At 36.7% G+C, this 72089-nt stretch overlaps 1 pseudogene; it reads right to left on the bottom strand.

Moving 5' to 3' along the window:
* Positions 1-4470: 4470 nt before the first annotated feature.
* Positions 4471-27188, bottom strand: LOC100604655 (annotated as a pseudogene).
* Positions 27189-72089: the final 44901 nt, after the last annotated feature.

Here is a 72089-nt window from a genome sequence, read left to right on the forward strand (position 1 = left end):
GCCCATTCCCATTCCCTTCTAATACATTACCTTACCTCAAGTGGGAGGAATTAAACAAACCAAAATATAAATGCTTTTGTTGTTGTTGCTATTCTACTCAACCTGATAAAGAAATAAAGGTTTAATCATGTGCATATGCATTATTCCTTTCCCTTAATATCTGGATACTGCAGAAAGAACAATAAATGTTTGTGTGTAAAACATGTTTAATTTCTTTAAAGGGTTTTTGCATTCTTATCACTATTCTTTCACCATTACAGTACATTCATCATTTTTTTCTTATTTAATCTGTTTCTGTGCAAAACAATGATCACAGAAAGTTACAAAATGAGTCAGATGGACCACAGTAATAATGATAATTATTATTATAATAATAAACATTTGAATGGGGTGAAACAGAACAGTGGCAAGAAAAGTCATATCCATCTGAAAAGTAGCAAAATAAACAAGCAGTAGAACCATGGCCATCAATGATTGGATGAAATGAATGAAACTTCTTGAAATTTAAGTTGACTAAATGTACTTTCTTCCAAAACAAAGTTACGCTTTTAGAGATATCTAGATACATTTATTAAGCCTTATCTGTTTAACTTTACGTTCTTTTTTATTATAAACATTCTAGCATTTTCTCCAAATCTTCCCAGCCCACTTCCTTATTGCAGGTTCCTAGTAGCTTTATGATCAGGCATCCACCCAGGCAGGTACATGGCTCAGTGACACCAAGCAATACCACATTTGATTTTATTGAACATGAAACAGACACAGAATATGGATGGAAGGTAGCATTTCTCCATGGAATAGAGAAAATGAGAATAAGCTGTCATGGGTTAATCAAGTTCATGTTTTTGTGCTATTCTTTTTATGTAGCATGTTAAAAAACCCAACAAATTATTTAAAGTAAGATACATTGTACATTATAAGAGAAACCCTTCTTAATAAAGGGGTGATTTAATGCTTCTCAAATCAAATGGTCTTGATACCCACTGAAATGCTTATCAATATTGATTAATAAACTGCAATTAATATAAAAATTCAGAAACAACAAAAACTGTATGTTTACATTTGAAAGAAGATCAAACTGAAAAAAAGTCTATTTGGAAAGAAACATTTTAAGAATAGCAATAAATAAATATTCAATTACCTAAGTTAAAGAGCCATTATAATCATGTACTATTTTAGAATAAAATATAACATTTTGTTTTCTTAAATAGATAAATATGCTGGAGGACTAGGTTCTACAGTCTTTAGTTTTCCTATTACTATTTTGAACACCAGTTTCAAGAATGATGCAAGAAGATAAATAATCAAGATATGAATTATAAAAGTTTTCCCTCTAGGGAATTTATTTCTCTAATGATGTTACCTCATTGAGATATGAATTTATCAATTCCCATTATTTGTTTGAAACATATTTTAAATACTAAATTTAAAGCTATACTTCTAAGCTCTACTATATTATTTAAAAAATATATTTGGGGTTTTAAATTATACTTTAATTTTTTGATCAATTATTTCGATGAAAGTGTCACTCTTGAATATCACAAAACTGTTTTTATTTGCTTTGGGTATATATCCAAATCTTTTTAAGGTTAAAATTACCCTACTCGGGCAGTGGCAGCAAAATTTTGAGATAGACCCCAATATTCTTTTTTGAATAATTCAAATATACAAATCTTGAAATATTCAAATAATAGAATATTTGTGAAATTAAGACAGCAGATATGTTTGCTTTCTGTTCATCAAAAATTATCCTGAGCCTGGCCTAAGGAGGAGATTTAGAGCATGAGAGAGATTCTGCCGCTAGCAGTTAAGAAGGCTGCCATATTGTGGGCGGGGCTTATGAAGAGAGCACACGTCAAGAACCTGAGAGTCTCTAGGAGCTAAGAGCATTCCCAGCTACCAAGAAAACAGGGACTTCAGTCATATAGTAGCCAATGCATTCTGCCAACAGTTTGAGACATCTCAGAAGTGGATTCTTCCTTAATAGAGCCTCCAGATGAGGATATATCCAGCTGAGACCTGCTTCTGTCTTATGAGACACTGGGCAGAAGGCCTATCCAAAACAAGCAAGGCTCCTGACCTATGGAAACTGTGAGATGATAAACTTGTGTTAAGCTGCTACATTTCTCATAATTTGTTCTGCAGCAATAGGAAATGAATACACTGTTCCTTCCCCTACAATGACATAAAATAGAAGACAGCACAATTAGGTACATTTAGGCCATTATTCGAAATCTGTCTGAAAAAGAGTTGGAGAATTGATAATATTTTATACACACTAAAAGTTAGAACAATGAGAAATTAATGAGTTATTATTCTATTTTCAAAATCCAGTAGAGCTATATAGCATTTACAAATTTTTATTCACGCTATAATCTACATTTGGACATTTTTTCCTTTCCCTTTCTCAATTGTTTTTCTTGTCTTGCAAAGAGAGATTGTAATGTTTTTAGTTATTCCTAAAATTTTCAGAATAATTGCATTTACAATCATATCAGACTCCTGTAAATAAGGTTATATTATTGACATTATTGTTTGTTACTACATCTTTTGTCACTATTTTGTTAGTTGCCACTAATCCCCCAAAATAAATCCTTTGGTTTTCCCATTGTTATATATTATTTTCCAATGGCTCCCTACTTAAATGGATTTTTAATTGGGAATACTGGAATACTCTAGAGTTAGCTGTTACATAAATACTGAAGATCTAATTGTTCTGAGAGTGAATTACCCCAATTTTCTAAAATAATTATACTTTAAACTTATATAATCATTTGAGAAACATTATAAACAGGAATTAGAAAATTGTATATGGTAATTCTGTCTAAAAATAACATTGCAGCACAAAATTTTGAAAGGAATAGCATGCATATATTTGAGATTCTGTTCTACAATCTTTCTGTCTTTCTCACATCTCTTTCTTACATTCCTATTTTAAGCACCTAGCAACGACTTTTCTGGAGCCTCAGGTAAATGGTTCCCTCATCTAACTTCAACTTTTATAGGCAAATAATGAGTGTTTTCACTTCTCTATTTAATTAAGAAGATCATGATTTGATATATTTACCTTCCATCGTATGTCATGGGGTTGAGCTAATTTTAAATATAAATAATAATTCATGGTGAATTTTTATGTATTTTTATTTTGATTTTATTTTTGTGTCATTGAGTGTCCTTTTTTGTTTCAGAGAAAAAGCTAAGTTGTATCAATAATTGAGTTCCCTGGATAATCAAATGATGTCATATTTGACACTACTTTGAAAAAAACCAACTTAAATCCATGTGATAAAAATTACCTTATTAAATCCTATGTTAAACCTATGAGATGGGTGTAAAAACCTGGCCATGGGTAACAAAGCTATTAAGTGAAAGGTTGGAAATGATCTGGGAAGTCTGCCCTCAGTGTGTTGTGTTCTATGACATGTTGCACTGAAGCTGTGGCTCATAGACCTTTAGGGGTAGGCTAAGACTTTGAACCCTATTCTCCATGGAATGGGGCCTCATTAAAGTATTATTTACTGTGTCCCCACCAAATCTCACCTTGAATTTTAATATTCCCCACATGTAAGGGTGGAGCCAGGTGGAGATAACTGAATCATGGGGGCAGTTTCCCCCATACTGTTCTCATGGTAGTAAGTCTCTCAAGATCTGATGGTTTTATAAACAGAAGTTCCCCTGCACAAGCTCTCTTGCCTGCCATCATATAAGATGTAACTTTGCTCCTTATTCACCTTCCACCATGATTGTGAGGCCTCCCCAGCCATGTGGAACTGTCAGTCAATTAAACCTCTTTCCTTTATAAATTACCCAGTCTCAGGTAATTATGTGTTTGCGTACAGGAGCACGCATTTGCAGGCACCACGATCCTCTGATACCTGGTAAGTGGAAGTGATGCTAGAATGTGTCTACAGAGTGTATTGCGATCACCCAAACTTTCTATTTCTAGTTTGCCCAGATTTAGATAAAAAAGAAAAGAAAGAAAGCTTCATACCACAGAAAATATTTAATAAATCAAAAAATAGGAACGAAGAATCTCCATGGGAAACTGGTCCCAAAGTTTTCGAGGGTTCATTGAAGAAATTTTGGTTTGCTAATTTTTTTCATCCTTTTAGTGGTCAAAAGGTCTGAACAACTCCTTATTTTCAGTTTTGAAACAGTCACATCTCTCTCTACCCGCAAAGTAACCATGTAGCGCAGATCCATAAAAAACAGAGAGGAAGGAGCGCCAGGGAGAGGCCTGTCCCTCTGGAAGGGGCTCCACCTCTACATCTGCAGAAAGAGAAGGAACCAAAGAGGGTTCCAGCACTTCTCTCCCGGAAACAAGCTCCTTTTAAATGTGAAACCCAGTCACCCAGCAGTTCCTTACACAGGTACATCTCTGAATACCAGGCCAGTTCTAGAGGAAACAAAACCGTTTAAGTTGAGAGAAAAGGACTGTCATGGGCATCTAGTCACTTTCTACGTGATCCATCATACTTCCAGGAATTGGGAGCTACTGGTCTTGGAGTGGAATAGCTTAGACCACATCCACCGGAGGTCACCCTTTAAATAGGCCATCGTGAGGAGTGGCAAAAAGGTAAATGGCACCAAACAGAGAAGGGCAGGCTGGGAGGACTGGTGAATGTGAGAGGCCACAGTAGCAGTGAGCAGATCTACAAAGTATCCCATGAAGGTGCAATGAAAGTAGAAGACCTTCTGCATGCGCCCAGAGATGTTGGCAGGTCCGGGGCCACCATAGGAGTCCCCACGGGCTTGTTTTTTTGTTAATTGTCATAGCGAAGGTCAAAGCATAGCAGACGACCAGGCATAACTATGTCTCCAATGCCCAACATGAGGAAGTGGCTCCCAGTGGAAGTGGGAAGACCAGTTTTCCAGGCAGAGACAGGCAAGGAACATCATGCCCAACACCGGGCCCCAGGTTGAGCTTCCGGGATAGAATGTAAAGGGGATTTTCAGCCAGCTGCCATGGCCACGTTCACCACGACACTGCTATTAAAGATGTAGGCTAAAAGACATCATAGATTAAAAGCCCTGAGTGAAGCAGGCAGGGGACTTTGAGGCCCAGCAGGTGGACAAAGAAAATTACAGTGACACGGAGACCCATAGCTAATGCATCTATGAGAAGTCAATGGCCAGTGAGAATCCAGGTGAGGATGAGCACGACAGACAGATAATAACAACAACTCGGCAGTAGTGAAACATCCACAGAAACCCAGGGAAATCTTGTTCTGAGATGAACAGAGTCTCGTTAAATACTGGCACATCAGGAGAAGAAGAAAAGCAAAAGTTATCATTGTAAGAACTGCTGTACATATTGTGAAAACTACTTGAGCTCAGTCAAAGAAGCAAAACAATAATAAAAGAGAGACAGATGCTCCAATAGGAAGGAACAGAGCCTGGGTAGAGTCAATTATTTGATGCTATTATTGGTGCTGTTGCCATTGAAAGACCCAGAAGAACTATTACTGTCTTTCTGTGTACTCTCTTGTCTTTCTGTCTTTTCTACACACCAGTCTGTTGAGAGTCGGAGGTTGAAATTTGCAACACAGAGATATATAAACTTTTTCAAGGGTATTTAATCTGAAATCTGTACAAATTGTTATTTTGTATTAAACCAAAAGCTGATATATTTTCTGGATGAATTTGATAAACATATCTCTAAAGCAAAATCATTACTTGGTAATAAAGTTAATTACATACATTTCTAATCATTAAGAACAGTAAATAAATACAAATTTAATTAATCTTCAAATGACATATTTAAGAAATAAAACTTCCAGTTTAGGATGCCAGACTGACCACATATGAGCATCTCTTCTTGCCTCCAAGATACCATGAAATTACGTGAAATTATGAGGTATGTTTATTATAAAGTCATAATGATACATAGAAATGGAAGGCCATCAGGCTATGAGATAGTTTGACACACATCTATAATTCAAAAAACAAATGGAGGAGGACAATGGATGAAACAAGTTGGAGGAAGTATATCCCAGAGAATTCACAGAACTGCAACTCAGAGACTGAGAAGCCAGAAAATACATGGCTCCAAGTGGATGTGTTCAGGAAGAAATAATCAAAAATTCACCCAACAGATAGCACATTGCATACCTTCACAAAAACTGAGTGCCCGGGGACATACCACCCTGGGCAAGAATTGGAGAATTATTCTTTCAAGAAATAATACTCAGGAAGAAAGATGAAACTCTTTTCTAAATAAATGAAGGCTAGTATTTAGACATTTCTCCAGATCGTCACCATTTAAAGTTCATGAGTCACTAAGTTTGACTTCTGTACTTACCTCAGCAATCGCCTTTGCATTGCCTTGTTCTTAAATATAAATGAGCAAAGAAGACTCTGGCCATTTGAAGAAACACTGCGACATGAAAGTAACCTACCTCTCTGCAGAAAGGAGATTAAAACTCAAAGGAAACACTAATGATTTTTTTAAAAAAGCAGTTTCTTAAAAATGAAACAAAAAAACCTCTAAGTATAATAGTATCTCCCAGGGACTTTAGGATGTATTACATCACGAGACAATAGGCTGTGGAAAGTAGCTCTTGGATATTAAAAATAAAATTGCCATAATAAATTAAGAAGAACTGAAAATATGGTTGCTAAACAAATAAATTTAAGAGTTGGAGAGATGAAATTCTGACAATATCCTGGAAATATAAAACTGAAGATATAAAGAGATCTAGGATACCCCGATTCATGAAGATCTATTGGCGAGTTCAGTGCTAGAACCAGGGTGGGAGCAGCTGCAAAACATTCGTAGTGAATAAAGAAATTAGTTTATCAGTGTAGTTACCTCTGGGTGATTTAATTTCTCAACTTTTCTGTGTCTTCCAGAATGTTTAACAGGGAGGAACCCTATCTTCTGAGAGCTGCAAAATATGCTTGCACCAAAAAGTAAGCCAAGGAAACAGGGAATGAAGTAAAAAACCAAGAATGTTTCATGTGCCTGTGAGATACCTGGATTCTTCAAGATGGCGAGATCCAAGGAAAGAAAGGTCAAGATGGCGGCAGGTCACCTCCAGCAGCTGGATGAGATTATGTGCAAGGGCATTTCTTTGTGTCCACTGCCACAGCATCCATCCCCTCTGATTTTAGAAAAGTCTTACAAAAAATGTGCTAAGAGTTTAAGAAGATACGACTAATTTCAACAAGAAGTATGAGTGGGAATTGAGCTCAAATTGTGTAGTATCTATATATTCATGAAGTGCTAATGGATGTAAGTTGGAAAATGTGATAATATGCTCATTTGCGTAACTTAATGGTATAGATATATGCATATGATTAAAGATAACTTTCTAGTTTCAATGAAATTTCATCAGGACACTGACTTAATGCGTAGAAAATCTGACAAAGCAGGTACTGAGAACACATATGTCATAAAAGTGATTATGCACTTTTCTAAAATTGTCTTACATTTCTGATAGTTCTAAGTAGCCTTTGCAATTTGCTCAGTTGTAAGCATAGCACAATATTTAGTTATTGTGCAACATGGTTCCGGAAACAATCAGATATTATGGAATCTTGAGTAAGATAAGTCAGATAATATTGTGCACATTACTTAAATCCTCCAAACATCAGTTTTCTCCTTTGTAAAATGTTGATTAATAATACCTTTTTGTATGTTTATTAAATGTTAATTACTGTCTACATTGGAGTACTAGAAGTATATTATGTGTCCATCATTATTATTATACTAGGTAATTATTTGCTGATGACATTAGATTTTAGGAGTTAATCTATTATTGTTTAATGCTAGATATTCAAATATTCAAGAAAAAAAACCAAACAAGCAGAAAGCAGGGATGTCTTTGGGCTGTTCAAAGAATGACAATATGCTAGATCACATGAGAAAAGAATAAATTTCGTAGTTGTTGAAATTAGAGAAGTAGCCAAGAGCCAAATCATATGTTAGAGGAAAAGATGAGGATTTTGAATTAATTCTTCATGAGATGGGAAACAACAAGGCAATTTTGAATGCAGAAATGATATATCTAACCCATATTTAACAGGACTTTTCTGGCTACTTTATGGAAATAAAATCCTGAGGCTGGCCCATTAGGGAACTACTAAAATTGTCCAAATAAGAAATGATAGAGTGTTGGATTAAAAGGTTAAGTGAATATGCTGAATGCTGGTCAGACTGTATGCACATTTTTGAAAGTACAGCTGACAAAATTTGCTCATATGTTAGATTAAGGAAGCAAGACAAACAGCACAAGCAAAGATCACACTAAGATTACTGTCATATACTATTAAAACATTGGATTATTGGTATAGTTTGGTGTGTCCCCACCGAAATCTCATCTTGAATTGTAGTTCCCATAATCCCCATGTGTGATGGAAGGGACCCAGTTGGAGGTAATTGAATCATAAGGGGTGGTTATGCTGCTGTTCTCGTACCAGTGAGTGACTCTCATGAGATCTGATAGTTTTATAAAGGGCAGTTCCCCAGTACATTCTCTCTTGCCTGCTGCCATATAAGATGCCTCTGCTCCTCCTTCACCTTCCTCCATGATTGTGAGGCCTCCCCAGGCATGTGCAACTATGAGTCCATTAAGCCTCTTTTTCTTTATAATCTAGTTTCAGGTATTTCTTTATAGCAGTATTAAAATGGGCTAATACAATTACCATTAACAGAGGTGAGGAAATCTGAGGACCATATTTTGAAGTGGAGTATCAAGGGTTCATTTTGAGTATGTGTCTGTGAAAGATGCTTATAGATGGATTAAGAAACACACAGACACACGCACACACCAATCATCACTAACCCTTGCAAGATCTTCTCTACTGTACTTCCCATCACTTGCTAAATCCAAATTGACCAACAACAGCTGTTAAATGATGCCCCAAAACTTGCTACCCCTGAATACTACAACCTGATTGACAAATCCAGGTTTTCAAAGCTTCCAAGGATTCAGAGAACAGCTCTCAGAGAAAAACTGTCCTTTCCCAATCTATGCTGTCAGCTCTGAGAGCCATTCACCTTGAGCTGTTGTCATGCTGCAGTGGGTTTATTTAATTTGAGGTAATGGCATTCCCTATTGCTTCTCATTTGAGAAGAACTGGATCAGGACCAGATTCCTATACCTGGACCGAATACTTTAGTGAAGAAGGTGAACAGCACTGAAGCAACATGGCTCTACACCAGATGAGCTCTGATTCTGCATGGAAATCTTTCATTTTGTGTTGAGTGCCACTCACATTTTACATTGTTACTATCGTCACTGATAGGGGCTTTTATGTGTGAGATGAAGATGTATTGTTTGTTTGTGACGGAGGGGCGGTAGCACGTGTTTGTTTCTCACCACTAGAATTGTTGTAGACAATGAAGACAGTGGCCCTCTGACTGCTTATTAATATTTATGTTGATGTGAACAACACCAAACATAGAATATGACATGAATCTCACCAAGGAGAATTTATAATTCCAATGATCAATTTGAAGAATTTTTGACATAAAGAAAATTGTTCTTTCAGAGGCATAAAAGGGAGAAGCCTTCATGAGATTTTCTTTCTTGTCTAAAAGAGATTATGTAAGTGAGGTCATCTTATTTCAACCAATTATAGTAAATCTCATGTTTGTGTGTACGTGTGTGTGTGTTTGTGTGAGTGTGTATGTCTGTGTCAAAATGGGTTTCCTACATCTAATCTTTCGTCCTTGAAGAAGAAAGATAATTACATTTTACTGATGAAAGCTTCATATTTGTATGAAGCTAGCTCCCACTTGCTTCTCCTGTTACTTTTTTCCTTTTTTCTTCTCCCACTCTTTTCTTCTCTCTGTGGGAATTTTAGAGACTTAATGATCAAAGTTTTGTTTTTTTGTCTTTATGTGTGTATCCTAAGAATATCTAGCTCAGACAAAGTTAGAAAAAAGAGCTAAAAATTATTAAACTGCATTTGTTTTGCTTAAAAACATATGGGCCATGTAAAAAAAGGCAACAATAAGAACAACAACAAAATATAATCTAGTTACAGACTTTCTTGCTATTTATAAGATCTGTAGTTGGAATAAAAAGGATGGAACTTATGATTTTGAAAGTCTTTGAAATTTTTTGTTTTTGTTTTTGCTTTTTTGAGATGGAGTTTCACACTGTCGCCTGGGCTGGAGTGCAGTGGTGCAATCTTGGCTCACTGCAACTTCCGCCTCCTGAGTTCAAGAGATTCTCCTGCCTCAGCCTCCCAAGTAGCTGGGATTACAGGCACCCACCACCACGCCTGGATAATTTTTTGTATTTTTAGTAGAGGCGGTGTTTCACAATGTTGGCCAGGCTGGTCTCGAACTCCTGACCTCATGATCTGCCCACCTCAGCTTCCCAAAGTGCTGGGATTACAGGCATGAGCCACCACTCCCAGCCATCTTTAACATTTTTAATGAATTCAGAGGTTTATAAATTATATTCGAGAATTATGTAGGTACATAACAGTCCTCAACAAATACATGAATCCTTTGACAAATTAGAATTAGTATATAATAAGGGTATTCTCTAGAATATTGTTTATCTCCTTCCACATTTTATTACATAAAATCAATGTCAACACTAAGTCTAATTTATTCAATACCAAGGTCAAGCTTTTCATTCTTTAAATTTTCTAAATACTCTACATTGGTTTTGAAGCTCAAGAAAGTCACAGATATTTTAGGTTTTACATATTATGAAGTTTGGCAGTCCCCAAGACAGCCCTAACTTTTGATACTAGCTGTAAGTTTGGATTCCTAAGACTACCCTCAGATTCAAATAATTCACTGGAAAAAGTCACGGAATTCAGAAAAGCCATTATATTTAGCGTTATTTTTTTTTCTTTGCTGCAAAAGGATCAGATTAAATTCAACCAAGAGGCCAATAGAATGGGTCCAGGAGTCACCAGATAGGCATTTCCAGTTGTCCTCACAGTGGACTCACGTGGATCGTTCCTACTTCTCCCAGATATCTTTGAGTATCTTTGAAATTCCAATGAATAACAAAATAATTTGCTCCCTTACCTTCAAAATAGAAGGATAATAAAATGCTTTGGCATTCTCCATTCTTCAATTTTTAATAAATGTAACTATAAGGGGAACTTGTTGTTTATGTAATTTAACATGCAATGGGAAAAAGAATCTCAGTTAAGAGAAGCTCAGTTTTCATAGTTTCACTATATGCACATAAAATGTATTTGTATAAATCACTTCAACATTTCTTATCCCTCAAGTTAAAGAAACATATTCATGTTCAAGCATCAAAAATGGTGAATGATTCTCCCTATTAACATTTGTTTTGCGATGTTAATGCACATGTCGGTCAGGGACAATCAGTGGCAAATACAGTGGCTTCGTGATGTAAATGGAAAGTCCAGGGAGCTTTGTCCCCAGGTCTGTTCTTGCTCTTTACAACAGGGGTACCCAATCCCCAAGCCACAGACCAGTACTAGTCCATAGCCTGTTAGGGACTGAGTCGCACAGCAGGAGGTGAGTGGCAGGTGAGTGATCAGCATTAGATTCTCATAGTAGTGCAAACTCTATTGTGAACTGTGCTTGCGAGGGATCTAGGTTGCATGCTCCTTATGAGAATCTAATGCCTGATGATGTGTCAGTGTCTCCCATCACCCCCAGATGGGACCATCTAGTTGCAGGAAAACAAGTTCGGGGCTCCCACTGATTCTACCTTATGATGAGTATGTAATAATAATAGAAATCAAGTGCATAATAAATGTAATAATGCACTTGAATCATCTTGAAACCATCTCCCCAACCCCGACCCTGTCCACGGAAAAATGATCTTCCATAAAACCAGTGCCTGGTGCCAAAAAGGTTGGGGATTGGTGCTTTACAAAGTGTTATTCCCAGATAATCATGAACACTGTGTTGCTATTTCCAGAATAATTATCAACTGTAACTTAATTCTCCAGGCTATCTTGTAGGAGAGGATTTCATTCTTTCACCTTGATAATGCTGGATAACATAGATTATTGACTAGACAGTTAAGAGAAAAATTGGCTGTAAGCTTAAAACACTCGCCATTTTACTCTAAATTGTTGAGGATGTTTCTGGCATGTGTTTTTTCCTACCAAATGAATGACACTAGCAAAGCTGTAAAGGTGAAGCACTAACAGGAATAATGGCTTCAATGAAGGCTTTGAACATTTGAAGATGCATTTTATACATGGTCACATTCCAATGAATATAAATATCTTCTAACTATTGTCTGTTTTCTGGATGGCAGCTTTTCCCTGTCAAAAAACAACTACCTTACTACTAGCTTAATTTTTTTTTCTAGACTATATATATTCTTAACTTGGGACACACCAACTTACTTATCCAGTTACAGAGGTACCAACTTTATAGGGACTATAACCAAGGAGTTTGCAAAATATGGTTAATCTTCCAGAAATCAACTGTTCTTATCATCTTAAGTCATCAATGGAAATTAAAAGAATAAATATTACCCCAAAATTAAAGTTTGAAAAATTGACAATTGCTGTAGAGATTTTATGCTGTATATCCAAGTCTATAATCAACAAAGCCAGTTGCACTCGGCTTTTACCAAAGACAAATAAGAGAATCCTGCATGATCTGCCAAGATTACTAGTTTGCTAAAAATGACATCAGCCTCGGAATGCTCTTGGGCCACAGAAAAAGACTTGATCAGGCACTATCAATCATAAATACTATAGTAAAACTTCACAGAATGGAACTTTGGGGTCACATCTCTCAGTTAAAAGTCATTATGCATCTCCAGCATCTCCATACCAACGGGAGCTATCACACAGAATCTCTCAGGATTCTTCAGAAGCAGGCACATCAAAGGGGACTGTTTTTCAAAGAACCTTGATGAAGCAACAGGTGGAAACAAGATTTCTTGTTTTGTTAGAGTAGGTAGCTTGGCAGACATGGACAGGAGAGGCCCTGCCCTGCAGGAATGTCAGGTAGCCATCAGGTGATGCTCAGCTGGTTGTTAAACTCTCTCTCTAAAATAATAATTGGTCACAGCCATTGCCAGGGAAAGGTAGTCTCCCAATAAATATAAAACACCTGAAGCTGGTGATTAGCAGCTTTCTGATAAGATCTCTGGAGTTGGGCAAGTGGGCTCCAGCATGCGCACTAAGAGGCAAAATGGCAGAGTTTAACTGGCACATGACCATTCTCTGGGAATATTCAACTGGTAAGGGAAAAATGCCTCAAAGGAGCATGCACACAACTTGAGTAAACACACTCCGCATGAGGCCCCTCTCAAGTGCTGGCAGTCCACTGCACATGCAGAGAGCCTGCCCCAAGGAAAAATCAAGGGAGAAGAAACACAAACCTCAGAACCATCCAGTGTGTAAAAATCTCAAGTCAACGGTCAGCCGGGACACTTGGATCTCTCAGGCTGCTCACTTGACCCTCTTCCAAGTGTATTTTACTTCCTTTCATTCCTGTTCTAAAGCTTTTTAATAAACGTTCACTCCTGCCCTAAAACTTGTCTCAGTCTCTCCCTCTGCCTTATGTCCCTTGGTTGAATTCTCTCCTCCAAGGAGGCAAGAATTGAGTTGCTGCAAACCCATCGAATTCACTGCTGCTAACAGTTTGACTCCTGCATCCTTGTAACCACCAAACACTTCTTCTTTTCCTAGCTGTCTTATTCCTGTCTTTTGAGTTTAAATTCAAGATTTTTAATTGGCGAGGATTTAAAAACTTCAAGAAATGTCCTCCTTTAATAATGTTTTGATTTCTACAAGCGACTCTGTTATTTTGAAAATACCTTACTAATCAGATACAAAATGAGACACAAAGGAAAGAAACCTTGACAACCTGGCTCTTCTGCCACATTCTGGGTTATGTGGATCAAGGAATCCAGATGGAGGGTGGAACTTGGTTTTATGATTAAAACCAGGTAAAACCGTGGGCTGGATGGACAGCCTTTCAAAGACTGTTAATGATTCTAGTTCTTGTGTTTCTAGGCTTCAGAGTTCTACATTGTATCCTACTTACAGCCCTAAATACCTGTTAACTGCCACCCCATGGACAGATTATTACAGTGACAACAGAAATATAAGTCACATAAGGAGCTGCTGAATGCACTCAAGACTCAACAATCTCCAAAGATACTGTAAGGCACGAACGGAAATCTGGACTCTGACAATTGTCCTTAGCATATTATCTTTTATGCCAATGCTGGCCAAAGAGAAGGACTTAAAACGTTGTACTGATCCTTACAACAACTAAGTTTCCACTGTTTCTTTCCACTACTTTTGCTAAATTCAAATTGACCAACCAATAGCTGCTTAACTAGGACCACACCTTGCTCTTCCTGCATCTTATCCCATGAGCAACACGATTTCAGTTTCCCCATAATTTCCCAGAACTTGCCAGTGAATAATTCTTGGAATAAAACTGAACTATGGCTGTGAAACCGCCTTTGCAAAAATCATAACTAAGAAAATTAAGACAGTAAAAGAGATGTGTCCTAACTGCCTTCATCTTGCTTTTAACCTCCAAGTTGTCTTATTCATTGCTGGTGTAGGCTAAACTAATTTTGGAAAAAACTTAGTTTATGATTTAACTTTGAAACCAAGATAGTAACAGCCCTTTCCCTAAACAAACCCCCTTCCTGCCTAGAGCCTAGACTGCCTTTGCAGGATTAACAAAACAGCCACAAAAATAGAAATTATGGCTTAGGAGTCGTGCTGCTGGAGGGTACAAGAATCTGAACCTCTCCAAATTGCTCCTGAGGATAACATCACTAATGTAAAATCTAAGATCAGTGCTTCAGATGTTTTGCAGATCCTGCACTTAAAGGATCAGCTGGCACTACCCAGGTCTTGATAAACTGGCTCAGTTGGACTTGTGGCCTCTGCCTAGGAATGATTCAGTGTAAGAGGACAGCTTTGACTCCCTATTATTTTATCTCTGACCCGATCCATCAGCACTGCCAACTTTCTGACCCCCTATACACAAAATTATTCTTGAAAACCTCAATCTCCAAGTTTTGGGAGAGACTGATTTGAGTAATAATAAAACCCTAGTCCCCTGTACAGTCAGCTTTGCATGAATTAAACTCTTTTCTCTATTGCCATTCCCCTGTCTAGATAAATCAGCTCTGTCTAGGCAGTGGGCAAGATTAACCCATTGGGTTACATCTGGCCTTTCCCAATTCTACCTTATGAAATATTTACTTCGTCCCCGCAATATAGTCATCTTGAACTGTGTTTCATGTTGCAATGTTTTAATAAAGGCTTTAGCTAATAGCTTTTGATTAGTTTCTCACCTTTCACGTTTATTACAATTGTCTACTAAATATTCTAATGGAGTTAACACACAAAGCGTAAGATTGTTTTTCACTAACCCTCAACTAGTGAACAGTTCAAGAATTACACAGGATCAGTTACAAATCCTCCAAATTATGTATGTGCAACAAAGACAAAATATTCCAGGTAAGCACCAAGGCTAAGAGAGGCCACACTGGTTGACAACTGTCATTCATACACTACCCAGATTCCCCCAACCAGAACTTAGAACCTATTTCTCCATGTATGACAAAAATAAAGTTCTAAGTCTCCCACCAACTGACTGAATGGACACCTTCCCTTGGCCAAGATCATTCCAAAGAAAACTTGAAAAACTAGTCAGGCTATGATGGAAAAGGGGGTGGTCAGACATGTCTCATTATACTCCTCCCGCTGGAATTCAGACACAACTGATCAGCATTAGCATTAAAACAGAAATCTTAACATTGAGAGAACAGGCTTTTTACAGCAATAAGACATCACATTCTAATCTGACTCTGGTATACCATCACATGACAGATAGAAGTCCCTGAAATTAATCAAAGTATTTTACCCTGAAATATATTTCTTTGAAAAAAAATTGAAATGGCCCCTGCAAAGTTGTCTCTTCTGAGGAAAATCTTCCTTCTGTAGAAAATCCCCTTCCCCTTCCAGGTCTCTTCCTGTTCCAGGAGAGATTTAACTAAAAGTCTGGCACCCTTTAGAGTCTGACAAAAGAACTTTACCATCTACCATCTATTCTTCTGAAGCCTGCTACCTGGAGGCTTCATCTACATAAGAACCTTGGCCTCTAAATCCCCTCTCCCTCTCACTGAACTACAAACATTTCTTTCTGCTGACTTCAGCTCTTCCGGAAGAGCTTAACCCCTTCAACCAATTATCAGGAAATCTTTGAACCCACCTGTAACCTGGATGTCTTCACCAACCCTCTCCCCTCACCTGCCACCTATCACTTTAAAAAGCCCTGCCTTTCCAGGCTGAATCAATATATACCATGATTTATGTCTCTACCTATAACTTCTGCCCTCCTAAATGTAACCCAACCACCTTGAGTACATGTTCTCAAGACTTCCTGGGGCCGCCTCATGGGTTATGGTCCTCATATTTGGCTCAGAATAAATCTCTTCAAATATTTTACAGAATTGCCTATTTGTTGACACCCATTAGCCTGGAGCATTGGATCTGACCTCTTACACATCTCACCTTTTCTGGGGATTGATTGGGAAGCAGTCTCACCCAAGGTTATCATATCTCCTTGGGGTCATCATGCATCCAAAACCATGACAAATTATGAAGACTTCACACTCAGACCTGTATCCTCCAATCATTTATGACATTTATTTCTGATCTTGGCTATTTGTTAAATTTATAAAAATGTATGAAGGCTTTAATAGGCTCTTGGTGAGGGATTTAGTTCCAAATAGGTATTCTCTAGGTACGGATGGTCTTTCAGAAGATTTGAACATAGCTGCTTGTTTAATGCCACATCTTCAACATCCTCCTCACTCAAATCAATAAATATTGAATTAAGAAAAAGAAATTAATGAATAATTATAAACTATGATGGATTTTAAGCAATTCATTAATAGAAACAGTGCCAATCTTGTAAAAGAAAGAGTGTTCCTCTTAAGTTACTGCCAACAGTCCCTGTGATTGTTAGATATCACGAAGCCTTGATAATTTATAAAAATCTATACTAATAATGTGAACAGTACTGTTGAACACAAGAAAACCTCTCTAATCATGCAGTAGCGGAGTCACAGGGAAAATTTTAAAAAGCTAGGGCATCAGGGCTTGTCTCAGTTTTTAATGTTTACAAAAAAAAAAACCCAAACTAAAACCATGTTTTGAATTTACTAAGACAAATGACCCAATTTCTTTCCCCAAATCAAATTAGGCAAATTTACAACATCTGTCATGCATTTATGTTTTGCATATCACACTGTGAAAATAAAGAGACATTGTAAGGTGGTCGTATTGAATGGGATGAGCCAGCAATAAAAACAGGGGCTTAGAAAAATAAAGATGCATAAATTAAAAATGGTAAACAAAAATAACTCAGAAAAAAGGCAAAATAATATTTTTATGATGACAACTTGTTCTTAGTGTTTGAATAAGTGAGGAGTAAAATTCAAGTTTATGAATATAAGGCATCTTTACGTGGATCAGAAAAATTAACATGAATTACAAAGAACAAATACATCAGGAAATGAAGGAATAAATGTTACCTTTTAAGGAGAATAAAGGACTAATAAGAGTAGCACAGGGCAAGATTTATATTTTCTATTGGTTTTAGGCAATAGAACTAGGGGCATTAAAATAAAAACTAAGGATTTAGTCTTGTGTGTGACTCACATTTATGTCAATGTGTAGCCTACTTTTTTCAACATTAACTCGGTGAGAGTTATAAAAGCCTTAAGAATGACATGCAGGCAAAAGATTATATCAATGATTACTTACAGTATGGAAGCCAGGTTGATGGCCAAGTCTCTTAATAACAGTTCATTCTGAGAGGTGACAGCCTGCTGGCAGCCTCCAGCCCTCGCTCGCTCTCGGCTCCTCCTCTGCCTGGGCTCCCACTCTGGCCGCACTTGAGGAGCCCTTCAGCCCGCCGCTGCACCGTGGGAGCCCCTTTCTGGGCTGGCCAAGGCCGGACCTGGCTCCCTCAGCTTGCGGGGAGGTGTGGACGGAGAGGCGCAGGCGGGAACCGGGGCTGCGCGCGGCGCTTGCGGGCCAGCGCGACTTACGGCTGGGAGTGGGCTCCGAGGGCCCGCACTCAGAGCGGCCGGCCAGCGGACAAGCCCCGGGCAATGAGGGGCTTAGCACCTGGGCCACCAGCTGCTGTACTCGATGTCTTGCAGGGCCTTAGCGGCCTCCCCTCGGGGCAGGACTTAGGACCTGCAGCCCGCCACGCCTAAGTCTTTCCGTCGCCCCCGTCGCCCCGCCCCTGCCGCCTTTTCGCCGCCGTTTCCCCGCCCCCGCCCCCGCCGCCGTTTCCCCGCCCCCGCCCCCGCCGCCGTTTCCCCGCCCCCCCCCGCCGCCGTTTCCCCGCCCCCGCCGCCGTTTCCCCGCCCCCGCCGCCTCCCCGCCCCGCCGCCTCCCCGCCCCCCGCCACGGGCTCCTGCGCTGCCTGAGCCTCCTCGAGGAGCGCCGCTCCCTGCTCCACCGCGCCCAGTACCATCCACCGCCCAAGGGCTGAGGAGTGCGGGCGCACCGCACAGGATTGGCAGGCAGCTCCACCTGCAGCCCCCGTGCAGGATCCACTGGGTGAAGCCAGCTGGGCTCCCGAGCCTAGTGGGGATTTGGAGAATCTTTGTGTCTAGCTAGGGGATTGTGAATGCACCAATCCGCACTCTGTATCTAGCTCAAGGTTTGTAAATACACCCATCAGCACTCTGTGTCTAGCTCAGGGTTTGTAAATACACCAATCCACACTCTGTATCTAGCTAACCTAGTGGGGAGGTGGAGAACTTTTGTGTCTAGCTCAGGGATTGTAAACACACCAATCAGCACCCTGTCAAAATGGACCAATCAGCTCTCTGCAAAACAGACCAATCAATCGGCTCTCTGTAAAGTGGACCAATCAGCAGGATGTGGGTGGGGCCAGATAAGAGAACAAAAGCAGGCTGTGCCAGCCAGCACTGGCAACTCTCCTCCCCTTCCACGCAGTGGAAGCTTTGTTCTTTAACTCTTTGCAATAAATCTTCTTGCTGCTCACTCTTGGGGTCCACACTGCCTTTATGAGTTGTAACACTCACGTAAAGGTCTGCAGCTTCGCTCCTGAAGCCAGCTAGACCAGGAACCCACCGGGAGGAACGAACAACTCCAGATGCGCCACCTTAAGAGCTATAACATTCACTGCGAAGGGTCTGCAGCCTCACTCCTGAGCCAGGGAGACCAACCCACCAGAAGGAAGAAACTCCAAATACATCCGAATGTCAGAAGAAACAAACTCCGGACACGCCACCTTTAAGAGTTATAACACTCACAGCGAGGATCCACGGCTTCATTCTTGAAGTCAGTGAGACCAAGAACCCACCAATTCCATACACAATTCTTTCTTCTTAAAGTTTCAACAAGACTCAATATTGAATTAACACCAAGGAGAGAAATAAAATTCATGTAGTTTAGATTAATTACCATTGCCCAAATCCCATTTGCAGTGTGAAAGTCCACATAATCTTATTTCATTACATTGTAATATGAGTATAGAAGGCCAAATACTTTGACATATGAGATGTCAAATTTAAAAATCCTATCAGTTGCTAAGAATTAAATTTAAAAAGTTATTTTTTGTAATATAAATGTAAAATCTAACTTAAATGTGACTTACTAAACATGTCTCTATCACTTTGGAGGTATAATATTTCCAGATTATTTTTTAAGTGAAGGTAGAAATGGGAAAATTTCAAATTAGTGTGTTATTTAACTGCTTTATTGATATATGGTTAACATACAATAAAGCACATATTTCAGGTGCATTTTGATATATGTATGCAGACATCAATCCATAAGCAAAATCAAGTTAATGAAGATTTAAATCACTCCCAAAAGTTTCTTCCTAAACTCTTTATAATCTTTCTATCCTACCCCCCAGCATATCCCCCCTAACCACATTCCTAGGTTTCCATTGATCTGCAATGCAAGAAATTAGCCAGGCGTGGTGGTGTGCACCTGTAATTCCAGCTACTCAGGAGGCTGAGGCAGGGGAATCACTCGAACCTGGGAGGCGGAGGTTGCAGTGAGCCGAGATTGCGCCACTGCACTCCAGCCTGGTGAGAGAGCAAGACTCCATCCTGGTGAGAGAGCAAAAAAAAAAGGAATAAAGTTCAATATTAAGTCATTCAATTCAACCACCTTATAACTAATTCAGAAAGCCAATTCAAACTGAAAAATAAATATAACGTTGTTACTGAAACACCAGGATCTAGGTCCTGCTGCTCGCTGGACAGAAAGCCAATTACTGAGATGACAAGTAGTGCCAAGGAAGGCTTTAATCGGGTGCTGCAGCTGAGGAGATGGGAACTCAGTCTCAAATCCATCTCTCTGACTAAAACCAGGGGTTTATATAGCAGTGAAGTCATGTAACAATGTATAAGAAAAAAGGAACAAGGGAGGGGCATGGAAGCAATCATGATGAAGGAGGGGTCCACATCTCATTGTCTGGTTGTGTGGTAATGTGATGAGTTTCAGTTATTTGATACATTTTTTAGAGGGCTGAAAGTCCTTTCCTGAGGAAGAAACTCAGATAAAACAAATGTAGGCTTCAAGCTTTAAGACCAGAAAGATCCATTTCTATGTTTATCCAAAAGAACAGTCAATGGGATTCTTGGGCCGGTTTCAACTTAAGGGCTCATAAAGTCTGAAGTGGAATTTCAGGTTACTGAGAGATGATTGTTTGGCTCAAATTGTATCACAACAGGCTATTTTCTTTCTGTACTACTCTTCTGCTTTCCACAGAGTTCCCTTCATTTTCAGGCTGGAGTCTTGAATCATGCCACAAAAATGTATTAATAGTTGTAGTTTCCTGGAGCTCGGATTAGAGGAAATACGATTCCAGCCATGTGGGGGAAAAAATAATGGTTACAAGTGGATTTCCATAATAAATAAGGAGCACAATTACCAGGAGGTAAAGTCATTCTCCTACCAAATAATAGCTCATAAGTATTTCATGATTGCAAGTCAACAGGTGAAATTTTAAGTTAGCAATTTTAGTAAAGAGTGATACGAATATATTATTAATAATCATGAAAGTAATTACTAGGAGAGGTAAAACAAAAACAAAAACAAAAAAAAACTGAAATAACCGTAATAATTGTGGTCCCTAGTGATTAAGGTAAGGTGTGCACAGGACTGAGGAAGGAAGATGGCTGCCTTCTACCAGAAACCCTTCTTGATTTTTACTTTTATAAATTGCAGTTATTACCCTCATTAAATGTATAGTAGCAATACTGCACCATGTCCCCACTGTAGACATATTGAATATCAACATTATGTGTAGTGATAGGAAATGTACATTTTTGTTACAGAACCCCATAACCCTGCAAACCCAGGCTAGTACTGATTTAGAGACCAGCATTTTGCAGCCACTGACCCGGAGCACATTGTGAAACTTAGGGAGCCAGCAAATGTTGAATTTTTAAAGAAAATTGCTCAAAAATAGGGAAAAAGAGATTGTAGGCATCTATAACATTAAAACAAAAAACTAAGGCAAAAAAGACCAATAATATAATTTTACTGTGAGATGGATAGTTTATTTTTACACTGAGCAGATCAGACAATAGAGTTGCAATCCCTCTTCATCCTTCCACCCGCCCCCACAAAAAAAAAAAAGGAAAAGTTTATAGGAATTCGAAGAGCTTTGTGAAGAAAGTATTGACTAAAATCCAACAATAAAAACAGCAGAAGTGATGTGGAGAGTGCAAATATGTACCTGTAAAATTACAAATGCATTGAGACAGGGAACAAAATTGTTCAGATATTTACAAATGGCTTTTGATTCCACAGAATATTGTTTATTTTCATAGGACAGGGAGACATATTCCAAATCACTTTAATTCTTTAAAAAAAACTGGATAAAATTTTATATTCAAATTACAATATCAATTTATAACTATAAAGTCAATTAAAATGTAAAATTTGTAAATATCAAATAATACCCAGTGCCTTGTCATCTGAGAAGTGAGGACTGTATCTTTTCACCTGTAAATTGAGTTAAATTTTTATATTTTATGATTGTAAACATTATATGACATCTAAATTTCATAATTTAACAAACACTGGTATATTACTAATTATGGAGTTAATCACTAGGAGAGTTAAAAATAAACAAACAAAAACATTTATAGCCTCCAGAGAATTAGACAAGGTATAAACAGGGCACCATAGCTCTTGATGTATAGTAGATACAAGATAAATATTGTGGCCAGGCGGGGTGGCTCAGGCCTGTAATCCCAGCATTTTGGGAGGCCAAGGTGGGTGGATCACAAGGTCAGGAGATGGAGACCATCCTGGCTAACACAGTGAAACCCCATCTCTACTAAAAATACAAAAAAATTAGCCGGGCGTGGTGGCGGGCGCCTGTAGTCCCAGCTACTCGGGAGGCTGAGGCAGGAGAATGGCGTGAGCCCGGGAGGCGGAGCTTGCAGTGAGCCGAGATCGTGCCAATGCACTCCAGCCTGGGTGACAGAAGGAGACTCCGTATCAAAAAAAAAAAAGATAAATATTGTTTGAATAAATGAGTGATAAGTATGGTAAATTTTTTAAAACTACATTAAATATTGATAATACCACCCTACTTTAATCCTACTTTGCTGAAATTATAATAATTATAAATTATAATTATGAAATTATAAATTAGAACCCTGCATTCATAAAACATTGATCTCACAACTGCTAAGCGTTTCAGGCAAAAATGTGAAATTCTCTTTCTAGAGTTAAATTAAATTTTTGTTTCTAAATTGAATTTTTGACTCCCACAGTCAGGGGATTAAACGTAGGAGTAAGTTGTCGGGGGAGGTGATGGATTCTCTGTCTAGACTAGTAAACTATTTCTTGGGTTATGTGCCTATCCTGAGATGGGAAGATGGTCTCTCTGGCCCTCTCCGATGTCCAATGTTGTATTTGTTTCCAGGCAGAGGGGCAAGTTAACTTTCCTACATCACTCAGCTGTTTTCCTATTACTCTGTGGTTTGTCTGTCAAGTGGGTGTCTGATGATAAACACTCATTTTAATTAGGAAAAGATTACACATTGCCACAAGAATAAAAGGGACGTTTTCCTTACCGTCCTTACTTATTAAAATCTCCCCTTTCCACCAAAAAAAGTCCTCAGAACTTGCAATTATAAAGTTTTTGTTGACTAATAATTACTACTACTTGTTTCATATTTACACGCTAGCCAATTTCTTATGCAACATGTTAAGTGCTTTTCATGATTAAACTCACTTAATGTCAACAAACCCCAAAGGTAGGTACTAATGGTGGAATCTGAACCCAGGCGATCTGCCTCCACACCTCATCTATATACTGCTTTGCTTTAGATCACTGAATGAGACATGCTTTCACTAAAAGATGTTGTTTAAAATATGGTGATTTAAAGTCAGTTTTCTGAACTTTTTAAGAGTAAAAAAAATTAGTATGGATGATTCCACTGATTTTTCCAAGTTAATTAAAGTCCTAAGTCATGATTCTTTTTTAAAACCCACAGCAGTTATTATATTGCTAAACACAGTGGGATATTTTAGAAGTTTGGTAAATATTTCAATGTTGAATATAGTTGAATATTTTAATCACAGAGAAGTATTTTCTGGAAGAAACGAAAACATATCCATCCTTTTAAAATTGTTAATGTAACTATTTTACTATCTGTGAAACTAGTCTAAGTCAATTATTAACTGCAACCTGAACCATTACATTTATTTTTTTCAGATATGCTGTTTTGTGTGAGAAGTATGTTTTCTACCATATTCTACTATATTGTGATTCAAACAAGAATGAAATACATTTTTCTTCAGGTAATGTATTTCATGTAATCCTCTTTATGTGAGTTTAAGGAAGTTACCACTTCTCAATCCTAGTTTAAAAATTGGTAAAATGACAACACTAATTTCAAATAAGTAACAAAATATTTTTATAATTACTAAGATATCTATTTAATTAGAAAATGGTTGTAAGGATTGGCATTAATATCACATGTAAGCATTTTCATGTTGACTGGCACTAGTAGATACTCTGATAAATATTATTCCTGTTCCATGCCATTCAGTACTGACATTTGAAAATTCTAAGAATGGTCTATAATACACCAATGGTTAATCTATTGTTACAGCTCTAAGAACTGCTAGATATTATTTGGGTTGGTTTATCCAAATCTAACACTAGAGAAACCATGGTTTTATTTTACTTACTTTTAAAAATTATTATTTTTTATTATTATTTTGTAGAGAAGAAGTCTCTTTATGTTGTCCAGGCTGATCTTCAACTCCTGGGTTCAAGTGTTCCTCCTTCCTCAGCCTCCTGAAGTACTGGGATTACAGGCATGAGCCACTGCATCTGGCTGACACCATAGTTTTAGCAGAATCTATTGGAGGCAAACCTTATAAATGGGACAATTTCATTCAGAAATGCTGCCTTGTGTTCTACACAGCAGTGTCAGTCTCTAGAAAGGAAGGTATTTATCCTGGAATTTGTAAGTCTGTGATTTTTAAAATCAGTCTTTGCATTAACTTATAAAACAAATTGACTCTATGAATAGATTTTTTCTTCCTTTTTTGGTTACCTAGAAATATTATACTTGAGCTTATTCAAAATTTAACTAGTAGTCTTTAACCTAAAGTTCCAGGTGGAAAAATAAATTATGAGTCAAAAGACTTAATTATATTTAATCTCTGCCAATAACTTAATATGCCAGTGTAAATAAGTTGCTTAATTTCCCTGGGCCTAAATTTCCTCACATACAACAGGAAAGATTTTTATCAGTCTTCAAAATAATCTTCTCACCTTAAAAGTCTATTACTCTTTACATTATAGAACTTTTAGCATAGGAAAATTTCAGGACACCTGCTAGCAACCCTATTGTCAATTAAAGGATAATGCCAAATAATTGTATGATAGGCAGAGTTAGGAATGTAGATAGAAAACAACATGCAATGGGATGGAAGGATAGTTGGATGGATGGATGGATGGATGGATAAATGGATGGATGGATGGATGGATGGATGGATGGATGGATGGATGGATGGAGAAATAGGTTATAAATCTATAAAAAGAGACACAGAAAGAGAAGTCAAAGATAGAGAGACACCATAAGTGTTGAGAAGATCACATTTTGCCATAGATAGTCTTGGTTTTCAATTCTTACTTTCAATGGGGACTCGGATTTATTATTTTATCTGCCTGAGTTTCAGGTTTCTATTTAATATAATGGAGAGGGTATTTCCCATGGCATTAGTCTGAAAATTAGAGAAAATATATTTAAAGCAACTAGCATGATTCTGGACAGCATGTCTGTATTACTCTCAAATAAACCAAGCCTTCTCTATTCTTTAGCATTCTAATTTTTTTTCTTTTGCATCAAAATAAAAAGGAAAAACTGTAATGCAAGGCAAATATTTAAAAGCTGGTTAGTGCTAATTGCAATTTATTTTTCAGCAGACAATTAAATGTTCCAACGTTGAGCACTTGGAGCAGGGTTCTCCCCTGGACAGCAGCCACAGTTGGTATTCTGCAGTGAAAATTCCAGTTCCAGTGCAATTCAATTACATCAATTATCCATGCAAGTGGCATAGAGTTTATAAAATGTATGTTTCAATGAAGTAGATTAGGCATGTGCACTATCATGGTGAGAATTAGCAGGATAATTCTTACTTAAATGTTGTGCTTTTGATTTTTTAATCAGGAAAACACTTGTCTTTAGCTTCATGCAATAAATTTTTCTCTAGCTTTCTACTTGTTAAGAATTTTCATCAGCTCTTCCATGAGCTGTAAAATTTAAGCCTCGTTTCATTTATTTTAGTGTTTTTCAGTTTGTGATCTCAGTATCACCTGCACCAGAATCACTCAGAGTTCTTGCTGGAAATGCCCCAGCCACTGAGCCAGATTCTTATGGAAGTGTCCCCCAAGCAATTAAAATTTAAAAAAAAAATTGAATATGATTTTCATGCACAGTCATTTAGGGAACCACGCAGACTGTCAGTACAATATAGAGGGAAGATCATTATACCAAGTGTCGAAGGTCATGGGTGACTTTTGTGACTCTGTAAATATCAGCAGGCCTTCTTGGAGTAGCATGAGCATTGAACACCATGCCAACCAGGACTCTTCAGACAGGAATAATTAAGTTACTTCAAAAGCAACAAACAGAAACTTCCAGGTAAACCAAAACATATGATTGCTACATTTAAGTGCCTTTTTAAAACTGTTAAGGCAGCTTAAGTGAACTCTAAGCTTATTTTCTATACTGACATTTAATTTTTCTGGCAGATGAACACAGTTAACTTGTTAATATTCAACTCCTCTCTGTGGTTGAAATAATTTAAACTACAAAAGGAAAGAAGTCAGTTCAGATTTTGTTATGGAAACATTCATCCGCAGATCCACACACCCAGGGAAATGCTAAGCATGTTTGGATGTGTACCTCCCACCCCACCTCCAGTGAAAGCAGAAACTCATAGTCACCATCCATCATCCATCAATACAATATGTTTGTTTTGAAGAAATAGAGGAACAATGAAGGAAAAGGGAATTAGGCTTTGTTAGAAGCTGAAAGCACTCTTTCCTAAAACAAGTATGCACTCCCTGACTCTTTCTTTCTTCAAAAATGTGTCCTTAGTACCAACTATAAGCTGGGTATTCTCCTAGGTGTTTGAGCTACAGTAACGAAGATATGCACACTACTTTCTTGGAGCATAAATTGTACTGATAATCTTTAGGTAGTCTAGGCCCAACTGGTAAAGTCGGCTGCCCATAAATGTCCACACTTTCCTCTTTTCCTACCAACATATATCATTCAGGGTACCAATACATTCAGAAAACTATATGACATAATATAGTATTTTGTGTGTGTGTGTGTGTCTATAAATATGTATGCACACACATACGCATAGAGAGAGAGGAGAACAAGGAAGGAGGGGAGCAAGAGGCTCTGTAGCTGATGCTGCTGCTGGGAGCCGGTGATCTGATGTAAAGAAGAGGCAAGACGCTGTCCCCGCCAGCTTCTGGACGAGCTGTCTCTCAAAGTGGGCAGGCTCTGCTGGCTGCAGTTTTGCTCTTGTCTTTCTTCCTGCCTGGAACACAGCTGAGAGGTGGAACTGGAGCACCACAGAGTGACCATTTGGTGATCAGCATGGAGGTGGACAGCACAGCCTAAACTGGCTGAGCAAAGAGACAAAAGGAGCAAGCATGGGCCGACCACCTCTAGGCTTGCCATCACGTGTGGGAGATGATTTTTAGGCCTAACTGTCAAATTTTAAATTTACAAAATGACCAACAACTTTGTGGACCATATACTGGCAATCACAGTCTACAACTGCACAAAAGAAATCCAAGAATTTTACATCAATGACACTTACTTTCCATCTTCAAAATAGAGTGGCATTTTTTTTCTGGGTCTCTTCCTGTTTTATAATAAATGTGTGGAAAATATGATTTCCAAGTATCTAAAGTGGTTTGAGGTTTGAAACATTTTATAAGCCAGATGTTTCACCTCACCCTGATTCACTATTCAGAGTGAAATATATCTCCAAAATGAAAGTCTGCAGACTTCGACCTGAAGCATAAGAAAAAGGCTTTTACATTTATACTTTGGAAAGTACACATTTTGCATTCATTAAGGTCCTCTAATTAAGTGAAAATAATAATTGCAGATTGGTAGGCTCTAATGATTCTCAACCAAGCCGATTATTCCTATAGTGTAAGTGCTTATTATTTTATTAGAGAATTTACTTGTGGCATTCATAGCAGGCCTATCCCCAAATGTATGATTCTAAAGAGAATCATCAGAGTTATATTATGCTGAAATCTGGAAAAAAAGATGGGATATTTGGGCCAAGTGATGTCCAGAAGCAGAAGGTATATAATTTAGCCGCACTTATAAGAGAGGTAACTTTAATGAGTAGAATTAAAATTACACTCTTCAGCATTTACAAAATCTAAAGTATCATTATTTCATATTCACTTTTCTATAAAATCTCCAGCATATTCTAAATAAATATTCAATAAGTAGATATGCTATATCCAACATATACTATAATCAGGGATATATTTCCTGTGCTTAGAGCACTTAATGCATTGAAAGTAAGCTGATCATTGACAAAATTAGAACAACTGGCAACTCTTCATTAGTCATTCTGCCAAGTCTCTATATATCACTTTGTTTTTAATATAAGCATACTTTAAAATATATTAGTCAGGGTAAAATAGTGTACAGTGCTATAACAAATAACCAAACCCTCAAATCTTGGTGGTATAACAAAACAGACATTTATTTTTTACTCACGCACAAGGTCAGTGCCTGTTCCAGGTGAAAGGTCAGGGATGCAGACAGAGGGAGTCACAGTTTCTCCATCTCAGCAGGATGTTTCCACAGTCACTGTGGCAGGAGAAGAAAGAAGCTAGAGAAGCCCTTTACTGTTCAGTCTGAATGTTCTGCAGGCCCCTTCCTTTCACAATCTGTCAGCCAGAACAAATCCAGTGACCCTGCTCAACCATCAAAGATCTAGAAAATGCTGTTGTTGCCCTCCAAAATGAAGAAAGATGATTAGTCATTTCTATCCTCTCCACTTTCCAAAACTGGTTTTTCCTTTATTTCTAATTGTGCCCATAGAATCAGTATAATAGGGCACAACTCATTCTGTGAAATATACAAGTTACCCTGAATTCAGCCTAGGGGGGCACAGCATTTCACTTCCAGGTGTGGTTTCTTCCTACCTAATGTTGAGCAAACCATTTCACTTTGATGAGTCTCAGTTTTCCAACTGAAAATGAGAGATTGGAGGTTGAAAATTCCTATTGTTCCTTTCAGTGCTGAAATTCTTGGGTATGGCAAGCAGGAGTTCAGTTTACCATCTTGCCATATTGAGTATGTATTAAAGGGCAATGAGGACCTATTTATTGTTGACAACAGTCTGACAGGCAAACTCGTATGGTTTAAGTCCCTGGAAGATAACCTATTTTGGCATTCAGTATGGCAGAATCTTACTGCAATATGTATTGCCTTGGAGAAATTTATTCTGTTCAGGACTTCAGATGTTATTTCTGGAAATCAAATCCCTCCACTTTGCTTTCGGCTAAAGGAAAAGTAGCATTCATCTTTTGGGAGACACTGTGTGGTATTTTGCTGTCAATAACATTCTATATAGCACTGGTTCTTGCAACCTACTACTATAATGGCACGGCAGTGGAATATCTGATGCATATAATATTGGCCTCTTCTTGGAAAGTGGAAATGGTTTTATAAAGAAAATTGAGAAAGAAAATATTTAGAAAGAAACAAATGCAGCAGCAACTTACATGTAATATACCAAAGAAATACAACATAGTAAACATGCAAAGCAATTTGTTAATGCTGTGAACATCAGCACAGAGTGCCATGCACTGTGGTAGCTCATGTCATTGTCACAGATCTGCTATTTCACCTTGTTGGCATGGGCCGTAGCTTTTCCAACTCCCATTCTGTCTCACTACACATATTCTCTGAATCTTGGACCAAGTGTTTTTTAGCTCCACAGAGAAATAACCCAGACTCCTTATCAAATGAAAGTATAATATGCTAATTCAGCTGTAGCTTGTCCTAAAGATACAATAAGTTGCATGAGTAAATTTTTCATATGCCCATGACTTGTATATCTGTTACCAATCTGTAAGTAAAGAACTATATAAACAGTTTACGGGTGAAGCAAAATTGAGCTCATTTGCAGAAAATGCAACACGATATGCTTACAGTACCTGCAAGTAGCAAGTTGAAGTGCTACAGCCCCTCTCCAGGCAATGCTCAATACAGGGCACTTCCTGGTGGACAGAACCTGGTGCGTACCTGGTCATTCACTTTGCCTTCAAGGAGGCATGGGTAGAGGAACCATCTACATGGATGCTCATGCAGTAGCTAATGGTTTGGTAATGAGTGAAAAGGGAATTGAAAATTACTATCAGAAAATTGTTAACAAGAAAGCCCCGGAAAGAAGGATGAGAATAGAGCTCTGAATTGAAAGGAAATCTGAATATATTTGTGCCCTGTGCAAATTCTTACCAAGGAGAAATTTGAACAGAGGATCAGCATAATAATCAAAAGGACCAGATGACTTTTTTTTTTTTTTTAACGAAGTCTCATTCTGTCACCAAGGCTGGAGTGCAATGGCATGATCTCGGCTCATTGCAACCTCTTCCTCCTGGGTTCAAGCGATTCTCATGCCTCAGCCTCCCATGTAGCTGGGATTACAGGCGCCTACTACCAAGCCTGGCTAATTTTTGTGTTTTTAGTACAGACAGGGTTTCACCATGTTGGCCAGGCTGGTCTTGAACTTCTGACCTCAGGTGATTTGCCCGCCTCAGCCTCCCAAAGTGCTGGGATTACAGCCATGAGCTACCCACCATGCCTGGCCAGATGATATATTTTTTTGATGCCAGTTTTCATTGTTTCTGGAACCATCCTATCCTTGTCCAATAGGATTGTTATAAAAGTGGCCATTGTGTGATGGGTAGGGAAATAACATATGGATTCAGAAACATGGACTTCCACACACCCAGCCAATCTAGTTGCAGCCAGTGTTGAAACCTAATTTGCCAATAAGACACCACTAAGTTTCAATAAAACAGCATTTCCCATGGGAAGGGGTTGGGGGAGGGGTTCAGCCAGCCTCTGGCAGCAGGCTGATTATATTGGACCACTTCCATCATGAAAGGGGCAAATCTTTGCTTTCACTAACATAGACACTTTCTCTGGATGTGATTTTCCTTCTCTATCTATCCATTATGATTCTGCTAAAACCGTCATCCTTGAAATTACAGAATGTCTTTATCTTGATATTACTCATAGTATTGCTTCTGACCAAGGAACTAGATTTTCAGCAAATGAAGTAAAAAAAAAAAAAATGGGGCCCAGTGAATGAAATTCATTGGTCTTATGTCTCCAATAAATCACCTTCATGTAGCTGACCTGACATATTAGTGGAATGGACTTCTAAAGACTTGGTTACCATGCTAGCTAGTGGAAACAGTTTGTGAGCTTGGAATAATGTTGTCCAGGAAGCAGAGCATGCTCTAGGTCAGCAAAAGCTATGCAATGCTTCCCCCATAGCCACAGTCTGAGGATCTAGATATTAAGGGGTAGAAACAAAGAGTGGTCCTTCTCTCTATTACTTCTGGTAATCCACTAGCAACATTTTTGCCTGGGACTCTGCTTTCACGCAATGTTAGTTTTACCCACTAAAGTTCAGTGTAGGGTGTTGGACCCTAGAACAGCTCACATACATTCTGCTCACTCACCTTGTTTCTGGGGACTTCACCCAGGCCTGCAGCTCTTCCAGCCCCATGGGATCCTTCTTCACTTCTGAGTCCTGAGCCTGTGTGTGTCCAACTCTGCGGGGAAAGCTGCCAGCTTCTCCTGTAGCTCATCCACATCACCTGGGTTGGAGATGGTGAGAAACTAATGTAAGTTTCAGTTTGTTCTTATCGACTTTAATTCATCTTAATAGGTTTCAGTGTGTGTGATATTTTAGGCCTCACTGAATGTCTCAGCTGCCAACCTGGCTTACCTGCAACCTGTCACCTGTTACCTGTAACAGCCTTGCAGTCAGATACAAGGTCAATTGCTTTGCATAGGCTTCTTAACCGGTGCACAATCACATAACATCTAATTCCTATAATAAATTGCTTATTGTATGTCATTCATAGAGTCATAGCTCTCTGATCAAACCCTAATAGAAGTTATAATTAGTATTCATTTTACCCTGCCAAACACTAAGGAGATAGAAATACCACATTATTAGAAATACCACATTATTTTACTTTTCTAAGTCATATAATTTCTGATCATAAGGTCTCACAATCTCAGTTGCGTGTGAGCACAAAATCCACTACAAGTCTGGGGAAAGAGAACTATGTGTCTCAGAAATGGGTGGAAAAACTAATCTTCAGCACATCGTGATCGCTGTACAAGAGGGCCCCTCATCCAGCCCAGTGTGGGCTATTTCAGTGCAGTCTGTCTTGGGTTTCCTCAGGCATGGTTCAGAAGAACTCAAACTCTACTCTTCCATTATAATGGATCATCTTCCATTATTCCAAATACTAATGGATGTACCAGCTCTTGGAAAACAAACTGGAAGCAGAGCTTTGTTCTCCTTCACTTCTAGCAGTCCATTCACAACCAATTATTTCTTCTTCTTTTTTTTTTTTTTTAAAGCGAAGTCCCAGTTTGGGCCACTTATGCCCATAACCTGTCTTAGTGTGGAAGTTACCTAGCCTCTTTATCCCCTTTATCCCCTCTAACAAACATATATAATATATATATTTTTTTTTCAAGACATAATACTGCCTTTGTAACAAGAAATGTTGTATCAAAGCCAAAGTTGATAATTTAGCAATGAAGGTCTAGAAAAACATCTCTCATTATTTAAGATTATTCTATGATTTAGGCAAGTTTAAACTCAGTATCTTTTTTTTTTTTTTTTTTTTTTTTGAGACGGAGTCTCGCTCTGTCACCCAGGCTGGAGTGCAGTGGCGCAATCTCGGCTCACTGCAAGCTCCGCCTCCCGGGTTCACGCCATTCTCCTGCTTCAGCCTCTCCCAGTAGCTGGGACTACACGCGCCCGCCACCATGCCCGGCTAATTTTTTGTATTTTTAGTAGAGACGGGGTTTCACCATGATCTCGATCTCCTGACCTCGTGATCCGCCCGCCTCGGCCTCCCAAAGTGCTGGGATTACAAGCATGAGCCACTGCGCCCAGCCTAAACTCAGTATCTTATTCTGCATAAATTGGTAAATAGTTGGCTATAAAGACAGGTGTTTTCTTACTCTCAGGGATAAGTCCTGTCAGAAGAGTCTCCTTTCTAATTTCCTCTGTTTGATATTTTGGGAAGAGGTAAAACTCCATTCTCAGCTTGGTTTTTAAATGGGTGTGTTATCACTTGCTCCCAATTTTGCTTGAGTTAACATTGAAGAAATATTCACCTGTTTTCCTAGAAAAATTTTGGAAGTAATAAAGACACAAAAGCATCCATAATTACAATGTATGTAAAGCTCAAACTTTCTGCTTTGGGACAATGGAGAAGAATACAGTAAACAATATAAGGTAGAATTAATTTCTTCCTGTAATCACACCATTTAATTAAAAAAAAAAAAACTCTGGCTGGGGTGGTGGCTCATGCCACCTGTAATGCCAGAACTTTGGGAGGCTGTAATCCCAGAACTTTGGGAGGCCGAGGTGGGTGGATCACAAGTTCAGGAGTTCGACGCCAGCCTGACCGACATGGTGAAACCCCATCTCTACTAAAAATACAAAAATTAGCCAGCATGGTTGCTCATGCCTGTAATCCCAGCTACTCGAGAGGTTGAGGCAGGAGAATTGCTTGAACCCAGGAGGTGGAGGTTGCAGTGAGCCGAGGTTGTAGTGAGCCAAGATCGCACCACTGTACCTCATCCCGGGCGATAGAGCAAGACTCTGTCAAAAAGAAAACAAAAAAGAAAAAAATACTACTATCTACTATAGGAAATTTCATATGGGCAACTAGAGGGCAATGAGTACTGCTAAAATTGAGGCTTTGCTTTATAAAAAGCTGGAGGAAATATGTGCAGGATTCTATGTTCCTTTGGTTCCTCTTGAACATATGTGTACATTCTAAATCCTACAGAACATTTTATTCTTGAGTTGTTGCAATTGATACATGCGACTAAAAAGCAGCTATGTATAAAACATACATACTTAAATTGCTGCAATTGAAAGTATAAGGAACAAAGTACTCAAACATTTCCAGGAACATACAACAATCTGTACAACCACACATGCTGTGTGACTACGGGACAACATAGTCAAGCAAATAAAAACCTTATAAAGCATATCTTAAAATATTGATTAAGATACTTCTAAACATACAATGTATTTAAATCTGTTTATAAACTAAGTATACATTTCAACTCTTCTTAGTTGCACAACTCTTCAAACTACTGATTTCAAAAACCCAATATTTAACACGTATTTTTAAATCACCACACCCACTCTTCTGTTTAATAAATATGCAACTATTCTTGTTACTCGAACTTTTCATTATCTATTCACTACTCTATCATTAGTAAGACAAATCAAAAGAAATAACAAGACAAATCAAAAGAAATAGCAAACACAAAAATGCCACAACCTGCTTCCTGTATTTCTTTGGCTGTGTAAGCATCTTGCATCAGAGAAAATTTCCTCCTACCTTGCACCTACCAAGCATGTATTATACCTGGCACAGTACCTGCAGTGCTAGTCTGAAATAAGGTTAGCATGAGAGTATTTATGGGAGCAATCTTTCTTTTTCTATAATAATTGGGTTTCATAGTAATAACAAAGCTCAGTAAATTACGTATGTCCAGTGAAATACATTATCCATATGTGTGGAGGGTATAGGAAAATCTCAAAATAAGTTAATACAAAAAGAAGCAAAGTGAGTTATTTTGTCCTGCTGTGATCCCAGGCATAACATACATTCTTCGGGGGTTGGTTACCTAGAGGCGGGCATGGATTACTGCCTCCAAGAAGAACTGAAGCAAAAATATGTGAGAGAGACCCAAGCTGCTTGTCTCCTTTAACCCCTGTCTCCTCTCATACATCAGGTGTGGGAAGCAAGACTGTATGAAGGAGCCCCTTCTGACAGAACTAATTATTTTCAGACTATTCAGACACGACACATAACAATTACTGACAACAAAGTGTTCAAAGTAAGAAATGGTTTTGCTATTATCTCATAATCAATGCACATAAATGACTTAAGGAATCAACTTTTTTCTGGCAAAGGAACTAAAACAAATTAAATTTATTTCAGTTGATTGTTGGCTTTAAGACACCATCATATCTTGCAGATTTTTTTTATTTTTTTATTTTATTTATTTATTTATTTTTTTGAGACAGAGTCTCGCTCTGTCACCCAGGCTGGGAGTGCAGTGCCGCGATCTCCGCTCACTGCAAGCTCCGCCCCCCAGGTTCAAGACATTCTCCTGCCTCAGCCTCCCGAGTAGCTGGGACTACAGGTGCCCGCCACCACGCCTGACTAATTTTTTGTATTTTTAGTAGAGACGGAGTTTCACCATGTTAGCCAAGATGGTCTCTATCTGACCTCATGATTCGCCCACCTCGGCCTCCCAAAGTGCTGAGATTACAGGCGTGAGCCACCGCACCCAGCCATATCTTGCAGATTTTTAAAAGGATAAATTAAAAGAAAAATACTGCCATTAGAAAATAACAGATCTCAGAGTATCCACCTCTCTAAATTCCAGGAGTTATTCCAGCTCTCAAGGTTACTTAAAAGCAGGAAGTATGTTGGGATGCTTAAGCTGGTAGTCATTCTGTGCTTTGAAATGGCCCAATATTAAAAATTCAAATTAAAATGTAAAGCCTGTAATGTTAATATTGGTAACACTCAAGGACAAGCTCTGAAGATGAGATTTGATGTTATCTTAGATGGTACCTTTAGTTTTTACTACTTGGGCTTTGCTTTGAGAGTGATGAGACAGCCCTTTTCACTATTCACAGAAGTGGTCATGTTAAACAATTAGTTTAATTCAAAGGCAGGAAAAATAATGCATTGCATTTTGGGTAAAAAGGGTACTTTATTTGGATTTCTTGTTATTCTACCAGAGAAAATTTCAGGTAGAATGGCAAAAGTATGTAAGCTGTGATGGATAGTGTAAGTTAAAAATGTGACTGTATGAAAAACAAACCAGAGGTCAGAATGTAAAAGCAGGACTATAGCTATAAATTCTTACTATAATAATCTATACACCAAACCTAAATATGCATCAGTTTTATTTCTAAGTTCCTTAGCAACCAATGCAAGAGTCCATAAGATAGAAGAAAATAATGAACTTGCAACTAGCTTCAAGGCAGGGTTGAGGAGGGGAACAGGACATTGAGGGGTAGGGCAGTGAGTACTCAAGGCTATTGGTAGAGGGATTCCAGCAAAGTCATGTGAAAAGAGAGGCCGTCAAAGGAAACAGGGTGACCAAGGGTTTGTTCTCCCACTACAAGCAGAACAAGAGGAAATTATACATCTAAATAAGAAATGAGTTGCATGAAAATTAATTTTTGATAGTGGGACTGACTGCAAGAAGAGGGATATCTCCCTTAGCAAGAGCTCTCTAAATAAACTCAGAAAATAAAGTCACTACTCTCATCAATGTTACCTAAGGGTGTAGAGTTTGATTCACTTAGATTTTAATGCCTTTGATTTCTCAGTATTGTATCTTGTTCCTCTCCAGAAACAGATGGCATGCAGATCACAATCAGAAAATAAGCAGACCCTCTTTATCACTTATATGCCTTTCTGAAATGCATTTCTGAATTGTTAGGTTAATAGCTCACAGTTTAAAAAAAAAAAAAACCTGCAAGGGAGATATTGGTGGCCACTCACAGCTAACTTTTTAGTTATCATGATTAGGAAAGGAGGGTGGCTGCAGCCAAACTGAGAGCAGTGCCATCAGATGAGCTGAACCTGCCCCAAAAGGAAGTAAACAATCTGTTATTAAGTAGAGAGGGATTTAAAATCACTGGTTTCTATTTCTTTTGTTCCCTTGTCTGCCACACTTTTTGGAAAATTCTATTTTATCTAATAAAATTTCACCTACAAAGTGAGACCGGATGCTTTGTCTGGAGAAATCTCCCCTGTAAATAACTTTTATGAGATATTCTTTGAAGGACATTGAATGCCTTATTTACCAATATCCATTGTCTTTGTATTCTGAAGACCAGGGATTGTGAGAACCACCATAAGTAGTAACTCCAGTAAGGGCTAAAGAGTGAAATGTTAAAAAACACTCTCCTCAAAAGTATTTACAGAGTTTGGGGGAGTCTGGTGTGCTTCCTTTCCTTCTTCTGTTCTACTCTTTCTCTTTACTTTCACTAATGGCCACCTTTTAGGTACCATACTTCAGTGGTCAGCTTGTGATGTCCTTCTCTGTTGCTGTTTCCCTCCCTAACACTAGGCAGGTGTTGAATTCCGCTGTACTGCAACTACACAGTAGCGGTTTCCTCATATAGTACCTTAGATGCAGACTTCAGGTCTTCAGCATGTGCCTTTTCAAAGTCATCCCTGAGGGATGCACAGATCTGTCTCTCATAGTCCGAATCAGTGGGTGCCTTGATCAGATTAAATATATCATGAGGTGACCATCCAGCCCATACTTGCCTTTGTTTTTCTAGAGTGCAGCCTATAAATGGCGACCTCTCCTTCCTATGAGTACCTGCAAGGAATGTTATTTGCCTTTTCCTACGCACCATGTAATCTCTCAATATCCCAGTGCTGTTTCACTTTGCACTCATGGTGACTATGTGCATTTACAGTCAGCAAATAATGATGCCAGACTCTGCTTCTCACAGACAATATGATCTTTAGAGTGAATGCAGATTAATGGCAACCTCCCTTCTTACTGAGAGTGAAGAGAGAAATGGGTAAGGTCGTGTTACTTTACAAATACTTTCTTCAAACTCTGTTCCCTATGAACTCTTCTAAGATTATTTTCTAATCCTTCCATGTGGCAAAGCCTACCTAGCCATTTGGGCTTTGATTGAAACCAGCTGCTTATTACAATCTCTCTCCAGTAAATGCTAAAATACAAAAATCAGAAGGCTGGTACACAACAAAATAGCACAAAATGTCGGGGATAATTTTTCAGAAGCTGTATTTTCCTTAAAAACAATCTTTCTCCAAGCAGGAAATGTTGCTTCCTTTGTAGGGCAGAGTGAAGGGGCTACACATCAGTGTGATATCTGCTTCTGGTAGAGAATGAGACCTATGGGGCATTAGAATACAAGCTCTCGAGTTCAGTAGCAACCCCTGCACCCAGGCTGGCACCTCAATAACAGCCACAGAAAGTAAAATCTCCAGATACGTCCTCCAATCACAACTGCTTCTAGCATCTATGTTTTTATCTTTTACTAAGAAGGAAATGGTCATTCACCTAAATGACACCATCAGAGAAAGGCATGAGGGTGTTACAGATATAAGCCAAGACAAAGAATTAGAAGGTGCAAGCTTGAAGACAATGCTTTGTGGCTGTTCTGAGTTTGAGGTCCCTGTGAGAACTAGGGGGAGCTTTAAATATAGTTCTGAAGTTCTCCAGGTAGGTTTGACGAAAAGCTAAGGAGGCACAGTAACCACTTTAGGGGGAGTTATCATTGTGGATAGCATGCCCAATTGGGGAAGTATAGAGTGGATAGAACTGTCCAGGAGGAAAACCAACATTTCAGGCCAGAGAAGAGAGGAAATGTTAAGTTGTTTTTGCTTAACATAAATTAATAATTAATATTCTGTATAAATATTTAATAGATTTCTAACCGTATTACTGAAATTATCTTGAAAAATAAGCAAAATAAACGCGAGGAGTTACAGTTTTCAAAAGCAGCAACGTAAGGAAGGAAAATGTCAGGCTACAATGTGATGAAACAGACTGTAATCATTAGGCACCACAGAGAAAGGAAGAGTAAGCAGAATAAGGACGAGTCATTAATGGCTAGCTTGCAAAATAAGCCTGCACACCACCCCCCCATAAAATTTATGAATAATTTGCAAATTAGAGAAGAAACCAATGAGAATAACTGTTGTGATATTTCTAGGACAATTCAGAGAAATGTTTCAAATTATTTTATATCAGCTGCTGTCTCACTTGTTTTTAATGCATACCATAAAGAAAAGAGTGGAGAGATTATATTCAGTATCTTTGTTTACGTCTCTTGATGATACTGCTTGGGAATCTTTGATTAAAAACAGTAATCAAGGCACCACTAATGGCAGATGTTTTAGATTATTGTGGGCTTAACTTAATAGGGCGGCATTTACTTTTTACTGGAAAATTGTATATATAAACTTTCCAAAGATACATATAGAAATAATATATGCAGCATTTTAACATACTATAAAGGATCATAAATAATTAAATATAACCACACTTACTTAAAATCATAAGCATGATGTATTGTAGAAAAATATTTTTAAACCATTATAATCTCAGAATATATGAACATCTTTAGTCAGCAGTGCCGCACATTCCAGAAAATGGAATTATTTACTCAAGGACCTCAAGTTAACTTTATATATTGCTCCTTTAGGTTCACCCTTCAATAAACAGTCTTGATGTTTGTGCATTCTAAAATATTTACATTTATTTCAATGCCATGCATATAATTAAATTAGTAACTATATATCTACTACCTTGTAAATTGCTTCAAACATATCCTATAAGCTATTATCATGTAACACTAAACCAGGAACGCTTCTTTGGGGTTTTAGGCCTGGCAAAACTTTGCATAATTTTAATTTGTTACTTATTTCCACGTTTTCCATCAAGGATCTAGAAATGGTTAAATCAGGTGTCATTAGTTTTTTGCTACTGTAATCAATAACTCCATATCATGTGCTTTTTAAAAAAAAATTTTTAAAGTTGATGCTTTAAAAAAAGATGATGGTAAGAACTTTTCTCTTTTTAAAAAAATATTAATATAAGCGAAATGTTAGCTGTTACCTCTGAATGGTTATATTTCTACTCAATTTGTTTTTTAAAACCTTTTTATATTGTTTCATGTTTTGTAATAGATATATTCCATTTTTTATTAAAAATATCATTTCATTTAAAAAAATAATTCATTAGAGATCAATTATTTAAAGCAAAAAAGAAATTCCCTCAAAATTAATGGCATAATTTTAAAACCTAAAGCTTTTACAAAAAAAGCAATTTTTTTATATTTCTAAAATACAGTTGCACTGAAAAATATTATTCATATTCCATAAAAAAGAAATTCCATACATAACTATAAGATATGACAACTTTACAAGCCCTGAATTTTTTCCCAAAAGAAAGATTTTACAAAATGAACTCAAATAGCTGAAAAAAACTTTCCTTTCATTAATGAAACTGATGTTTCCTCATGAAACAATGGCAATCACATGAAATTTCTGTTGATTAAATAATGTAGACCATAAACCATAGCAGAAGAACGTATACTTCTTATTCCTGATGTTTCCTTCTATGTGGAGGAATCTTTGGCTAAATTAAGAGTCCCAGTCCCTCTCTGGCATCATTCCTGCATAGGATACAAAAAGCGACTATTTCGGCTGATGAGACTGAAGAATTTGAGTAAAGAAATTGAACACGCCCATTTCAGTGTCTCTTTTTTCTTTTTTTCTTTCTGGGAGCTAGCTGCCTGTATGAGGCACTCGCTCTGCCTATAGGGGCCAGACAGCAAGGTTTCAGCAATATCAGTGCTTGGTGGCTAAATTTGTTATCGTGAGCACCAAAGACAAGTTCTCCAAAAGCTCTGTCCATAATCAAGGTGTCGTTTTGATCACTATTTGCCTGAGAACATTTCTATATGTTGCCCATCCCCAATCCCGTCCTTAACATATTTAAAGGAACAGCTGTTGAAGAGAAATTACCTGGTAAAATGTTAGCTGCACATTTTTATATACAATAGTTTATTTTCTTGAGAGTAACAAGTAATGTAAGAGAGAATATGGGATCGAAATATCCAATAATTTAGAAATTACTTAAATAATATATGGTTTTGACTTTTGGTAGAAGCAAGTATGTTTTGTCTCTTCCTCTTTTCCTACCTTCCTTAAATTTTCAGTGAGGAAGAATTAGGAATTCTGTTTCCAAACTAGGAAACAGAAGGAAACGTTAGAAATACTGAACTGGAAGAATCTGAAAATTTCCAGGTTCTTTGAAATCTTCAAACATTTGAAAGCATCCAAACTACTTTGTGCTTTCATACTGTGAAGTCAATGTTCAAGATCCACAACTTTCAAAGAATCTGATATTATCATATGGTATAAATCAAAAAGGTGGTTTTTGGACCTTCATGTTCAACTCCAGCATGCCTAGGTCTCTGCACCTCTCTGTTGCCGGGTCTGGTTCACCTACGCACCGAGTCGTCATCCGGGCTCCCCACATTACTCAAGGCTCCGGTCTGAATGCGGAAGACATGGAGAAATACGGCTTCTCAACAAAATCCTGCTGATACCTCTGGCGTACAAGTCCCCAAATTCAACTTCTTTCCCTGTCCTCCTGGACCACATCTAGCAGACAGCAGCACCTCCTAGATCAGGACTTTACCTCCGATCATAAAAGCCTCTCTTGGTCCTCTCAGTCCAATCAAAACACTCCTCTTCCGAAGACTCATTCATTGTGTTCAAATAATGGATGCTTTGTATTTGAACTAGATAATAATCTATTTTACTTGTTTGGAAACTTTTTTAAAGCAGAATATTACTTTTAAAATAAAAGCTTTGGGAAAAAATAAATGTAAAAGATAAGACGTTGTTCCCATTCAGGTTAATGTGGAATGGGGCTAGATTTTCATTGACTTCTCCTCCCCTAATGGGACTTCCTTCATCCAAATGTGGCCTCAGTGTTTACAACACAGAATTTCAGGGTTTCAGGTCTCAGAGCAACCCAGCTTCGAACACACAGAGACCACAAGAACCTGAGGATGAAGACTCAACGGATGGAAGGGCTTGAATGTTAACAGACTCGAGAACTGTCCAACCAGCCAGGACTGGACAGAATGTGGAGGAAAATACATTTCTATCTTCTTTTAGGATTTACCTAAAATCTATTTAGCAAAATATATCAAATATACAGAAATGTGTGTATATACATAGGTATATTTTATGTTCTACAAATATATTGAAAACCTGGTCAACAAAATAGTCCCCCAACAAATTAGTCTGCCAGATTAATTTAATATGAATCCATGACATTTTACACAGACAGACACACACGCACCCCCTGTGTAATGTAGGAAAGATAACAAAAATATCATAGATTGAGTGATTACAAGATGTTCTCTTAGGCAGTGTCTTTTCATTTTGCACTTTAGTACTTACTCATATTCATTCATTATATTATAGAGAAAAAAGGATATTAATAATAACCTCTTTCTATAAGGAACAAACAGTCTCCTAGTTCTCAGTAAAATATTTTTTAAGCATTGTGTTCAAATAATGGATGCTTTGTATTTGAACTAGATGAACTGTCCAACCACAATTCAATGGCATGTCTTTCAAAATTATTATTTTTCTATATCTCATATTTCTGGTATACAGTTTATGTAAAACAAAACAGTTTATGTAAAACAATTATATGTGATATAATTGGTGATACAACTTCCGTGAAAACAAAGGTGAAGGAAATGTTTTTCATTAGAAGATACTGGATTTTTAGTGATGTCTTTTTAGAAAGAATTGTAGGCAGTCTTATGGACCTTCAGGGGGCTGCATTTAAAAGCAAACAAAATATATTCACCTACAAAGAGGAGCATAAACATACTCCATGTAGAATATTTTAAATGGAACTAGAGTGGAGAAAAACAACTTTTGTAGTTGAAAGAAATTAAGTCTTGAAAGAGAGCACCAAATGATACCAACTTTCACTATTCAAATGACACCAACTTTCACTATTCAAATGACAATACGTAAAGATCAAATTTAATTTCATCCAAAATCAGTGCTTCAAAGTATAATAGAGAAGAATAGATACATAATAATATAAAACTAGCATCAAATTGTGAAATAGGAAATTATTGCTCCCATATGAAGTTTAAAAAAAGGGAAAAAGAGTTACTTTGGCTCAGAAAGTTTAAAAGATTAAAATCACTAATAAGGCTTATGGTCAAAATACAGAGATAAAGAGTAGAGTAAACATTATTAGAGTTCAGGCATCTGAAGTGACTATAGCAATTTTAGATATTGCAAACTCAAGGACAATATATAAGCAGACTTAGGAAAGAAATGGATGACTTGCTGGCCAGGAGAGAAAGTAAATTTGGCCAGCGATTGGAAATGAGTGATGGAAGACAGGATCAATTCCTTTCTTTGAATTCATTGTTAAGTATTGTAATTATACAGACTACAGTAAAGAATATGTTTAATAATGAATACATATTTTTCTTTCTCATAGGTGTTTGTAGAATATTCATATCAATGACAAATCTTTTTAATTGTACTTACATAAAGGAAAACTATTATGAATAAATAATATTAACGTGGGCATTTACCTCTTAATGCCTAAGAAAACCTTGAATATATAAACTTTGCAGAGGAGCATGATTCATATAAATAAAATGTGTTATTACTTTAATCAAACAGAGGCATATTAAAATAAAGTTACATAATAATTAGATTTTATTCCCGTCTCTTGCCATCTGGTTAGAGATGAAGCATGCATCTTTAGAATCTTTTTTTTAAAACAATTACTAATCAGGGAAGTTCTAAAGATTTATGTTGATTAAACAAATGATTATCATTTTAAACGTAGAAAATGGCAATAATGGCAATCACTCTGCATTTTCATAGTTACCTTTTATCTCTTTAATTATAAACATTAAAAATAGATATTGCAACCTAAGATGAGAATTAAAATTAATGTTTCATAGCCTACTGTAACAGGTTTGATAGAATTTATTTTTAAGTATATTACCTGAAATTGAAGAAAATCTACATTTGACATACTAACTATAGCTATCTAGCTGCAGATTTTGCATAATTTATGAAGACTATACACATTCTATAGAAATAATATATATTACTATACTCATGTATTTCAGGTAAAAACTAGGGAACATTTTACACAATGAGATTTAACAATTTGTATACAAGTACTTTGACTATTTCACAGCAAATTAGGACATATGAATGAGAGGATGGTTTTGTTTACTTGCATTTTCAATGAATTGATCTATTTCTAACTTTAATGATGAATTCAGCCATGCAACAACTTTGCCCTGTAAATACAATCACGTATCATTGTATCGGTACTGTTAACAACAGTCAGTTAAGCATGATCATGTGCCAGTCATTGCACTAAGCTCTGCATTTTCAAATTTTCACCACCTTCAGCATCTTGCAGAGAAACATCTTTTTTTTTTTAGTATCCTTCAGCACCATTGCATTTCAATTCATCCAAAGTGGAAATAAATACAGAGAATACAGAGAACCCTTTTTGAAGCAATCACCTGAGTCAGGGTATACTCCTTTCTTTCTAGAGTGCAATATTGTCATACCATGCCGTTTGTAGCAGCCCCATTATTTTCCGACCCCATTTTTACCTACAACCTGAGCTATTCTACTCAGCAGTCATTCCTTATGCTATTGGATCTTCCCTGTTTATTGTTTTTTTTAATGGCTCAGAGATTGTGCCCATAATTCAAGTTTATCTACAGTAGCTGAAAAAGCAGTAGGTTATAGCTTCTTCTCTGGTCTCTTGCTCTCTGAACAGGAGGACCACATGGAGTATTTAAGCATGATCTCCTTGTAACAAGATAGCCTCATGTTTGCATCAGAGGCATATCATTTGGGATAGCTCATTTCTGATCATCATGCAGTCTATCTAAGTTGCTTCATTTTAGGGAGGCTGTTCTATTTTTGGAAGGTGAGAGGGTCAAGCATGGACCATTCTCAGTGTACAGTTAAGTCCTCACTTAATGCCATGAATAGCTTCTTAAAAATTGCAACTTTTAGCAAAATGACATATAATCAAACCAATTTCACCATCAGCTAATTAATATAAACAGGAGTTAAGTTCCTATGGCATATTTCTGGCTACGAAAGCATCACCAAACTTCTAAATAAAGGACCAAAACACTTCTAATATTAAACACTGAAATAAACATTCACAAGTAAGATAATTATTTACCCAGTTATTCCAGTTCAGGATCTTGGGTGGCCAGAGCCTATTCTGGCAGCTCAGGACACGAGGTAGAAACTTGCCCTGGACAGGACGTCATGTCTTTGCAGGGCGACTCACACACACACTCACACTGGGACCATTCAGACAAACCTACAAACCTAACATGTAAATCTTTGCAATGTGGAAGGAAACTAGAAAAAACCCACACAGATATGGTAACAAGGTGGAAACTCCACCCAGTCAACGCCCCACCATTCCCTAAGAGGACTCAGTTTTATTTTTAGCTTTGGACTTGTAACAAAAGGACTTCATTTGTACCCACCCTCCACCCAGACCCTGCCCATACCATCTATTCCAAAAGAGGCAATAGATGAAAACTACAGCCACCTGAGCATTAACAGCTAATCAGCCTGAATAGTACTTCCAGTCAGCTGTGGCTACCATTACGTTATTAACTCTTTGATTATTCAACAGAATCCAAGAGAGCAAGGTTTCTTTGGGCAGTGGTGATGTTTTATCATCAAAACAGCCTTTAGTTGTATATTCCTGTTCCCAAAGTCACTTGTCTTCTACTATTTGATCCCTTCAGTAGCATCATAAGTGCACAGTAAATTGCTGTATATTATACGATCTATTTTGATTTGTTGAAAGCCAAATAGCCACTAATAGCAAAACATTATTGTCTGATTGAATTCCTTCCTCTATTCAACCTTTAGAACTAATTTTTAACATTCTACCTTAGGTACATATCTGAAAGACAGCAAAGCTGGAATTTTCAGTGATTGCTCAACATAATTCTAATAGAAGCACACTTGCTAGAAAAGATAGAGGACAAAACCTTTTTCTTATCTAATACAACTAACAAAATAAATTAGTATATGGCTATATTTTGTAACTTTTAAAACTTTGCACTACAAGTTACTTAAAATTTTCCAGGCTTTAAGCTTTTAGACATTGGTGCTTTTAGAAATTGGGGCTTTTTAAGCTTTTAGAAATTAAGCTTTTAGAAATAGGTGCAAGTTATTTTAATAAATTTTATTTCAAAATTGTCCTCTAAAAGTGGTTGAGATAGATGGATAATATTTACGCAAATATCACAGTATTTAGAAGACTTTTCTAATTTTCTAAAAAGAGCTATCTTTCCCCAATGCCTCCCTAAAACTTACTTTTCTGCACATGATTTAGAACAAATGTGCCATATAGTGGCAGTGTGATGAAGTTGAATTATGGCTTTAGACAACTGCATTGCTGTGTACAGCACAGGTTTGAGTGGCTTAGTAGGACTGAAATGCTCTGACTTTAAGGCATGTATGTTGTACTACAAATGATAAAGTATTTCAAGTTAGAAAGCAATGGAATGATTTTATACTCTTCATACTAAAGGCATGAATGAATTTTATGAATGATAAAACTTATAATTGACATTTTATGTTTTATCATATTCTAAAATCAAAATCTATTAAATATAAAGTGTTCTGAAATAATTCAAAGCAAAATGGTAAGATATAGTTTCAATTTTTGTATTGAGGCAGAACAAAGGGTTATAAAGACCTATTGGAGGAACAGCAGTAATATTAATAGATAAGTGGCTTAGAAAATATAAGAAAAATTAGCTTATTTTCCACCTTGATTTTATATTCTAGGAATGGAATATGTGTGATCCATAGAAAAATAAGAGAAGGGAAGTAAATAAATAAAAAGAAAAAGAAACAAATGGATTTTTATTGAGAAAATGTATGAGGCAAATGATGTGCCGGATGCTTGTGTGTTGTATTAGGATATTTCCAACTTCCGTGCCTCTGGGAGGGCGGTTCACCATGCCCAAACTAGACTGTGACCCCTACTTCTGTCTCATCTTGACACTTTTCTTCTTATCTTTGAAGACAGTTCCTTTCCTCACTTACTCTTTAGCATTATGTAAGCACTCATTATCAAAGGCTGAGTTATGTTATCTCCCAAAAAATATACGTTAGAGTCCCTCAGTACCTCAGAATGTGGCCTTATTTCGTTGGAAATAGGCTGTTGGCAGAAATAATCACGTTAAAATGAGATCATTAGGGTGGGCCCTAAACCAATCTAACTGGCGTTCTTATAAAAAGGAGACATTTAGACACAAAACACACAGAGGAGATCAGCAGCACATGAAGATAAAGGCAAAGGTCAGTTATGCTTCTACAAGCCAAGGAACTCCAAAGTTGCTGAGGAAACCACCAGAAGTTGGGAGAGGCATGGGACAGATAACCCCCACAGCACTCAGAGGCAGCCAACCCTGATGACACCTGGAGAGCAGACGCTCAGCCTCCAGAGCTAAGACAGAACACATTTCAGGTGTTTAATCCCAGTTCATGGTACTTTGTCACAGCTGCCCTAGGAAATTAATAAACTCATTAAATATCTGTACAACTTAATTGAGGAAAAATGGTCTTTACAACAACTCTGTTAAAAAAACACAAAACATGATATATCCATAGTTATTCATTGCTTCTACAAATAACGTCATTATAGCATTAAGAATATTGGTAAATACTTATGATAATGGCATCCTATAATTAAACTGTAAAATTAAATGAGAAAAATAGAAATTATATGTTATGCAGTTTTATTTGGAACCAAGCTATATTAACAATAAATTACACTGAGATGTTAAAAGTGGCTTTATCTAGTAGGCAAAAAATAGGCAATCTAAATTTTATTTATTTTAAAATTATTTGTCCGTAAAATGAATTGTTGTCTTACTCTAGAAAAAATACAATTTAATGAAAATATATCCTCCTTTTTAACCAAGCAAAATCCTACTCTATGTACTAATGTTTTCCAAAGTGCTCTCTCCAGAAGTAATCATTTTTTCCTCAAATTCTTTTTTCCAGTGACTATAGTTATAAATATAGATAGATGACTTTAAAAAATTAAAACACAATCTATGTATATAGGCTATGTTTACATAGCAATGTATTTCCAGAATATAATCTCTTGAAAGGAATGGCTAAGAGTTTTGGAATTTTCTATAAAATGTAACTCAGTGCTCTTTTAGTTTTTGTTTAATAGATATAGATAAATATGACATATTTTAGTTTACATTTTAAAATAAACATTTTAAAATTTTAAATAAAATTATTAACTTATTAATATAATGAAATCATCTTAGAACAATTTTAGAATAAAAATCAATGCTACCTTTAAAATGTTTGTTGTTCAGAACACTGGCTATGGTGGTTAATTTTATGTTGCAACTTGTCTGGGTTAAAGGATACCCGCATAGTAGATCAAACAAAATTTGGGGGTGTGTCTATGAGGTCGTGTTCAGGAGATTATCATTGGCTCAGTAGACTGATTAAAGAGAAGTTCACTCTCGCCAAAGTGGGCAGCACCATCCAATCAACTGAGCACCAAATAGAGCAAAAAAGAAGAGCAAATTGTCTCTCTACTTGAGCTGGGACATTCATCTCCTGCTCTCAGAAATTAGCTCTCCTGGTTCCCAGGCCTTCAACCTTGGAGAATTACACCATCAGTTTTCCTGGCTCCTCTTCCATAATCACACAAGTCAATTCTCATAATAAATCTCCTCGTGTGTATCTTCACATATCCTATGTGTTCCGTTCATCCAGAGAACCCTGACTAATACATTGTTCTCGCCAGGTTGTTCAATCACTGTATGAAAAAAGATTCTATGCTAAAACAAATGAGACAAATTAGAATGTTCTATCCTTCTCTTTCATGTATTTTTAAATTCAGAATTTCCTAAACTTCTTTGATAACAGAGTCTCTTCTCTGAGTAATACTTATCACTATTCTATCAATTCAGTTTTCCAAGTAACACAATTAGAAAAACTTTGATGAATCTATTTTTTTATCTGAACTAGAAGAAAAAAAGAAATAGTTAAATAGAAAATATATAATGGCAGATATTGATAATCGAAAGAATCTTCTTGTATATTGATGCACGTACTATCTAATATTGAAATAAGCTATTAAACTGTGTCATAGTATTCTTTGTACTATGCATACAGAGGAACATTTTCAATAGATATTTACTGTTATAAATACCAGTTTTCATAGTTGCAAAACCATGAGTAGTACAAAAAGTCATGTTTAGAAACACCAATTAGCAATTATGCTTAGACTAAATTGCATAATGTTTGAAAATCTATAGAAACATCTGTTTGCATCTATTGGAAACAAATATTCAAAGATACAGAATAGGGAATTCATATGCAGAGATCTGACTCCTAATGTACCTTTATTTTAAATATCAGATCATTTCAGTACTGATCTGACCATAATTTTCAGTTATACTATCATTTGCTTTTAATAATTTTATACAGTGGTATATCTGGGTTTTGATCATCATGCCTTTGGATAGTTGGTTGTGGTACCGAAATTAAGTTATAAAAAATAATCATACAATAATAATGTAGGCATGAAAAAATACACAAATTATTTACTAGTGTGTTACTTACTCATAATTATGGAGGTATGGGGTTGACCTAAAAAAGTAATATTTAATGATAATATTTTTATCTATTTTGTGCTTTTAACTTTTTAAATTCACTTTCTGTGCTTTGCCAAGTTTAGAAATGGAGAGAACATAAACAAAGGGATTATCTTTTGACTATCAGAAGAGAATAATTTTTTGAACATCTTAGAAAATTGGAAAGTTCTGAAAATTATCTGTATACTTGATTGCACATTTTGATAATCATTTCAATATTCATGATGATTATCAGAACTATTAGATATTTCTTTGACTTGTTCAGCTCTGAAAAACACCATCTATTTCTAGCAAATTATACTGTAGAATATGACAATCTACAGAATAGACATGAACACCAAACTAGTAATTCCAGTTGCCTAATTTCCTGCAATGTGGTAGTTTAAAAAAGGAAATATATACATATACGTGTAATAGAAATGTGTATAATATTGTACATTAATACATATTGTAGAAAATAGAGTTGAACTTAGAGCAATGACTCATAGGAAAGTATGTTTCTAATAATAAAAAGGAGAAAGCAAAAATAAAGGAATAGGAACAAAACAAATGGCTTCAGCCCTTAAGTAATAACACATACAATAATCCTAGAACAAACAATAACATATATCTTGCATTTTATCAATAGAACACTGTGGAGCATATGTATAAATGAAATATTGCAATAAAAGATAATTTTTTTTTTTGAGAGATGGAGTCTCGCTCTGTCGCCCAGGCTGGAGTGCAGTGGTGCGATCTCGGCTCACTGCACCACCTCCTGGGTTCATGCCATTCTCCTGCCTCAGCCTCCCGAGTAGCTGGCACTACAGGCAACTGCCACTACGCCCGGCTAATTTTTTTGCAATAAAAGATAATTTTAATGAACAGAAAAAGAGAGATGATGAATTTACAACTCAAAAGGATATAAAGCAATAATGATACATGTGGCACAGAGATAAAAGTATAAATAAAAGAAGAATTGAACAAGGTAATTATTGGACAGTGTGAATCACAGCACCTACCATGGATGCTGTCTCTAGAAAGTGATACTAGATAACTTGTCCAGACATGTTTGGTCCATGCATCCAGTTCCTGTTGTTGATATTTTTGTCTCATAGCAATTGGTGTGGGGCTCTGTGCTGTAACCCCAATGCTCAGCCTTCTTCCCCACCTCACAGAGAGCTACATGAAAGAATTGGCTGGGGTAGGACAGCATACTGAATTGCTTCCTGCACCTTGGCTCTATCTCAGTGGATGATGCTTTAAAATGCAATAGTTCATTATCACATCAGCTGGAGAATACAAAATAGGAGGGGTTTGGGAAAAGTCTGAGGCTGCATGCTTTTTATTTCTTGGGATTCTTTCTTAACAATGTCTCATCTTTTGTTTTGCACTTCCTTTAAATTACTAAATTTAGCTTCAATGTGGGACAGAGAATTTAGTTCTTGTGATTTCACAAGATGCATCGTAATCTGAATCTCAAGGCTCATGAATTGCTGGTCATAGGGAGATGTATCCTCTTTTAAGAAAATCATGTGCTGTGCACTTAGCTCTCTCAAAGAGTCAAGCTTAAATGGAAGCTGTTTTGCTTCCTCGCAGTGTAAGGAATGACTCAGGATTTAGTTAACACACTACAACACCTTGCTACTTTTCTACTTCTGGAGCTAAAGCTCTATCCTCTAGTCCACTCATAATCTGAGTTCTAAAATACAGTAGGGAATGGCTTAATTCACTCCTTTAGCACCCACAGCAAGGATTGACAGCATCTTCGCTGGGAATGAAGAAGCTTTACTTTACCTCAGGGAAGTCAATATTTTTCTGCTTATTACTTGCAATATACTATATCCTGGTACCAATTTCTGTATCAGTCTTTCAAGTAGTAGACATCTAATTCAAATAAACATAAGCAAAAAGTTTAAATTTACTGGCTTACACATCTGGGAAGTCCAGAGAAACTTGCCTCTCCAACAATTACTCAAATAATATAATTGGTACTTTCTTAGCTCTTTACAAATCTCTGTAGGGTAGAGTGATAGGATAGAATGACCATATCCACCCTGACATTTCCACAGCTAAAAATCAAGCTAGACTTTTATTCTCAGGATCCTCCTATTAGTTCCAATGGAGAGTTCTGATTGACTGAAATATGCCTTAGCAAGAGAAATGAATTACCATGTTCAAATAGAACCAGATCACATGTACACCTTTGCAACAGCAGAGAAAAGGGGATGATGGCTATTATGATTGCTAGGCCCCAAGAAGTATGTTTGTATTAGAGTTAGGGGATAGTCTGCAGCTACAAAAATACTGAGCAGAACAAAAAGATGTCCTCTGCAATATCCCCTAAACACATACAAATAACAAAATATACATTAAGTTAAAACTCAAGTTTATCTTTTAAACAAATGGCATATAAAGTAGTAAAAATGTAACTAAAATAAACCACATGAGAACTATGAGGAAAACAAAATGGATTCAAAGGAGAGATAACACATATTTTCATGAGTGAAATATTGCAGTTGAATCTTGAAGAATAGGTAGAATTTCAGTAGGCAGATATGAAAAAGAAAGTTTATTCCAGGCATGAGTCATGACATGAAGAAAGGAATGAGGATAATATCACATGCCACACTTGGGAAAATATTTAATTAAAATTGGTTTTATTCATGAGAAAAATGTTGTATTAGTTGATGGTTAAATAAACAATATATATAACTATATTTCTAAGGATAAATATATTTACATGCAGGCAAACACACACACACACACACATATATATGCACTGAAAATTATGCATAAAGTTTTGTTTTTTAAGTATATCTAGACACACATAGAGATATACACATATAGACATATGCATGAGTGAGTTCATGTATATGAAACGTACATATATTTCCTAGCTCTGTCTACTGAGAGGACCAGAAGCAGTAACACTCTACTAACACCTACCACCCAGATCTCAGTTTCTAAACCCTATTCACAATAAAAATAACCAGAGCTTCTTGTAAAGGGGGTTAATTCCAGGACTAGGGCAGAGGAAACTCAAGATGAGCCTGGAGCGTCATATGGTGGTACAAGAAAATAAGGAAGCTCAAAAAATTAAAAGGAGGGAGGGCTTGTTAAAAGAGCACAGAAACCAACTTGAAGGAGTTCCTAATGGCCTAAGAGAGAAAAATTTGAGAAACACAATAAATACTATACGATTAGATTTTAACTTAGAAAAATGGGATAAATATTACTGACTTCATACTAATAGAAACAAATCTTTGAGTAAATGAATAAAAAAATAAATAAGTAAATTAACAAGGGAGAACAGATAGCTCTTTGTCACTGTAGAATTCCGATTAATAGAAAGTAACGTATAAAGAATCACCATCAGGCAAACACCACAGAAATAAATGTTCCAATGAAGTGCATCAGTGGATACTAAAATTAGTGGGTGAAAGGTTACAGAGAAACAGGATCTTCATAGTTTCAAAGTATCTCCCCCAAGATCATTAACAACTACGAAGGAACAGATAGCAACCTTATGTTAGAGAAACCTGGTAGACACACACTTAGCTAAATCACCAGTAATAAGACATATACACATCATTAATTCCTTAATATGATACTCTGAGGAAACAACACAATCTCTTTAGTATCGTCAAAATTGCTCAACCTATTCTTATTACCAGAAGATATCAGACAAACCCAAACTGAGAGTGCCTATGAAATGACTAATCTTCAGGACTGTTAAGGTCTTGAAGTGTCCTTGTTTGTCCTTCCATAGAAAGATAATGTAAAAAACGTAAAAAAGTTTACTTTCGTAATAGTAGAGAGTAGAATAGTGGTTACCAGAGGCTGGGAAGGGAAGAAGGAGCAGGAATGGGGAGAGATTGGACAATGGGTATAAAATTAGAGTTAGACAGCATTACCAAAATGCCAGAGTTTTGGTCTAAGTCATGCTGCTCACCACACAGAAAGTCAATCACTGGGACAATGAGTGTTACCAGGGAGTGTTTAATTGGGTGCTGCAGCCAAGGAGAATGGGAGGTCAGTCTCAAGTCTGTCTCCCTGACCAACTAAAATCTGGAGGTCATACAGACAAAAAGAAATGTAACCATGTATGGAAAGAAAGGAATTAGGTATGGGTAAGGAAGAGGAGTTGGTCAACAGGAAAGCAGGTGGTCACTTAGGCCATCAGGATGAGTGATGAGTCTGATGTCCCACTGTCCAGATACAGTGACCTGGTGATTTTAATCCCTTGATACTATCTCGGAGGCCCAATGGTTGGTTTCCTGAGAAAGGAACTCAGATAACACAAATGTAACTCTCTTGAGTTTCAAGATTGGGAGGGCCAATTTCTATGTTTATTCAAAAGAAACCATAAAAATCAACAGTCAGTTATTTTATGGGACAATTGACCCAACAGGGGAAATAAGTTCTGGCAATCTACGGCATGTAGGGTGACTATAGTTGGCAATAATGTGTATTTCAAAATATCTAGAAGAAAATATTTTGAATGTTCTTACCACACAGAAATGATAAATTGTGGAGGTTAGATGGATATGCTAATTAACCTGATTTAATCATTACACAACATATACATGTGTCAAAACATCACATTGTAACCCATAAATATACACAATTATTATTTATCAATTAAAAATTGCTATAGTTTGAGTTTGTCTCCACTGAAACTCGTGTTGAAATTTGATTCCTAATATGGTAGTGCTGAGACGCGCAGTCCAGTGGAAAGTATTTGGGTCATGGAGATGGATCCCTCATGAATGGCTTGGTGCTATTCTCATAGTAGTTAGTAAGTTCTTCTGGGATCACTGGATTAGGTCTCGCAGGAATGGATTCATTCCCACAAGAGTAAATTGTTATAAAGCCTAGTCACCCCTCGAGTTTTCTCTCTTTGCATGTATCTGCTTCTCCTTTGACCTTTGCCATGTTGTGATGCAGTAGGGAAGCCCTCACCAGAAACCAGGGCCATGGCCTTGAACTCCCTAGCCTGCTATGATTTACACTGTGATCTAAATAAACCTCTTTTCTTCATAAATTACTCAGACTGAGGTTTTCTGCAACAGTAACACAAAACAGACTAACACAAAAATAAAATAATACTTTTTAAATTATTATTATAAGTTTTAGGGTACATGTGCACAACGTGCAGGTTTTTTACATATGTATCCATGTGCCATGTTGGTGTGCTGCACCAATTAACTCGTCATTTAGCATTAGGTATATCTCCTAATGCTGTCCCTCCCCCCTCGCCCCATCCCACAACAGTCCCTGGAGTGTGATGTTCCCCTTCATGTGTCCATGTGTTCTCATTGTTCAATTCCCACCTATGAGTGAGAACATGCGGTGTTTGGTTTTTTGTCCTTGCAAGTTTACTGAGAATGATGGTTTCTAGTTTCATCTATGTCCCTACAAAGGACATGAACTCATCATTTTTTATGGCTGCATAGTATTCCATGGTGTACATGTGCCACATTTTCTTAATCCAGTCTATCATTGTTGGACATTTGGGTTGGTTCCCAAGTCTTTGCTATTGTGAATAGTGCCGCAATAAACATACGTGTGCATGTGTCTTTATAGCAGCATGATTTATAGTCCTTTGGGTATATACCCAGTAATGGGATGGCTGGGTCAAATGGTATTTCTAGTTCTAGATCCCTGAGGAATTGCCACACTGACTTCCACAATGGTTGAACTAGTTTACAGTCCCACCAACAGTGTAAAAGTGTTTCTGTTTCTCCATATCCTCTCCAGCACCTGTTGTTTCCTGACTTTTTAATGATGGCCATTCTAACTGGTGTGAGATGGTATCTCATTGTGGTTTTGATTTGCATTTCTCTGATGGCCAGTGATGATCAGCATTTTTTCATGTGTTTTTTGGCTGCATAAATGTCTTCTTTTGAGAAGTGTCTGTTCATGTCCTTCACCCACTTTTTGATGGGGTTGTTTTTTTCTTGTAAATTTGTTTGAGTTCATTGTAGATTCTGGATATTAGCCCTTTGTCAGAAACTTTAAAAAGTTTCAGTGTCATGAAAGACAAGGGAAAATTGTGGAATGGTTACAGACAGGAGAGGTATATGGCAGAAATAACAATTTTATGCAATTTGATATCTTGACTAGAATCCTTGGACACAGAATGAGCATTAGTAGAAAGTATTGATGAAATTAGAATGAGGTCTATACTTTAGTTAATGAAATTGTACCAATGTTAAATCCCTTTTCTTAATTGGACTATAACTGTAAAATTGTAATATTAGGAGCAATTAGATTAGAGATGTAAGGAAACTTTCCATGTAGTTTTTGCAACTTTTCTGTAAGTTTGAAATTATTTCAAAATAAAGCATTTCTAAAAACTGAATGTGTACACACACACACACACACGTGTGTGTGCATATGTAAAACATTTGCTTTTTATAGTCCTATAGCCTCTAGATCTGGTTTGAAAGTTCCTATGGAAAAAAAAGACCTTCAGGCCTCTATTTGCTGAATTGGAACTACCACCTGTAACAACTTCATATTATGCCTAATTACATAAAATTGCAGAATCATTTCAGCACTCTAATAATTAAAATTATATATCACCTATTATAGTGGGACAAAGATCTCACAACCATAAATAGTGAAATAGCTTTTCCATTTTATTCATAATCAAAATAAGTAATAAAGTCATTGCTAAAGGAAGCCTTCTCATATGCATATTTTATTCATTGTCATTACCACATTTCTAAAATAATGTAAATTATCTGAATGTGTATAGTTTTTAATCTAGAATAGCTTAACAGGAAGGGCATATACTGGCTACAAATGGTATTTTAAAAGTAACTCCTGTTGTATTTTGTGACTCAAAATATATCCACACAAGCATACATGAATAGGTGCAGGTTAAGAGGCTACATAGCAACAAAAGTAAGAGTTGGGAAAATAGATGCTTTTTTTTATTTATTTGATGAAAACTTTGGACAGTTCTGTTCAGAAAACTGCCCCCACACACATGAACATAGAATCTGGGGGAGTTGAAGTGATTGGTTTTAGAGTAAGTGATATAATTTTAGTGAGAAAAATAGCAGCACTCCTATGCAGAGGACAGTGGGATAATATCAAAGTTTTATGACTTAAATTACGCTTATAGGAGCATTTTATGTGACCATTTTTATTAAACTATAAATCAATCAAGGTAAATGGAATCAGGAGTCAAATCCTATATTTAATTAAACTAACCATTCATTTGACTGTATTAAAAGCTATTCAGGACAAATGAATGATGTAACAATGCACTTTTTATAAAACACATTTTAATGTTTTTCAAGTGTAAGTAAACCTTGCCACAATTGGATTCATAGTTCTGAAATTTCCGTTTCTATAAATGTCACTGGACATGCTCATGATTTCTATGATTCAAGCCATAACCTAGCATTAAGGGTGAAATGATACAATATTTCATATATTAGACAGATTAGACAGATAGTAGATAGTAGATAGATATATTATAGATAGATGATGGATAGGATTAGATAGAGATATATAAATAATAGATTAGATAGATAGATGATTAGATAGATAGATAGATAGATAGATAGATAGATAGATAGATAGATACAGAGATAGATACAGAGATAGATAATAGATGATGATGATAGACAGACAGACAGACAGGCAGACAGACAGACAGACAGACAGACAGACAGACAGACAGACAGACAGATAGATAGATTCCTCCTAGTTCCTATGGCTGATTGTGGGGGTGGTAGAAAGTCCCTAAGATCGAGAGTCAGGGGATGTGCCACTCATTTTTGCTGTCATTTATGAGTTTTCCAAGTGCTCTCATGCCTCGCCTGTGGGTAGGCAGGCATTACTGTTTTCGTTTTACGAAGATCCTCTGAGAGATTGAAGATCTTCTCAAATTTGCAGCTGACACCAGGACCAGAAGTCCATCCCCCGACCCTCTATCTTACATTCTTTCTCCCACCCCCAGAACCAACCACAGAAACACCAGGGTCAGGGCCTCTGCTTTATTTCCCTTATTTGTGAAATGAGGATAACAATAGTACCTATTTTGTAGGGTCACTCTGAGGTTTAAATGAGCTGTGACACATCTAGTACAGTGCCTGGCACACAAACATGTGAGCTTTCAGGAGGGGTAGTTATATTCCCTAACCGCTAACCTTGTTACGTGAGGGACACACAGATCATCTAGTTTGGGTCCCCCATCCTGTCATGCAGATAAATCCCACACTTTGCTGTCTACAAGCTGAAAAACTATGAAAGCTGGTGGTGTCATTCAGTCTGAACCTGAAGGTTGGAGAAACCAGAGAGCTGCTTTCATAATTCCTAGTGTCCTAACTCCCAAGGACCTGGAGCTCTTATTTCCGTGGGCAGAGGAAGATGAATGTCCCAGCTCAAGAGACAGTGAATCCACCCTTGCTATACACTTTCGTTCTATCCAGGCCCCCAACAGATGTGTTGACACCCATCTACATTGGTAAGGGCAGTCTTTTTGGTCTAGTCATTCAAATGCCAATCTCTTTCAAAAACACACTCTCAGACTCACCCAGAAACAATGTTTTACCAGCTTTGTGGACATCCCTTAACCCAGCCAAGTTGACATATAAAAATAACTATCACAGATGCCCTGAAAATAGGTAATTTTTATGCTCCTTTGCATACTCTGATCACTCTGGACATTTTCAAATGTTCCTGCTCAATCCGATTCACTCTGAGCTCTTCTCTGGTTGGCTACTTTTAAATCTTTAGACTCAGCTTGGTCACCAGCTTCTATCTCCAGGGCAAAGCGCTTCCCACAAGACTCACCACTGTATATGCAAATTATCCGTCAGAATATTAGCTCCTTGAGGATGGGGTAATGCCCATCTCTGTGTTAGGTTTCACTAGGAACAACTAAATGCAAACTCTCAGTGGCATTTGTTCTGAGGCTCTACTGCTGCAGGCTGAGCAGCTCTGCCCCATCCATCCCATCCTAGGACCTAGAAAGGCAATACCTACCTTGAGGACAAGCTCCTCATGGCAGAGATTAGAAGCTTCCTAAGGCATGAGTAGAAACACATATACATGCGTGCTAAGTCTTGGAAATGACACAATGTCATTTCTGCCTACGTTTTATTGAACAAAGAAAGTCACATGGCCAAGCCAAACATATCCACGGAGAAGACAAACATGTCCCTTCTGTGGAGGTGGAGAGGTGGGAATAGGAATGAATATTTGCTGACAACTAATCATCTATCATGATCTAAGTATCACCAATGTCTAGAACGGAGTCTCTGGCACATAGTAAGTGTTTAATCTATTTTAGTGGGCTAAACTTCTCTTAAAAGATTTAAATGGTTTACAATTTCTTCAACTTTGAAAAGCAAGCAGGCTAAAAGCAAGGTCACATACAGCTTAGTCACTAATTTAGAATCTAATCACAATTCCTAAGAGTTCTTTGCTTGTTTATCCTTCTCCTTTGCTCCACCACGATCTCCATGATGTCTCATCTCATTAGTGTCCTCACCCATTGGTAGTAGTCTTGACATCTGGGAAGTGAGCACTAAATGCTACTTGAATAAAGAATAAAGGAACATCAGTTAGAAAGAAAAAGAAGACAGAAATAAGTCAAAGCAAAATTAAGACAAAACAAAGCAAGCTGTTTGTGTGCCAAGAAGGAGCTCATCACTGGGCATCTGCATTTACTAGAATATTTGTGCCTTCATTTGAAATGATAGTCAGTAACTTTTGGTTTAGCCACTTATTATAATTTTTCATAAGGGAAGCCTCCAAATCTGTTTTGCTTGCTAATTTATAAGTCATATAGGGTAAATGATGAAAATGCAAACTGAGCAAGATTAATTGAGATTTGAAGTCCCTAGAACCACAGAATAAAGAATCATAGAATATTTACAGCTCAATGAACTTTTACACTTAATCTAATCTTGCTAGCTAATTAGGATACCAAAAAAAAAAACAAAGTGAAAATAATGACAAGCGAGACTCAATAATATAGCTGTCCATAATTATGTACCTATGAAGGTACAGAGTCAAAAGTAACCCAAGTATCTTGTTTGGGTTTCAGTATTCTTTGCACTTCCCTCTGCCTCCTTGATATTTGCAATTAATTCTGATATAAAAATATTATTAGTATTAACATATTCATATAAAAAGATTCACCTTTTATATGCATTTCACAATTACAGTTTTATACTTATGAAGAGATTTATGTGAAATCATGGATAAAACTCACAAACAATATTGAGTAAAAGAAGAAAAACAAAAAGAAAATTGAACATATGATTGCATTTATGTAAAATTCAAAAACAGGCAAAATACTGGATGAGGTTAGAAGTTGAGGAGGGCTTACTTTTACTGAAGGGGTAGTATTGGGAGGGACAGAGGGAAAGATGGGTTTGGGGAGGCTTGGAAGATGCTGTTCATCTATTGTTTCTTCCTCTAGGTGCTATTCACATGGAAATGGCCACTGCACGGACTTTGTAAAAATCCTTGCCACCACTCTTTCTCATTAAACAAGTATAAGCAAGTATAATTGTACTTCAGATATTCTTGTATTGTCGTTCCCTAAATATTTTGGCACTGCTCCTTAATTTGTTTTTCCTGAAAGTTCTAGTTCCCTAGTTCTCCAGGCAATCCTGTGTCCAGGGTCCTTTCTTTTTTTTTCCCCCATTATTTAGAGAATACTTTATTAGGTTTTGTAATCAAACCCATGTAATTAAGACCTTACATATTTAATACAGTGCCTCACCCCTGTACAAATGGAAAAAATAAGTTTAACGTTTCTAGGCCAATATGGCTGTTAATTTCTGTACAGTGCCAACTCAACAGAGTAAACTGGGATACTTTTTCCAAAGCTGACAGCACAGCTAAAGTTTCCAAAAATTAAAATTATATATATATGTGTGTGTGTATATATATATGTGTATGTATATATATGTGCATATGTATATATATATGTGTATATATATATGTGTGTGTGTGTGTGTGTATATACATATATATATAGACCAATAGCAGTATGTTATGCATCAAAAGCAGCTATTTCAATAGCAGCTTTTCCAGGTTCTGCAGTGATCTGAACAAAATTATAGAGACATCCAGTACACTCCATTTAAAAAAAAGAGGTGGGGGGGAAACAGGAAAAAACAAAACCCCCAAAAATTGCAAACTTCTGTTACTTTGTTATGACACTGATAACCTCTGTTGCGGGTTTCCTTGGAGACACCTTCTACTCTGCCACCCTTTAGAAAGATGCTGCTGCTGGCTGGGCGTGGTGGCTCGTGCCTGTAATCCCAGCACTTTGAGAGGCCGAGATGAGTGGATCACCTGAGGTCAGGAGTTCAAGACCAGCCTGACCAACATGGTGAAACCCAGTCCTACTAAAAATACAAAAAATTAGCTGGGCATGGTGGTGGGCACCTGAAATCCCAGCTACTCAGGAGGCTGAGGCAGGAGAATTGCTTGAACCTGGGAGGCGGAGGGTGCAGTGAGCCGAAATCGCGCCATCACACTCCAGCCTGGGCAACAAGAGTGAATCTCCATCGTAAAGAAAGGAAAAAAAAAAAGATAAGAAAAGAAAAAAAGATGATGGTGCTGAGAACACCATGCTGTGTCCTTTCCGCACTTTCAGCCCCTTGCTGGACAAGTCCATGGTGCCCAAGTCTCCAGTGACAGATAACTTACCATTATGCACGTTTTGCACTACAAAGATAATCAAAAGCATTATAGAAAATTATATAATTATATAAAAAGAAAATGTATTTCTCCCTTTCCTTCTCCTCCTATACATATAGGTATTCAGACATGCACAGAGTCCACAGAAAGAAACAAAAGGAAGATACGCAAAAGAAGAAAAGAAAAAGAAAAGAAAAGAAAAAATTAGCAGCATACCAACAGACATGTACACCTCCATCCACACACGGAAAACAAGACAGTGTTTTGGGTTACTTTTCCTACAAAATTGGAACATCAAGTATATAATTTATGAAACTTCTTTTCACCTTACACATGAATAGGATTTGTGTATGGATACGGTTTGTGCTCCATGCTTCTGGAGATAAAAATAATAACATGTATTCTACTCTTGGATATTTCTATTATTTTTTAATTTTTAGTTTAAATAATGTTAGATAAACATCCTTTGTTTTGAAAGGGTAAATCCAGGCAAGTAAAATTGCCAAACTGAAGAGGATGGACATTAACAAATGGCTCTCCTGAAATGCAACAATTTACCTACCCAGAATAGATGCATAAAAGTGCTCTGATGCCCATTTACCTGATAGGAGACAGCAATGGACATCTTTTGTACGTAGAAATGGAGCTTTATGCTTTTGATTTGGTTTGGTTTTTACAAGTACGTGAACAAATATTTTCTTATCACCAAACGGTTTATTTGTTGGATTGGTAATTAAGGAAAAAATAATTTAGAAGGATCTCTAGCTTTTTCATTTCCAATAAGTATATTGTATTAGTTTCTTATTGTTGCTACGACTCAATGGCTTAAATAGCACCAACTTATTATTTAACAGTCCTGGAAACTGGAAGTTCAAAATAAATCTCATTGGGCTAAAATCAAAATGTCAGCAAGGGCTGCATTCCTGCTGGTAACTGTAGGGAAACATCCATTTCCTTCTATTTTCCAGTTTCTAAAGGCTTCCATATTCTTCTACTGGCAGCCCTTCCTCTGTCTTCAAAGTCATCAGCCTAAGCACCTTCAAAATTGTCTCTGACTCAAATCCTCTTGGCCTCCTCCTTTAAGGAATCTTTGTGATTAGACTGGGCAAAGATAAGCCGGAATAATCTCTTTATTTAAAGGTCAGCTGATTACAATCTTACCTCTATCTACAACTTAATTCTCCCTTGTCATATAACTTAGCGTATTCACAAGCTTGGGGATTAAAACCTGAGCATCTTTGGGAGCCATTATTCAGCCTACCACCGACTTTATTATTAACTACCTCTTGGATATTTACACAGAAGAGAGAAGAAAGATGAGAGAGACAGAGAGAGAGAGAGAGAGAGAGAGAGAAATAGACACATATACACATACACAGAGATAGGGAGAGTTGACTCTTTCCCAAAATGTGTGGTCTGCAGAGATGTGTGCTACCCTCTATAAAGTTTCTTGTCTTGCTGCCTAAAAATGCCCTCAAGACTTGCTTTGTTTTCAAGACTTGAACTCCAGAGGAAAGTTTTCTCATACTATCTTTTATTGGTGCCTGCAGGATTTCTATCTCCCACGACAATGTAGAATTCAGAAGGGGAAAGAGCTGCACGTTTCTTTTATAAAGTGGGACAAATCCAGTTAATTAAGAAAGAGGGCGAAAGGAAGAATTAAGGGACCTCAGGCATATTCTTGGCAGATAGCATTTAGGGAACAGAACATATGGAAGTCAACGACCTGGAAATTAATTTCCTTAAAGACTTCCTGTGTTGCCGCTGTTGCTCTAGGAGATTGTGTGGTTCCTACAGATACTTCAGTCTAAGATTAGAAGTAAAAAGAAAAAAATATAAATTGACTGTAATTTTAAAAAATGAATTAGAGCTTTTCTTGCCTCTAATTAGCAGAATAGAGTTTGAGAGAACAATGTCAGCAAGAAGGAATTTACTGCTATGAGAAAATCTGTTGGTTTTGTTTGTAGCAACTTCATGTTAGATGGGTAGTGTTCCCTCTTGGAATTGGCAGTGCCCACAGCCATTGTTCACATTTACGTAATGCTTCATCTGTATTTGGAATTACTCTAAACAGTTTTCATATATTAATTCATTTGATCTGCCCCAGAAATGAGATATAAACTATTACCATCCTCATTTTTAAAATTAAACAAAAATAGAGGTACATTATAGTTAATAGTCATCCAGCTAGCAAGTTGTGGAGCTGTCTTTCAACTTGAGCATCTAGCACAAGGTAAGGCTTGCCACGGGATGTTGTATCTCATTCCTGATCTAACAGTAGGTTGGCCCATTTTTCCATCTGACTCATTTCACTATACCTTGAAGATGTTAATACCTTCTGAGTTTCTGCCATATATTATGTATGGTACTGAGTTCTAAGAATTCACAAATGAATAAGGCACAATTGATATGTAACTTTCATTATTCATTTTAACAAAAAATACTGTTTTTACTGGATATACAATTTTTATAAATTAAAAACTGAACTATTATCTAAAAATTTAAAAACATTAAAAGCACATAACCACACATACTTTCCAATGCTATACATCTTAATTTCTTTTCCAAAAATATACCTAGAAGAAATCGCGTGCAAAAACTATTAATATGAGACCCTCAGGTGATGTTCAAAGGTCATTAAAACCTTTTCAACCGAACCAGAGGTCCTCTAAGATGCTTAAGGACATTGTTCCTCAGCAATCTCAGTGGGAGCCAGAAATAGAGATGACCTCAAAGAGATTTCTAAGTGTAGATTATGTATAATGGAGAGAAATCCACAAAGTTCTTGAGAAAATAGTTGTGGCAAAGGCATGGCCACCTTGAACTGAAAGGGAGAGAGAGAGTATGAAGTAAAGGGGGGTGTTGGAACCCTGAGGCTCTACGGGTAGTAAGCAGACTGACAAAGTGCTCACCTGCAAACATGTGCTGCCTCTCATTAAAAGAGGATGACTCAGAGGGACAAACCAAGAAACCAGAGGGTAGAGGCAAAATCACAGAAGATTATTTCCAGGCATTGAAACCTATTCAAGAAAAATCCAGCATTTGTCCCGTTGGATTTACAAATTGTTATGGACCAGTGACCCTTTACCTTCCATTCTCCCTCACACAGATCTCCATAACTGTGACCTTATGCCTGTCCCATTACTGTATTTGGGGAGTCCTAGGGGAAGAAAATTTGCTGAATGATAGTTTAGTCTACCAAATGGGGAAATTCGAATTAGAGTATTTTCAGTTATCTTCATAGGCTAGAATTTTTACACACATACATGGCATGGAGTGACCATCCCACCGCGAACCCCAACAACAAAAACCCCCAAAATCCAATGAGTAATATGTATTTATTTAGCCCAAAGACCTAGAGATCGCCATTGCCTATCTCCATACTTAGAATATAAAATGATTCAATATATTTACAAGCAAAAAAATTAATAAGAATAGCCTAAGATATTTGCAAAACATGCAGATTACGTCGCTATGGGACATAACCCCGAGGAGTATCCATTAAATACTTTTGGTAGGAATGAATGAAAAACTTTTTATTTGCTGAAAATATGAAGAGAACTTCTAGCAAGATGTTTTCATTGCAAGGTAGCTTCTATTTGCATGAAATGACCACATTTGTTTCCTATTATCCTTTATGAAAACATTACAAATGTTGTCAAACTACTTACGTTTTCCTGTGTGTAGCATGTTTTACATTCAGAAAATGTTTAATTAATTCACTGATGTTTTTAATGCTGTTGCTATTTGACAGCTGTTTTGACAAAACTGTCTTCCTCATTGTAGAAATTCTACTTGTGAAAAGAAGTCAACCATAGCAAATGGACTTATTGAATTATCCAGTTCACCAATTATATAGTATAAAATTATTCATCTTCATATAATTTGATCAGGAAAAATCATTTATCTTTAGCAACTGTGTAAAATTTAATATTATGCTGCAAGATAGCTGCAATTTTAAAAGTGACTGCAGTTAAAAAAACTTTTAAAATGTATATGAACACTGAATTATTGCCTATTTTCTCATACCACTTTGTTATAAAAAAAGGTTAGTATCTAAAGAATTACTCCACTGAGTCCACTTCTCTCCCTATTTAAAAGGCATCATTTAGATTGTTTAAATGCAAAGTGCCTATCAGTTATTATTATTGGCTGTGCAATTAAATGGAGAACTCATTCTTATTATATTTCAATGTTTATAAATTAATGAATTCAGAATCAATTCATTTTCTAATAAAACCAACATAATTAAAGTGGAAACTCTGCTGTATAACCATTATTATAGGTATATATCAGAGGCACTGTAGCAAAGCATTTGTAAAGGTTGAACCGACACTTAACATTTTTTATCCATAGTGCTATACTCAGCATTAATATTATTTTTCAATCTATTTATAGTTCTTTGTATCTTACCTTATTTAAAGACCATGCTTGATGTATTTGAAGATTGCCTTTCTGTTACAGTTAACCAAGTGGATTTAAATTGGCTTATCAACTAAAATGAATACTTCAATAAACTGAAAATGAGCATTACAGCTATCATTTAAGGCTAAACAGACTAATTTTTGCCATTTGCTCAATTCTTCCAGACATCTTCCAAGTAATATGTTACTTAGCTTAAAGTCAAGAAGAGTATGTAGCTTTACCTAAAGTATCTACCAGTCAACCAATATATCTATGTTCATTATATCCATACATAATTTATAGGCAAAAAGACTGATAAATATCCATGTATTACCTACAATTTGGGGAAAAAATGGAAACATTTGTGACAAATATATAATTTGTCTATAAAAAGAAAAAAAAGTTCCTGAGATAATGACCGACTATAGCATCAGAAAGAAAATATATGTTTAATATGCTGCATTTAACTTCTAATTATTTGCTGGTGAGAGTTGTAGGAACGGTACTTCCAGTTTTTGAAAGAATCACCAATATAATCAGCTAGAAATGAACAGATGGGAATTATTTAATGTAAAATACGTAATTGTCTTTGAAAAAGATACAGAAAAATTCTCTCAATAAAGTTTTTTGCTCTATAGAAACCCACTCATCCCAACAAATCTATAAAAATATTTGTGAAACATTATGAATACTCAATTAACTTATGATTTTGATATTGTTTTAACACCCCCAAGAATACTGGGTTCCTTAGGAAAAGCTCTATACTCTAAAAATATTTTGCATTTTGATTGTAAAATATTTTGTTAAATCCATATTTGCCTACTCCCCTAAATTAATAATTGTCATATTATGTAATAATTCTCTTTTTATATCTAGATATAAAATAATCAGTGAACAAAAATACATCCTGAATTTTTAAAAATTATATAAAATTAGCTAATGTGTTATATAAAATTGTAACATGTGTTACAATTTTTATAAAAACAAAAATCTGCATCAACATTATTATATTCTATTTAACAAGAATGATTAAGAATAATAAAGTACTTTAATAATTTGAATATATGCACTTAAGTTCATTATATATTAAAAATATGTTTCTAAATATGATATAGTCACTCACTTTTGAAATAAATGCTCTCCATAAAATACATTTTATAAAACAAGTTTATACTGATTCTGGTTCAGGATAACATTAAAAGAGCAAAATTATGTTATTTCCATAGTTGCAGTCAAATACAGCTTATGAAACCTAAAATTTTTATTGCAAGGTGATAACTGATGTACTTTGTTTTGGAAGAATAAACAATGAGACTTTCTAATAATATGGCAGACATCCTTCTACACTAAAATAGATCGATCAAGTATAATAAGGAACTCACATGAAAATTAAAGAAAAATAATCGAACGAGAACAAAAACGAAAGTAATGGGAATAACTCTGAACTGACGCTGGTGCTCCCCAGGTGGGTGACTATCAGGTGGTGGCGGGGGTACTAGCTAGACTCAGTTATCATAGATCCTGGGTTTTAATGGTCACAAGAAGGGGAGATGGGACCTTTTGTAATAACCAGGCAAGTTACTGGAACTGAATAAGGCATAACTTTTAAAACTAGTCTTTACATGTATTATAATAAAACACACTAAAATTAATATAAAATCCAAAAAAATTACATTAAAGTGATAACCTGTATAATAACCTTTTAGTTCATGGCAGACCCAAAAGCAATGCTATGTTTGGGATACAGCCACAACTTAGCTGTCAAAAAATTATCTCAGATAACCTCAAGATTAAAATGAGCATAAACACTAAAGGTTAAAGGAACATGAGGGAAAAATAATCAACAAAGTTTGAAACATGAATCAATCCAATTTCACAGAAAAAAATAGAAAAATGTATCAAGGAGCTAGTCCCACTGAACTCACCAAACCCAGTTGACTTTACGAGGGAATTGTATTAAACTTTAAAAGAACACGCATTTGTAATACTCTGTAAACTATTTCTCTATATTGAAAAGGATGGGAAACTTTCTAATTTCTTTCATGAAATATAACACTGATAAAAACAAAGATAGTACAAGCAAATATCAACTGTACAAAGGAAATTATGGCCCAATGTGCTGATGAATATTGATGCAAAAATTCAAAAATAAAAAATACTAGCAAGCAGAATCCACTAGGAAAATGAATTCCATTAGGAAAGTAATATGCCATGACAAACTGAGACTTATTCTAGGAATTGGAGGTTGGTTCACTGCTCAGAAATCAAGCTATTAATACCACATACCATGTTAGTAAATCTAAGTAAATACATAATATTATTATCAATTATCTTAATACTCCTGAGAAAATCCTTGACAAAATTCAACATTCATTTATTTTTTAAAAAACTCGAGAAATTAGAAAGTCAGGAATACATTTTTAGCTTTAAATCTTATTTGTAAAATAGGAATAACAAAGTACATCAAGTACTGGGCACTCTTCCCTTTCTCTGGGACATTTGCATTTGGACAAAGTTCTTATACTCTTTAATTTTTAGACTTTGAACTATTTCTTGGCTTACAGAAAAGTTGTAAAAATTGTTTGAAGAATTTTTATTTAATCATATTCTAATGATCAAAACCTGGAAATCAACATAAATATTATTGAGGCAGGATATTTCCCTGAACTTTTTGCCGGCAGGAAGGGGCGAATGCCACTCATTCGCTGCTCCAACCCTCGCAGAAGGAGCACAGGTGAGTGGGTGCAGGAGCTGGGGTGAGCACTTTTGGGCAACAGCAAGAGTGAACTCTATACCCGCCCTGTGGCAGCATCTAGGGGAGGGGGCCCATGACTTCTGAAGGCCCAAAGGAAGTGTTACAGTGCCCCTTTAGCTTTGCTGTCCATGGAGTGCTAACAGCTCAGTGGAGGGTCAGTATGACAGCCTTTTGCACGCATACACATGTCACCCGAGTTCTCGTATGGTGTCCAGGAGAAATGAAGTTGCATGAATGAATTGAAGATAGCAAATGAGGGGGATTTTATTGCTGGTGACAGTGGCTCTCAGTGGGAAGGGGAGCTGAAAAGGGGAGGGAGTGGGAAAGTAATCTTATGGGCACAGGATCGAGGGCGGGCTGGGCCATGGTTGGTTTTGGAAAAGGCAACATTCCAGCGGAAAAACAGGGATGTATATTCTTACTTTGGGCCATGATATCAGGCTTTTGAGCTTGGGGTTGGGGCCCTCGCCGAGGACCTGCCCTCTTCTGCCTAGAATTTCCCTGCCTTCTGTCCCTATCATTATTAACTAGAGACTATATTACATCTTCAACAGTTTTTCACTAACGTAAGGTGGACATTGCTGCTCCCATTTACAGAACAGAAACTGAGGCCCAGAGAAGGAAAGGGACTTGGCCAAGGTCACCCAGGTAAGATGCAGCAAGGGCCAGACCATCAGAACCAGGCCTGTGGCCACAGCGCTGAGCCTTGCTAATGATTATTCTTTGTGTCCAACCTAAATGCTGCCTCCACGGAAACGCTTATACTAAAAGCCAAATACAAATCTTTTTGCTATCTCTCAGACTATCTTCCAATGTGTTTGCTCACCCATAAAGAAAAATACCAAAAACACAGTCTCATTACATACTGTTAATAAGAGACATACCTAAGTCATAAGGTATTCTAAGAGTGAAAATATGAGAAATAATAGTATACAAAAAAAGTAGTTGATTTAGCTTTACTAAAATCAGATAATGTAAGCTTTATGGGCAAAATCATTTTTAAGAAAAAAAAGGTCACTAAGATTTTTTTTTAAATCTCACAAAGAAGACATAATAACTATAAATAAATATAGCATAGTCTGAAGAAAAACTTGAAAAGTGATAAAAATGAAGATTTTCAATCATAGGACAAAAATCTCACCTTTCTGGAAAAAGATATTAAAACTCATATAGTTAATATTTTAGAATCTTGTACCTAAGAGGTAGATAATATGCACTCATTTTAAATTCAGATAAAGAGTTACAAACTGTAGTCATCTCAGTGGCCCTACAGAAAGTTTTATAAAAATATAAAAAATTTAGTACAATAAGAAACACATTTTCTGATTGAGGGAAAGATGGAGTAGCTTATCTGTGATTAATTCTTCACCAAGGAACAACTGAAAACCTACTGAAGGCTTCAAATAGCAGATGAACACTGGCAGATCCAAGATTCTAAAGCACAGAAAACCATGGAGAGGTGAGCTGATGTTCTCCTCTCACCTTTACCCTAGAATGTTTGTCAAATGTGGGCAAAGCACAAGATTCCAAGAATCTCAGCCTTGCTTAGGGAAAGGTCCAGGACTGGGATATAAAAACTAGCAGTTCTTTTCTGTGTCTTGGAGCAGGAGAGACAATATTGGAGCTATGAGAGGATAAAATTCCTTTAAGAAAAGTAATAAAACCATGTCCTTATGATTTGGGCAATTTTCTCTATATTATACTTCAATAAAATGCTTACTGAAATAGGACGAATTAACCAAAACATCAACAACATTTTGAAGATATACTTGTTAGTTGAGACACACAAACATTTGACACATAAAGTTTCTAAATAATTATGTATCTCTTCCATGAAAGAAGAAATCTTAAAGGGATTATATAATATTTTAAATGCAAAGATCATAAAGATTATCAAAACATAAAATGTAGTTAAACTAGGACTTCTTAGGGAAATCTTTGAGCCTTAACTATTTATAGAAAGGATTTGTTAGAAAAATGCTGAAAATTAATTGTTAAGTATTCAAAGTATGACTTTTAGGAAGAAAAAAATTAAGAGAAGAAAACGGAGAAAAAAATTGGTAAAAATGAACCTGAACAAAAATTAGAAAATAAGATAAAATAGGCAGCATTAAAATGCTGAATTTTTCTGGTTATTTCGGATAAAATACAGAAACGTCAGAGAAGATTTTTCAAGGAATTATAAGATAGGAAACAAAGAAATGTGAAGGATCTGTACACATAGAGCAGATATAAAAATATTTGGGGAATAGTAAAATTTCTTTTGTCCAATATTTTTGAAAAGGTAGATGATTTCTAATTTCCTAGAAAAATATACCAAACTATATCAAATATATCCCAACTCTCAATCAACAACGAACAGGTAACTTGAAGTTCTATAATGAAAATTGAATTACTAGTTGAAATATACAGGCAGAGAGTGAGAGCAAAAGCGAGTGAGAGAGAAAAATAGAGAAACCTAGATGGTTTTACAGGAATAAACTCAATCTTAAAAAACTGTTCCAAGGAATAGAAAGATGGAATTCTTCCTACTCTCTTTTTTTTTTTTTTTTTTTTTTTGAGACGGAGTCTCACTGTCGCCCAGGCTGGACTGCAGTGGTGTGATCTCGGCTCACTGCAAGCTCTGCCTCCCGGGTTCACACCATTCTCCTGCCTCAGCCTCCCAAGTAGCTGGGACTACAGGCGCCTGCCACCTCGCCCGGCTAATTTTTTGTGTTTCTAGTAGAGACGGGGTTTCACTGTGTTAGCCAGGATGGTCTCGATCTCCTGACCTCCTGATCCGCCTGCCTCGGCCTCCCAAAGTGCTGGGATTACAGGCGTGAGCCACCGCGCCCGACCGATTCTTCCTACTCTTATATGAGACAAATATTACCCTAAGGCTAAACTCAGCCAATGCATTAACAGGAATAAGTTAATAAACTAGAAATCAATTTCACTGATTAACTTATATACAGAAAATTCTAAAGAAATAATTAGCAATCAAATTCAACAATTTATAAAAATGATATTATATCATAAACGTATCTGATTAATACTAGGAAAGTAATGTTCACATAATAACAGAAAATCTATTAATCAAATTCATCAAAATGAGGGATTATAAAGAAAAACCACATGATGTGCTAGTAGATATCTAACATGTATGGACTGCAGTTGAATACTCACTTGTATTCAATTGTATACAAAGAAAATCCCTTAGAAAAGCAGGAATTTTAAATAATTACAACCTCCCCAATGTGATGAAGACTACCTAAAATTAAACAAAACATTCATAAAATTTATGTAGAAAAAATATAAAATATATTGAAAGATAGTAACAAAGGTCTAAAAGTTTCACTGATTTCTTGAAAATGAAGACACAATATTAAAAACTCCATTTTTCTCTCATGTCATTAGTTCAAAAAAATCAAATAAATATTCAAATAGAGTTTTTGTTAGAACTTGGCAAGCAGATTCTAAAATACGTATGAGAGAGCAGGGGGCCAGGAAGAGTTAAGACTATTACAAAGAATAAGATCTGTGGCATCTTCCAAACAGACATGAAGTCTTATTAGCAAGCTTATTGTACAGTGTTCTTAGTTACTCAAAACGCAGTTTATATTGGTATAAGTAGAAAGAACTTTCTTTATGGATATGTTAACTATCAGAATCACTGGTATCTTGAGAAAGCCTCAGGGTCAGGTGTCCAGGACCCACTTCCTAATCACAGAACTGGTCTGAGAAAGGAGCTTTGGCTGTCAGGATGACAGAGTTTTCCACCTCTGACCACAGAAGCAAGCCACCAAGCTGTCCCAGTCAGGAAGCTGCAGCCCCTGCCTCCAAGGGATCCACACCACGGGGTGGGCACATCAAACCAATTCCACTTCCTCAAGTGACTCAGTTGAAGTCTCCCGTGAGTGTATGTGATGGTGTCACCTGCAGGACACATGTATGTTCTAGCCATGGGGGAGATGGGAAAACGAAGAGTTATATTTTTACTAAAACTTGGGAAGATTGGTTTCAGAAGGAGAAGAACAAGGGGATATGGAGAAGGGATTACAGGAGCTGGGATAGCCATGAAGAAAGAGGTTGACTGCCGCTGTGTAATTGAGGAGATGAGTTAGGAGTTGGAATAGACAAATAGGACAATGGAAGAGAAGAGAGTCAAACT

Source organism: Nomascus leucogenys, chromosome 4 (genome assembly GCF_006542625.1).
Source record: "Nomascus leucogenys isolate Asia chromosome 4, Asia_NLE_v1, whole genome shotgun sequence".
Classification (NCBI taxonomy): Eukaryota; Metazoa; Chordata; class Mammalia; order Primates; family Hylobatidae; genus Nomascus; species Nomascus leucogenys.